Below are 60,948 nucleotides of genomic sequence, written 5' to 3' on the forward strand. Positions count from 1 at the left end.
TTACTACATCACAGAGAGTGTGTTATGCCAGAGGTTGGCAGAGCATTACTACATCACAGAGAGTGTGTTATGCCAGAGGTTGGCAGAGCATTACTACATCACAGAGAGTGTGTTATGCCAGAGGTTGGCAGAGCATTACTACATCACAGAGAGTGTGTTATGCCAGAGGTTGGCAGAGCATTAGTACATCACAGAGTGTGTTATGCCAGAGGTTGGCAGAGCATTACTACATCACAGAGAGTGTGTTACGCCAGAGGTTGGCAGAGCATTACTACATCACAGAGAGTGTGTTATGCCAGAGGTGGGCAGAGCATTACTACATCACAGAGAGTGTGTTACGCCAGAGGTTGGCAGAGCATTACTACATCACAGAGAGTGTGTTATGCCAGAGGTTGGCAGAGCATTACTACATCACAGAGAGTGTGTTATGCCAGAGGTTGGCAGAGCATTACTACATCACAGAGTGTGTTATGCCAGAGGTTGGCAGAGCATTACTACATCACAGAGAGTGTGTTATGCCAGAGGTTGGCAGAGCATTACTACATCACAGAGAGTGTGTTATGCCAGAGGTTGGCAGAGCATTACTACAACACAGAGAGTGTGAGCAATTTCCAGACAACATGGAAACTTTTGGGCAGCCAGGACTCAAATGTTTTGGCCGAGTTTTGCCATTTTAAGCTCCTAATGCACACATCAAATCACTGGCATGTCAAAGTAGGGCATAAACCTAAAAAATAAAAACACAGTAAAACAATGAGCAAAAGCAGTAGAAACGTTTTATTTACCATAAAAAATAAATGGTCTTTCCATGCTTTGAGCGACTGTGGATGCATGCAATGGTTTTCCTGACTGAGCGAGGCTCTGTTCTCATTTTCTCACGGGGAGTTGAGTTGACTCATATTATGGGTCTAAATAGAGAGACAAAGTGGATTATGGGTGTTTGGCGATAGTGTTACAGTGGCTGAAGTTCAGACTAACATTCTGTTGGTGTTGAGATTATGATTTAGGGTTGAGAAGGTTATTTGGGGCCATAAATAAAATAACAAACACAGATTGGTATTAGTCCCAAATGCCACCCTATTCCCTACATAGTGCACTACTTTTGCTACTGCACGATATATATAGGGATTACAGTGTCATTTGGGACATAGCCCTAAATCCTCTTGAACCTACCCATAAGGCCTTGGTTAGTTACTAGCAGATAGTAGAGATAAAGTGGTGACACTGCTGTCTCAACATCTCTGATATAATGAGTTTAGGGTTGGTTGGGTGTTCTGATACAATAAGGTTAAGGTTGCTTGGGTGTTCTGATACAATGAGTTTCGGGTTGGTTGGGTGTTCTGATATAATAAGGTTAAGGTTGGTTGGGTGTTCTGATACAATGAGTTTAGGGTTGGTTGGGCGTTCTGATACAATGAGTTTAGGGTTGGTTGGGCGTTCTGATACACTGAGTTTCGGGTTGGTTGGGTGTTCTGATATAATAAGGTTAAGGTTGGTTGGGTGTTCTGATACAATGAGTTTAGGGTTGGTTGGGTGTTCTGATACAATGAGTTTAGGGTTGGTTGGGCATCTGATATGAGGAGGTTATGGTTGATTGGGGATCTGTATAATGAGGTTAGGCATCAGAAACAGATGGAAAGTAAAAACGACATAATATAAATACGGTTCTGCCGGGGAGAATCCATTGCAACTAAAGCCAAATGCATTAGACTCAAGTGTCAAAACACAACAACCATTGGGCTGTTTCATCCAATGACATACCTAACCTCTTTGAGAGACTCTGAAGGCACCATGACCATGCCAACGACCGGACGGTTGAGAAAAAAACCTGTAAGTGCGGTTGGCGTGGTCGGCGCACCTCAACGTGACACATGTCAAAGGACTCGTAGCCTTGAACTCTGAGTACCTGTAAGGGATCCTGTGTGTGTGTGTGTGTGTGTGTGTTTAAATCCACTTGGCTGACTCTACTACTCCGTGGCCTGTTACCCATCAACTCTGTTACATAACTCAAGACAGGATCCAGTCTCCCCAGTCACTTTTGTCAAGGCTCATTACAATAAGAAGTTCATGTCTTTTCAACAGTAGGACGATAGAGGAGTAATGACAAGGGAGCTTTTCCTTCAATCACTCCTATTATCCAGACACTATCTACCCTTATTAGGTGACTGTACATTCTCCAGCTGCTGATTGAGTTGTGACTAGAGGTTTTGACAGTAGCGAGGACAGACGGAGACATTCCAGAATACATTCCTTGGGTAATTGTCTGTATGGCCTCAGTCATGAGTGTAAACCCACAGCATTCAAAGCACCTGTTCTCCAGACGTCTCCATTGAAGACACTGTACCTCATCTATTTCGAAAAACATACATTCTCAAATGTGTCACTGCTGTCATGAGGGACCTCTTTTCAAAGAGGCCCAGAGACAAAACAGCTGCCATTTCTTTCATTTCTTCTCTTCCTCCAAAAAAAACATGTAAAAACTATGAAATACAGTCTGACACAATCAACTAATTTGTTCCTGAGAGGAATTTCCTGATCGACTCCAGCAACTCGTTCTTCATCCAGTTTTGATCAGAACATTTCCAGAGTTGGTCTTCCACAGCTGGCTTTCAAATCAGATTGAAATGTATTGCTTCCCCACCTGTCCTCCATCCTACTTTAGTCCCTTAGAACAATCAAACCTCTCAACAACTCTGAAAAGTCCCCGCGTGGCTTAAAGGTTGAATTACACATCTGCTATCTTAGTTTGATCACTCTGTTGTCGCAGGAAATGCACATTGTTTTCTATTAAAGGTTTATAAAAGCTTCGAAAGTTTGTACTTTCCACTTGAACATTTCTGACTTCATTTGCCCTAATGAAAAATGTATCAACACTTACAAAAATATCCATTAGTTATAATCCACATAATTATTCACATTTCCTGTTTCCATTTCCTGAGAAGCAGAGTTAAATTAAGATAGACCATCTGTACCTGTGCAAGAGATGAGGCCAATAATATGCATATAATGTATTCCCATAGTAATGATGCTTTACTGTGAGAAACATTTAAACCATTTAACCTGTAGACTCTAGCGGATGGACTAATGTTGCCGAAAGGCTGCACAAATGATCAATCAATCCTACGAGTCAGAAGCAATCTACCCTCATCAGACGACTGTAAATTCTCCAGCTGCTGATTGAGTTGTGACAAGAGGCTTTGACAGTACTGAGGACAGACGGAGACATTCCAGAATACATTCCTTGGGTAGTAATCTGCATGGCCTTGTCAGTGAATGAGCTTGACCTCATGTATTACTGTAAACCCCATAGCATTCAAAACACCTGTTCGCCAAACATCTCCATTGAAGATAACTCATTTCTTTCGAAAACATACATTCGCAAATTTTCCACTGTCATGAGTGGACTCATTTCTTTCATCCATTCTCTTCTCTTCCTCCAAAAATGCATGTAAAAACTATGAAATACAGTCTGAAACAATTCATCATTTTGTTCCTGGGAGGAATTTCCTGATTGACTCTAGCAACTCTTTCTTCATCCGGTTTTGATCAGAACCTCTCTTCACCTTTAATTTATTTTTCAGAGTTAATCTTACAAAGCTGGCTTTAAAACAATAATATATATAGAAACATGCTTCTCCACCTGTCCTCCATCCTACAGTAGGTTTGATTCTCAGAAGAATCAAACCTCTCAACAACTCTGAAAAGTCACTGAGCGGCTTAAAGTTTGAACCTGTACAATTGTTCCAAAAGTGTTCTTCGGCTGTCCTCATAGGATGTCCCTTTTTGGTTTTAGGTAGAACCCTTTTCGGTTTCAGGTATAACCCTTTTGGGTTCTACATGGAACCCAAAAGCGTTCTACCTGGAACGAAAAATGGTTATTTAAATAGTTTCCTATGGGAACAGCCAAAGAAGCTTTTAGGTTCTAGATAGCACCTTTTTTCAAAGAGTGTACAAGAGTTGGGTCCAATCATGTTCATATGATGTATTCCCTTAGTAGATATTCTTTACTGTGAGAAACATCTAAACCAGTGTTCACCAACCCTGTTCTTAGAGAGCTACCCTCCAGTAGGTATTCACTTCAAACCCAGTTGTAACTAACTTGATGCAGCTGATCAACCAGCTAATTATTAGAATGAGGTGAGCTAGGTAGAGTCGGAGTGAAAACCTGCAGGACAGTAACCCTCCAGGAACATGGTTGGAGAGCCCTGATCCAAACCATTTAACCTGTAGACTCTAGCGGATGGACTCCAACTGATCCGCCAGCAGCCGCTGACTAATAGCTGATAAATCAGTCGTGCTGTTTAATATGACACTAGAAAAAAAAGACAAGGGAAGCAGCACATCCCAGAATGTATTTATTTACATGACATGCTCTAGTAGTGCATGGTCTATCAGTCACCTTATGGAGATCTGAATAGCATACCATCCCTGTGTTCGATTTGGGGAGGGGAGAACGTGTTGCTACTCTGCCTGCGTACCATCTGTGCTCTCGTGGAGATTTTCCTTGGAGTTTCAAACAAAAGAAATAACTAAACTAATGGAGCTTCCAAAAGACATCAGTTAATCAACGCTGGACCCAGATCTTCCACCCCCAGAGACGCTCTGTGCCTGCGCTGCCTGAGGTGGACCGCCAACTCACTGTCATGTCCAGGACTTGATTGTTCAAACAGACGAAAAGATTGAGGCGGACAAAATCGTCCAAATATCTGATTGTTTCTACAGAAATGAGAGAGGAGAGGAGGCTCTGCACACCGTGCCAGTGGAGAGGCTGGCTGTCAGGAACGAGAGGGATGAATTCCCAGAAGAATGATTATAATCTGAAACGTTTGGCAGAGCCAGAGACGCTAGATTTATGTTTGAAATTACGATTGGACATCCACACAGAGAGTGGGAATGGTTTGTAGAATATTTTGTCTGGTGTAGGTTCCACAGGAGGTTGGTAGCACCTTAATTGTGGAGGTTGGGCTCATGGTAATGACTGGAGCGTATTCAGTGGAATGGTAACAACAAATCCAACACATGGTTTCCAGGTGTTTGACACCATTCCATGAGCTCCGTTCCGGACATTATCATGAGCAGTTCTCCCCTCAGCAGCCTCCACTGGTAGATTTCACTGCAGCATGCAATCCAGAGCGTCTCTCGTTCCACGAACAATCCCTGCTTGTCTTTATTACCCATATCTGAGAACTGGTATTTATTGAGGTCTATTTAAAAAGAGTTTATTTCCAAAACGCTATATCCACCAATTTTTCAAATTTGTGTTTTTTTCATCAGAAATTAATGGTTATAGGTATCTTCATGTGTATCTTCAAATGGCACGCTATTCCTTACCCTTCACCTCCACTGTGACCGTAGTGTCAATGGCTATTCCTTACCCTTCAGCTCCACTATCAGCTTGGTGTCAATGGCTATTCCTTACCCTTCAGCTCCACTATCAGCTTGGTGTCAATGGCTATTCCTTACCCTTCAGCTCCGCTATCAGCTTGGTGTCAATGGCTATTCCTTACCCTTCAGCTCCACTATCAGCTTGGTGTCAATGGCTATTCCTTACCCTTCAGCTCCGCTATCAGCTTGGTGTCAATGGCTATTCCTTATCCTTCAGCTCCGCTATCAGCTTGGTGTCAATGGCTATTCCTTACCCTTCAGCTCCCCTATCAGCTTGGTGTCAATGGCTATTCCTTACCCTTCAGCTCCGCTATCAGCTTGGTGTCAATGGCTATTCCTTACTCTTCAGCTCCACTATCAGCTTGGTGTCAATATGACATTCTATCTGCTACACAGAGCTCATTGTTTGAGAGTGGAGAGCAACAGAGAACCGAGGGGAATGGCATCTTTATTCTATTTCCCCTATTATATTGTACCATATTCATCAATTATGCGTAAGTACAATAGTTTTGGTCCAGTTTTTGCAAGTACTCACATTTTTTGCTAGTGCTTGTGCTAAATGATCCTATAATTACACACATTTCTTTTGTTTACATTGTGAACATAGTCAATGTAGCTAGCTAGAGTTTCTGCTAGCTAGAAGCTTCTTGACTTCATACTGTAAGGACCGATGCCGGAGATGAGAAGCAGGTATGGGGAGTCAACATTTAATCAGGAAACAGACAAAGACCAAGACAAGAACAAAGCTGTTCTGTCTGTTTCCTGATTAAATGCACACAGGTACAAAATGACAAACGACAATTAATGCTGTATTGATGTCACAAATGTATCATTTTTTATTAAAAATATTCTTATTTTTCACACCCCGCAGTACTAGTTTTTTCTCTGAGTGAGGCAGATATATCTAGTTTTGCAATAAAATGTGATTGTTCGTCTCTCTGAAATGAAACTACCTAGTGATAGAATTCAAAGAAATACATGTCTGTCATTTACCAACCCTATGCCATGATTAGATTGGGAAAAAAACACACCAATCTCTTACATCATTTCTAAAAATAAAAAAAGTGAATCTACCCATATTTTTGAAAATGGATATACTGTATAGCGTTTTGGAATGATACTTAATTTCTACATACAGGGAGATGCAGGATATGGAGGTTGTAAATTTGCTGTGTTGATCATATCTGCTTGAATGAGAGTCATTAACATGGAAGGAGGATGATGTCAAAGATGGCAGGTTATGGTTCTAAGACAGACCGTGAGTTTAACAAAATACAAATCATTTTAGAAACGTGAATTACCTAAAAAGGCCAACGGATGGAGTAGAAAGAGATAGTCAAATGAAAAAAGCCCTGGAAGAACATACTGTATATTTGGCCTTTTATAAGCAGGGGGCAAGGTTTCACTTAGGAGCATATTAGCCTGTCCTCCCTGAGACCAGAATTGTTGGCATCCAGAGCCATGACACACTGCACAACCCAACACAACACTGCAATCAATGCATGTTTCTCATTTTGGAGGGAAAAAACTATCTCGGAGAAAGAGGTTACATAACAAAGAGATGCAAGAAGGCTATCAGCAACTAATGATTACTTATGAACAGTCTTGTCTACAATCCTTCAACATCGGGACGAGGTCATTCCCACATTCATATTTTTCATATTCATTCATATTGTTTTTTTACAGTAGTTAGTTATACTCCTGCCTGTAATAATCTGGCATAGCGTTTTTGCACTTAGCTGTGCTGATGACAACTGTGAATGATTTATCCAACTTTGGGAAAACGTGTGATTTGAACATCTTGGCCATGTTCTGTTATAATCTCCACCCAGCACAGCCAGAAGAGGACTGGCCACCCCACATAGCCTGGTTCCTCTCTAGGTTTCTTCCTAGGTTTTGGCCTTTCTAGGGAGTTTTTCCTAGCCACCGTGCTTCTACACCTGCATTGCTTGCTGTTTGGGGTTTTAGGCTGGGTTTCTGTACAGCACTTTGAGATATCAGCTGATGTACGAAGGGCATTATAAATAAATTTGATTTGATTGCTAATGTCCGTTCACTGTTATTGCAGGCCCCAAACGTATCACTTTATGACCAGTCGAATGAGAACAGAATGTTTTCATATGTCCGCCTTCATCTGAATGGAAGAATTGTCTCTGAAATGGGGAAGCTAAGAATTATACTCTATGACATATTTCCATCACATCTTGGCTTAAATGAGAATGTACTCAGTACAGTACAAGAACTTGTAATTGCTCAAATGTTCCACATAGGGGCCAATATAATAATGGTAACCAGTGACGTTCACCCATGGCAAAGCTTTTTGCAGGTTTTTTATGTCATCGTCAAAGCGAAGCAGGGGGACACAATGGTGACATAACGAAATCCCTGTTCATCTAGCATTATAAAAACACAACACCAAATGTCAATAAATTCTAAACCATATCAATAGCTGGCACCAGGGACTTACTAATAACAGACTCAAGTCATACTTAACCAGACAAAAGGCAACAAAAGTCTCCCAGTCAAACTGTGTCCGTTTACAGTCCATACAACAGGCCCACAACGTTTTAAATGCAGAGTACAATTAGTCACGTATCATCTGCTCTGGCACAGAAACCATACTGTAGAAACAGACTGTAAACAACATGACATTTCACAGCACTTGTGGTTATGGTTTAAGATCTGAAGACTCATATACAGCTTGCCAGTTACAGCTACTCTGTGGCTGCAGCTGACCTTAAGGTCAGGCCTACTGTACGCTCCACGTGTGACAGACACGTCCTGCTTCCAGCTGACATGACACATTTGGCTGGCGGTGGTGACATTGTGTCATTGTCACTCAGGAAACCTCTGGCTGGGGACAAATGACCTTGTCCACCTAATAAAATACATCTGTAAGCGCCGACATCATGTCAAGACTGGAGCAAAAATAAATGGCGAAATCAAGAGTGAAATATCACTGGAGTCAGCATGAGCTTTTTAAATCATCCCATGATTAGCAGCTGAAGACAGGCGGACAGTCTCTAACGGGTTAAGTTAATGTGTATGTAGGGTTGTGTTGGCTTCCACAAAAGCTACCTGTCACTATGGCCGGATTTATGTTCAGTGCACCTAAGTTACGCAATGCATGATTTAAACAAAAGTTCTTAGTTACAATATGTGCAGATCTGAAGTTAGGACGCTAATGGAATTATGATCATCTTTTGTAACGCAACCTGCTTTATCCACCTCCTAGTGGAAAGGTGTAGGAGTACCAATATCACATGGCAGACCTCGCCAGACCAATCCTCGCCAAAGAACAGTTTAGAGCTCACGATCAATAAATCTCACCGCAACCTAGAGCTGCAGGGCCAAACACCAGGGGGATCGATGTCTTCTGAACCTCTCCATTAGGAAATAGTTGGATTTCTCTCCCTCTAAAATCAGTCATTCTCACAGTCATGAATCTGGGTCAGTTTCCTTCACCCCATGGATAGCATCTCCATTTCACCACCTCCTCTCTGTTTACCTGGCTGTTCATAACTGCTCTTACATAACCTGCACTTTAAGGTTATGAAAACATAACAGCTAAAAGAAGGCAGCGAAGTGCATCATACTCTAAGTTCCACGTTTATAGACCCGTCATCACACTAGGGGCTCTGGACCGGGAAGTGCCTCCTGCGCGGAGGAGAGCTGGGGTGTTTTTCCACCTGAGGGGGACTGGGGTCTATTTTAAAAACACTAGTTTCCCACACGGCTCTATAAATGAAAGGTGAAGTGCAGTGGGTTGGAGAGCGTAGGTAGAAGAAAGCACTGGAAGGTGTTCATGGAGAAGGTTTCATCTGTGAACCTTTGCCACTTAGCAGTAAGCTCTCCAGCTGACTGACTGGGTTTAAGTCTCAGAGAGTGAACCAAAGGCCTGTAGAGTGAAGCAAAAGCCTGAAGGTTAGCAGTCTGCTAACACCTACTTTGTCAAAATGGAGTGAATGATAGAGGGCGAATAGGGCCTGTATTCAATCAACATGGACAACCTGCTCAAACTTCTGGGTGTCCACAAAACATACATATTCACATGGTATCGACATAGCAACAGTGTTATTACAGTGCAGGTACGCAATGTTACTTAATACTGGCTGTACAGTACTGTTATACCTCTTTGTGCCAAGCACAATAAACAGATCACTTCCTCCTACAGTGCCTGGGGTGACATAAAACCATCAGGTAGGTGATTAGTAACCATTTTAACAGTAACTACAACTGGGCACTTAGTCTGCTGAGTAATTTACAAGGAGTAAGTATTAAGAGCTCATTTCAGGTGCATAGTTACTAAGTATTTACATGGTTAAAAAAGGTATTGCAAAAGGATGCAATACCAAAAAAAAAAGTTGACTTTAACAGGCTTTTCAATGTTTGTTCAGCAATGATGATGTTGCCTAGCTCTAGCTTATACTGCAATGAAGCTTTTACATAATTCCCTCATAAGTGGAAGATGTGTTTGCAGCAAGCTGAATTGTCTGCTTCTGATGAGCAATTTGTCATGTTTAAATGTGCTTTTTATACATGATACAGGGCACTTGAGAAAGTCCCTTTTTCTAATCTAAAACAGTCCTCCTAAGCAAGTATTAGACTAGACAAAGCCAGCCCATGGCCTCACTACATTTTCCTCTCCTCATTCCTACTTTACTCCAGCTGCCAAGCCCTCCTCTTCCTTCTCTTCTTCAAGTCTTCGGCGAAGAGGAGACAGTAGACGTAACCAATCTGTGACTTTCAGTAAATGGATTAAAGTCAGAGATAGACATGGTGTCTTCAATCTGACACACGTTGTTGATAGATGTCCGTTTAAGACGATTGGTTAATGATTTTTGTGGTTTGCATGTTGCAACACAATACATCTGTTTGTCACGCCCGGATCTGTTTCACCTGTTCCTGTGATTGTCTCCACCCCTTCCAGGTGTGGCTTATTTTCCCCAGTGTATTTATCCCTGTGTTTCCTGTCTCTCTGTGTCAGTTCGTCTTGTATGTTTAAGTCAAGTTCACCAGCGTGTTTTTTCCATACTTCTTTTGCTATTCTCCTTTTTCTAGTCCACCCGGTTTTGACCCTTGCCTGTTCTCTGGACTTTGTACCCGCCTGCCTGACCATTCTGCCTGCCTTGACCACGAGCCTGTCTGCCACTCTGTACCTCCTGGACCTTTTGCCTGTCCACGACCATTCTAATGCCTACACCTTTGGGTAAACACTGAAAACCTGAATGACCCTAGAAAGTTTTGGAAGGCTATTAAGTCTATGTCTGGTAACAGTAATGTTAATGATTTACCATCATGTGTTTTGAAGGACTCTGTTGCTGTATATGACTGAAATGCTGAATTGTTTCAATGAGCACTTTGTATCAATCTTTTAGCTTTTTGCCATTCTCAGTGCAGGTGGTACATAAAGCCCTGAAATCCTTAGATCAGAGAAAGCCTGCAGGTCCTGATCTTTTGGATCCCTGCTTTTTAAATTACTGAGGATAATATCAGACGATATTTCCACATCTTCAATTTAAGCCTACTAGAGAGTGTGTGCCCTCAGGCCTGGAGGGAAGGTAAAGTCATTCCACTACCCAAGAATAGTAAAGCCCCCTTTACTGGCTCAAATAGCCCACCAATCAGCCTGTTACCTACCCTTAGTAAATTTCTGGGAAAAAAATGTGTTTGACCAGATACAGTGCTATTTCACAGTAAACAAATTGACAACAGAATTTCAGCATGCTTATAGGGAAGGACACTCAACAAGCACTTATACAAATGACTGATGATAGGCTGAGAGAAATTGATGATACAATTATTGTGGATTATAATGAATGGACATTTTTGTAGGGGTTGATATATTGTTGTAATGGAAAAAAAATCAGGCATCAAATTTCAACGTGGAATTTACAAATGTCAGAAACCTTTTTAAACCTCAAATAAACTACAAGTTCTCTGCCGAAATGGTGATCAAATTAAGATCCTACTTCTGTATAAAACAGTAGGCCACAGACTACAGGGGGATGACGGCTGCTGTAACCGTTGTGGACACACTTTGGTGAAACCACTGTTCCCAAACAATTACAGTAGAACCAAACAGAGGGCAGAGAGAACTTTGCTGAGAAAAGAAAAGGTCTGGCTTCTATCAGTCAACAAGTGAAAATACTTTATCGCTCAATTAACATCTCCTGGTTTATTAATTCACTCACTGAGCCAGGAACAGAATAGGCCTAAACAGCATCAAAGTAGTCACAACCTCACTCTAATCTGATGGAGTCATTGATCAACGTGAGGGGATTGTTACCCTTAGAAAAACCTTCACTGACCATCTGGCCCCTGATATTTTTCATCAGAAAAGACCCAAGTCCTCCATCTGTCATCTGAAAGGAAGGTGGTACATCTGTTCCAGAACCTTGACAGGATGCTCCATCATCTTGACTTGAAGTTCAGCATGTAAAGTAGATACATGTACAGTGGGACATAAGAGAGACCTTACCAAGGTCTGCTCCTAGTTAAAGCTGAAATTTGTAACTTTTGGGGCTACCTGACCAAATTCACATAGAAATGTGAGTTATAGATATGTTATTCTCATTGAAAGCAAGTCTAAGAAGTGGTAGATCTGCTCTATGTGCGTTATTTATATTCTTCCCATTCTTAAGTTTAGTTTTTGCATTTTACTTTCAGCTGAAAATACTATATTTTTGGTTATGGAAAATACATTTCACAGCAGTTTAGATAATCATTGTACTATCTACACTATACTTGCATGTTTTGTCACATAAACTGAAGTTAGGCGAACTAATAGAATTTTATCAACCTGTAAATGGCAGAAAGAGATTTCTGCATAGTGCATCTTTAACATTTCAGAATATGGATTAATGATGAAAATAACTGATTGAATCAACGTTGTCATTTCAACCAAAAAAATGAAATGTGATGACATTGAATCAATGTGGAAAACTGATTGGATTGGAAAAAAGTAATTTCATATTTTTTTCACCCAACTTTTAACCTTAATCCAATGACATGGTTAAATGTTTTGTTGATTTCACGTTGAATTCACGTTAGTTGACAACTCAACCAAATGTACATCAAAATTAGACGTTGAACTGACGTTTGTGCCTAGTAGGAAGGGTTTCAATCATAAGTGAAAACATTTATTTGAAAGTACACACTGGTACGACATAATTTATTTAAATACCAGACAAAACTGTAAATAAAGTGTGGTAGCCCTAGCCCTAACCATAATATAACCATTGTCTCATAACTGTCTGAAGATGACAACACACCAAGACAAATTCCCGCCCTCCCAGGAGTTCCTTGGCTAGGACAGTCCCTCCTCTGGGGTTAGGGTTAGGATAGACAGACTCAGTCCTGGTGCCAAACCACAGGTTGCCGGCACACAGTCTTGGCAGAGAGCATGCTGATTGATCCTGGAGGGTTGAGCTAGCATTCTAATTGGTGGATAGCACCGCGCCAGGCCAGACAGCAGCAACAATGGGGGACGGACACACATGGAGTATTTAGGACCACACGGTGACAAACAGACTGGAAAGTAATAATGGTAGCAGCACAACACCTTGGAGATGCAGCCCAGTGCGGACCGTGGAAAGATGACTTCAGAGGGCTGAGTTCCACTAAGCCAGCCAGCACAGGAAATACTGCCAAGTACTTCTCTATGAGGAAAGCTCTCCCTGAAAAGTCATCAGGATTAAACCTCCAACTGGGTGTCATTGGCATAGTCTCTGCTACAGTTCTGCTCTCTCATCCTTAAGAAAATACTGTAGATCAGGCCTGGGCAATTATTTTCCATGGAGGGCCACATTAGAATATATTTTGTGCCATCGCAGGACAGAATCATATTACAGGATGATACATCATGTGTATGACTGTTGACAGATATATCTTCTGTAAATCACATCCAGATATGCTACTTATTATACTTTTTTAACATACACAGAAATAAACCACCTTCATGTTCTCCTTTTGGTAGGTATTTTCATTATTAAACATGCAATGAACTACATGGAGGGAAAAGTACACTGTGCATTCAGCACCACGGACAGAACTCTTAACGGGTATGCACAAAAACACAAGAAAAGGGAGAGAGCTCAAAAGTACATTTAAATTACTCAAATCAGTGTGAGGAGTGAAGTCTCTGATGGGCAATGACTAGAGCAGTGAAGTCAGGTACAGTTTCTGACGGCGCTATGCGCAGGATTGCTGAGAGGTGAGAGTCAGTAAGAGATGATCTGTGCCTTGACTTGTTATATTTCATCACTGAAAATGTCTGTTCACATACATAGGTTGACCCAAACAGGATGAACATCTTCTGAACCTGACTCCTCAGTGACATTGTTTGAAACGGTTCTCCAATCACTGCATCAGACTGAATATCGATAAGCTCAAGTTGGAGGTCAGTGGGAGTGTTATCCACATTGAAGGTGAAAGGAGAGGAAACCAACAACATGTCATTTTCCAACACTTTCAAATCCTCAAAACGATGAGAAAACTCACCGTTCAAAGTACGCAGCAATGATGTATACTTCTCCTGCTGGTCATCTGATAGGGAACAGACTAGTAGTGTCGGAAGGTGGGTGAGATTGTTGTCATCTGATAGGGGACAGACTAGTAGTGTAGGAAGGTGGGTGAGATTGTTGTCATCTGATAGGGAACAGACTGGTAGTGTCAGAAGGTGGGTGAGATTGTTGTCATCTGATAGGGAACAGACTAGTAGTGTAGGAAGGTGGGTGAGATTGTTGTCATCTGATAGGGAACAGACTAGTAGTGTCAGAAGGTGGGTGAGATTGTTGTCATCTGATAGGGAACAGACTGGTAGTGTAGGAAGGTGGGTGAGATTGTTGTCATCTGATAGGGAACAGACTAGTAGTGTAGGAAGGTGGGTGAGATTGTTGTCATCTGATAGGGAACAGACTAGTAGTGTCAGAAGGTGGGTGAGATTGTTGTCATCTGATAGGGAACAGACTAGTAGTGTAGGAAGGTGGGTGAGATTGTTGTCATCTGATAGGGGACAGACTAGTAGTGTAGGAAGGTGGGTGAGATTGTTGTCATCTGATAGGGAACAGACTAGTAGTGTAGGAAGGTGGGTGGTATTGTTGTCATCTGATAGGGAACAGACTAGTAGTGTCAGAAGGTGGGTGGTATTGTTGTCATCTGATAGGGAACAGACTAGTAGTGTAGGAAGGTGGGTGAGATTGTTGTCATCTGATAGGGAACAGACTGGTAGTGTCAGAAGGTGGGTGAGATTGTTGTCATCTGATAGGGAACAGACTAGTAGTGTCGGAAGGTGGGTGAGATTGTTGTCATCTGATAGGGGACAGACTAGTAGTGTAGGAAGGTGAGTGAGATTGTTGTCATCTGATAGGGAACAGACTAGTAGTGTCAGAAGGTCATCTGATAGGGAACAGACTAGTAGTGTCAGAAGGTCATCTGATAGGGAACAGACTAGTAGTGTCAGAAGGTGGGTGGTATTGTTGTCATCTGATAGGGGACAGACTAGTAGTGTAGGAAGGTGGGTGAGATTGTTGTCATCTGATAGGGGACAGACTAGTAGTGTAGGAAGGTGGGTGAGATTGTTGTCATCTGACAGGGAACAGACTAGTAGTGTCAGAAGGTCATCTGATAGAGAACAGACTAGTAGTGTAGGAAGGTGGGTGAGATTGTTGTCATCTGATAGGGAACAGACTAGTAGTGTCAGAAGGTCATCTGATAGAGAACAGACTAGTAGTGTAGGAAGGTGGGTGAGATTGTTGTCATCTGATAGGGAACAGACTAGTAGTGTAGGAAGGTGGGTGAGATTGTTGTCATCTGAGGGAACAGACTAGTAGTGTAGGAAGAGATTGTTGTCATCTGATAGGGAACAGAACAGACTAGTAGTGTCAGGAAGGTCAAGGTGGGTGAGATTGTTGTCATCTGATAGGGAACAGACTAGTAGTGTAGGAAGGTGGGTGAGATTGTTGTCTGATAGGGAACAGACTAGTAGTGTAGGAAGGTGGGTGAGATTGTTGTCATCTGACAGGGAAGACAGAGTGTCAGAAGGTCATCTGATAGAGAACAGACTAGTAGTGTAGGAAGGTGGGTGAGATCATCTGATAGGGAACAGACTAGTAGTGTAGGAAGGTGGGTGAGATTGTTGTCATCTGATAGGGGACAGACTAGTAGTGTAGATAGGGAAGACTAGTAGTGTAGGAAGGTGGAGAGATTGTTGTCATCTGATAGGGAACAGACTAGGTAGGAAGAACAGACTAGTAGTGTCAAGGTGGGTGAGATTGTTGTCATCTGATAGGGAACAGACTAGTAGTGTAGTAAGGTGGGTGAGATTATTGTCATCTGACAGGGAACAGACTAGTAGTGTCAGAAGGTCATCTGATAGAGAACAGACTAGTAGTGTAGGAAGGTGGGTGAGATTGTTGTCATCTGACAGGGAACAGACTAGTAGTGTAGGAAGGTGGGTGAGATTGTTGTCATCTGATAGGGGACAGACTAGTAGTGTAGGAAGGTGGATGAGATTGTTGTCATCTGACAGGGAACAGACTAGTAGTGTCAGAAGGTCATCTGATAGAGAACAGACTAGTAGTGTAGGAAGGTGGGTGAGATTGTTGTCATCTGATAGGGAACAGACTAGTAGTGTAGGAAGGTGGGTGAGATTGTTGTCATCTGATAGGGAACAGACTAGTAGTGTCAGAAGGTCAGATTGTTGTCATCTGATAGGGAACAGACTAGTAGTGTAGGAAGGTGGGTGAGATTGTTGTCATCTGATAGGGAACAGACTAGTAGTGTAGGAAGGTGGGTGAGATTGTTGTCATCTGATAGGGAACAGACTAGTAGTGTAGAAGGTCATCTGATAGGGAACAGACTAGTAGTGTCAAGGTGGGTGAGATTGTTGTCATCTGATAGGAACAGACTAGTAGTGTAGGAAGGTGGGTGAGATTGTTGTCATCTGATAGGGAACAGACTAGTAGTGTAGGAAGGTGGGTGAGATTGTTGTCATCTGATAGGGAACAGACTAGTAGTGTCAGAAGGTCATCTGATAGAGAACAGACTAGTAGTGTAGGAAGGTGGGTGAGATTGTTGTCATCTGATAGGGAACAGACTAGTAGTGTAGGAAGGTGGGTGAGATTGTTGTCATCTGATAGGGAACAGACTAGTAGTGTCAGAAGGTCATCTGATAGGGAACAGACTAGTAGTGTCAGAAGGTGGGTGAGATTTGTTGTCATCTGATAGGGAACAGACTAGTAGTGTAGGAAGGTGGGTGAGATTGTTGTCATCTGATAGGGAACAGACTAGTAGTGTCAGAAGGTCATCTGACAGGGAACAGACTAGTAGTGTCGGAAGGTGGGTGAGATTGTTGTCATCTGATAGGGAACAGACTAGTAGTGTCAGAAGGTCATCTGATAGGGAACAGACTAGTAGTGTCAGAAGGTGGGTGAGATTGTTGTCATCTGATAGGGAACAGACTAGTAGTGTAGGAAGGTGGGTGAGATTGTTGTCATCTGATAGGGAACAGACTAGTAGTGTCAGAAGGTCATCTGATAGGGAACAGACTAGTAGTGTAGGAAGGTGGGTGAGATTGTTGTCATCTGATAGGGAACAGACTAGTAGTGTAGGAAGGTGGGTGAGATTGTTGTCATCTGATAGAGAACAGACTAGTAGTGTAGGAAGGTGGGTGAGATTGTTGTCATCTGATAGGGAACAGACTAGTAGTGTAGGAAGGTGGGTGAGATTGTTGTCATCTGATAAGGAACAGACTAGTAGTGTAGGAAGGTGGGTGAGATTGTTGTCATCTGATAGGGAACAGACTAGTAGTGTCAGAAGGTCATCTGATAGGGAACAGACTAGTAGTGTCAGAAGGTCATCTGATAGGGGACAGACTAGTAGTGTAGGAAGGTGGGTGAGATTGTTGTCATCTGATAAGGAACAGACTAGTAGTGTCAGAAGGTCATCTGATAGGGAACAGACTAGTAGTGTAGGAAGGTGGGTGAGATTGTTGTCATCTGATAAGGAACAGACTAGTAGTGTCAGAAGGTCATCTGATAGGGAACAGACTAGTAGTGTAGGAAGGTGGGTGAGATTGTTGTCATCTGATAAGGAACAGACTAGTTGAATCAGAAGGTGGGTGAGATTGTTGTCTTCTACTTGGTGGGTCAGGAGGAGTCATTTTCCCTTGAAGGCTTTGACAAGGCTGTACATCTGATGTGTAAAAAGGCCCTTCCCTTGTAGTTTGGAATTCAGTTCATTCATGAGGGCCATGATGTCCACGGTGAAGGCACAAACAGCCAACCATTCAATACCTTGCAGTTGAGGGAAATCCACATATTTTCCTTTAATTTGCAAAAACTCAGCAATCTCCAACTCCAGGTCCCACACCTTTTTAAGCATCTTCCCCAAACTCAGCCATCTCACGTTTGTGTGGTAGGGGAGATCTGCATGACCCGAATGTCTCTTCCAACAGTGAGACAAACTGGTTTAAAGATTTTGCTCTTATGAAGTGTACCACTTTAGTGACTGTATCCACAACATGGCTCATTTTCAGAACACATTGACAGAGCACCTTCTGATGAATAATGCAATGCAGGAACATTATTTTCTGATCTGGGTTCAGCTCAGCTACTTGATCTTGTCTCCTTTTCAAAAGGGGGGCACCCATCAGCAGTCACACTGGATAACTTTCAAAACTCAGTCCCAGCTTTGCCACACACTTATTAATCTCCTCCAATAAATCTTTCCCTGTGGTTGTGCTCTTCACATGCATCACTGCTCACATGCATCACTGCTCTCATCCAGGGCCAAGGAGAAATAGGTGAAATCCTGTACCTTGTCTTTCAACTGTTGTTCCATATTTTCTGCGATGTCCTCAACAAGGCATGTCACTCTTCGTCTTGACAGGGAAACATTTTCAAACAGCTCTTTCTTGTCGGGGCAAAGTATTGCTGCAGTGTAAATTAAGAATTCTTTAATGAATTCACCCTCAGCGAATGGGGTGAGTACATAGCAATTTAGCAATTTTGTGGGACAGTAAATAGCTAGCTCTTGCAATTGTTTGCTGAATGCAGTTTTGTGAAAAGTCCTTGCTGCTTTTGCAACTAAGAAAGCAACTTTTGCACTTGCCCTCTGCCCAGAAGACATATTCCTATATTTCTCTGCATGCTTCATCTAGAGTGTAGGGACAAGTTGTAGTCTTTCAAGACAACCATGCTCTCTTTGCACACTAAGGACACAGCTTTCCCTGATACCTCAATAAAGACATATTTCAATGTCCACTCTCGCTGGAACACACTACATTCATTGTCTACTTTCCTTTTCTTTGAAATCTTTGAAGAACTCATTTTTGCGCAATTTCTAGCTGGCTACTATTTGTAACTGTGACGTGTGTGTCCGTCACTGTCTGTCCTCATGCAGTTGTTATTTATACGTGCCTTCAAAATAAATGTCCCCCAAGCGGTGGGAGTTAAATCGTTACACAAAGACGAGTATTCATTGGGCTTTTAATTTGTGTAACAAATACTTTTTTCAAAACTTTACTATCACAAAATCTTTATGTGATCTGAGCATGATTCTGCTGGCCGTATTGAATCAGGTCGAGGGCTCTTTGCCCAGGCCTGCTGTAAATCATTACCGTGTCACGGTGCTGACTTTTGCCCAATACCTGCAGCAAAAGCCTCTTTTAGTTACTTTGTTGTAACAAGGGCCTAGCCGTGCAGCCCTACCAACCCTTCTATTTATTCGTAATGGCCCTTCGCGTGAGTTGGGTTTGTTCTTTCGTTCACGTTGTCACTCCCTTATTTTCCGGTCTAGTATGAGGTCTTAGATAGATATACTCCTATTTAAATATTCTCAGTGTTATGCATTCCTCCTATATTTCCTTACTTTCAAGTTTCTTTACCTATGTATATATCAATACCTAATAACTTCTTCTATTAGTTATTATGCTCGTCAGCTAGTAGTCACTTGGAAACTAGTATTGGTATATGTTTTGACTCTCCTAAGAGTATATTATTGTCCACACAATGAAACATTCTTTAGTGCAATCACTTTAACCTATAACCAGGGTCACTTTCTGTTCAGTGAGAGAGTCAAAGGCGTTTGCTCTCCAGATCGTTAATCTGGCCTAGTTGTCAAAGTTTCAAGCTTTTATTTAGTCACTCTGTTTTTTGTCTTATGCACATTATTACAATTCAATGGTTATACAGTTTCCCAATACATCAATAATGCTCAATCAATCCTTAATGCTTTAAGCTATGCCAGATAATATTGCAAAACTTTAAATGCGTTAACACTTCTAACAATATTGACTAAATAGCAAAAATAGTTCAATTACCTTAAATGCTCAGCCCCTTGGTCACTTTCCTGTAATTGGTATTCTCACAGCACTAACGCTAGATTCCGAATTCCAATATCTTAATACACTTCCAACTCTGTGTATGGACTCAATATATTGTAACCGGTACTTGGCTGTGTCCTTGTATTGCTAATCACATCTGTACCTGATGTCTCACTGTGTGACTGCCGCTTTGTCTGTGATCAAGAGGTGTCTAGACCCCTGTGTTTCAGAGACTCAGTTTCGGGTTCACAAAGTTCAACCAGGTAGCTTCAGATAGTGATCCAATAAGTACTTAGGCAAAATGATCCAGTTCTCAAATATTGTTCTAGTCTAACAAAAAGCGTATAGTGCAATAGTAAATTTACCTATGATGATTCTCCATATGAAGTCTGTCTCATATGTCAGTGAGGATCATGCCTCTCTTATGATCTCTGTTCTCTTTATATACCTTTTTACAGGGGAAGTTCGCAAGTTTCTGGAGCTGTGGCTAAACCACACTTTCACACTGACACTGCACCTGTAGACTGCTTACACCGGCTGCTTACACCGGCTGCTTACACCGGCACTGTAGATTGCTTACACCGGCTCTGTAGATTGACACCGGCTGCTTACACCGGCACTGTAGATTGCTTACACCGGCTACTTACACCGGCACTGTAGAGTGCTTACACCGGCTGCTAACACCGGCACTGTAGATTGCTTACACCGGCTGCTAACACCGGCACTGTAGATACACCGGCACTGTAGATTGCTTACACACTGTAGTGCTTACAGGGGCTCTGTAGATTGCTTACACCGTTACACCGCACTGTAGATTGCTTACACCGGCTGCTTACACCGGCACTGTAGACTGCTTACACCGGCACTGTAGATTGCTTACACCGGCTGCTTACACCGGCACTGTAGATTGCTTACACCGGCACTGTAGATTGCTTACACCGGCACTGTAGACTGCTTACTCCGGCACTATAGGTCGCTTATTACGTCATCTTAGACCTGTGTCTAAATGGAAGCTTCTTATTCTAAATCTAGGTCATGCACTACTAACTCCCATTCTGCTGCTTCCGTGTTACTGTTGGCTGATTCTACTTAATGATACCAGCTGGTTGTTTCTACCACTTGAGGCGGCGTAGGTGGCATGTCAAGCGTCAGCTGGGAGAAGTCTATGATAGGTATCTCCTCTGCTTCCCCCTGTTGTCCAGTTTCTGCAGGTGTGGTCCATGGTTCCATGAGGTCCCGTGAATGCCCTGTGTTGCTGTCCCCATTGCTTGATGGAGTGGGCAGATTCTTTTTGGCTCTTGTCACAACCGATTTCCACTCTGTCGCCAATAAGACTTAAATACATTACGACAACACTGCATGGCAAATAATTGCGCAGAAGTACCAGAGATAGAAAATGACAGAATAGAAATGACAGAAATATTCCTATATGTCATTGATAGGGTTGATAATTCTGCCTCAGACTGTAAACAAACCAATTGGACAACTCAACAGTATCTTCATTTGTGGGAAAAGGGACATTTGGTGTATTCTCTTCCCTTGTATGGTGAGTTCACCCATTTCACCGTCAGTAAGGGCTAACTGCCTCTACCACAAGGACGTCTGGCTTACCACAGCAACTCATCTTTGGTATAACTGTAGCATAACATTGATGGGCCTCACCACATCAATGTGTCTTTGAGTGTATCAAACTCCAGTAGCAGAGCAGCTGAGGATCAACAAGATGAAAGACGGTACCACAGAATCACCACTGGAACATCCTAAAATGGCTCTGTGTCTGACAGAGACTACTGTGGCTGTGTTTAGGTTCGTGGTTGAGATGAGCGATGATCTAATGTTGTGAGCTCAGAGAGAGAGACTGGCATGGACTTACTGCTGTCTCAGCCTCCCTCCTCTGCTCTCTCCTCTGTCTCCTCTCCGTCACCTCTTTCCTCTCCTCCCCTTGCAGTCTTCTCTCAGTCTTCTCTCCTCTCCTCTGTCCTTTCTCCTCTCCCTCCCTCCTTTCCTTTCCTCTCCCCTCAGTCTCCTCTCTTCTCTTCTCCTCTCCTCAGTCTCTTCTCCTGTCCTGTCCTCTGCTTTGCTCTCTTTACTTCTCCTCTTCTTTTCTCCTCCTCTCCTCCCCACGGTCGGCCTCAATAAAATTCCCTGCAGCCTCCCGTGAGGCCTACTCAAAGTCATCGGGAGAAGTTTGACGACTAGACCGCGCATTAAAACCCAGCAGACGAAGGGAGGATGATGCTCCTGTTGCAATTGAGGAGTGAAATACCACCCTCTTCAGCGAACGTCCTGATAAACGATCTGTCGACACACTGGGATCTTGGAACCGTGCGGTGGACTGCTTGCCCGGGGGACTATTCCTAAAAACAAACGCATACTTCCAGATCCCTCCACCGCCCTCGTAAAATAGGTCTCCTTCTTTCAGACACTCATTGGTGGAGAGGTAGCTAGGCCAGTTGCCAGGTAACAGGAAGCCAGTTGCCAGGTAACAGGAAGCCAGTTGCCAGGTAACAGGAAGCCAGTTGCCAGGTAACAGGAAGCCAGTTGCCAGGTAACAGGAAGCCAGTTTCCTGGTAAAGAGTACAAGTGTAACCCAAGAGCCATTGGGACCCCTGGCATAAAAATAAGATAATATAGGCCCTATTCAAATGTCTAGAAACGGAGAGGTAGAAATGGAACCCGCTCGTAAATCTCCTGAACAGCCTGGAAAATGGCGCAGAACCTCACAGAGAAAGACCTGGAGCACCGGGGGGAGAGAGTGGTTGAGTCAGTCCAAACCACCTGTAAACAAGTTTTCTCCAACCCTCGAGTCACAACAATGGACCGGTCCGCTGCCAAACCAGATCTTAAATGAGCCACACAGAAACAAGAGTTATTAGCAAGAGCCTTGGGGAGGTAGAAACAGTGATTCCAAACAGTACTGAAATCATTAAGACTACTCTTGTTCCAAAAGGGTTCATTGGCTGACCCCATAGAAGAACCCTTTTTGGTTCCAGGTAGAACTCTTTACACAGAGGGTTCTAGATGGAACCCAAAAGTGTTCTACCTGGAACCAAAAAGGGTTCTTCAAAGGGCTCTCTATGGGGACAGCCAAATTAGATTTTTTTCCGTATATTAAAGCGTATATTAAACCTCTGAGACATGGTAGGGTCTGTAGTCCAAGGTTTGTAGACCTAGGTCTGTAGTCCATGGTCTGTAGTCCAAGAGAGGAATACATACAGTACATTCCAGGAACTCTACTTATACAGTATATCTTAAAGGTTGAGTATATCCTGTGAATATGCCTCAAAGACCCTAAAGATTGACAAAGCTCAAGCTGTAAAACTTTAGAGACTCAATCGCTACTCTGCTCTGAGACTCCAATAAAAATGTATTTTGACATGACTGTCTTACACACTGATAAGAATGTATATATATATATATATATAAAATTGTGAGTTGAAGCAATTCCTCGTGAGAGCATAACTTGGCTGGGGTGTAGGCCCCCGGAGGACGCCAGGAAATTAAACACCATCACTTGTCAGAATGTTTTCTTTTTCTTTGAGGAGAAGGAATCTGTTTCCACAGTCATTGTGTGCTGAAGAGGGCTTAAGCTCAATGTGATGGACAAATCATGGGAATGGCGCATTTCAGGAAACAAACTCAAACAAAGGTTTAATTCACCCAGAGTGAGTAGCAATAGTAAATTACTTAGCAGACACAGGAAGTCACCTAAGTGGAGCGTTTGAACAAAAAAAAGTTAACTTGATTACTGCACACTAAGTGCAAGGATCGTAGCAAATTCTTAAATCCATATTTTTTTAAATGTTTGTTCAACTTCAATGGCAGTGATAGAGAGTATAATTGAGTGCAACACCTTTCAGTCTAACTGCTGTTTGTTCGAAAAATGAGTGTGGGAAACACTTATCTCCTCTCAGCTAGAATGTTCCTTCCGAGCCGGATATCATACAAATAACAGCCTTGTTCGAATTTGATCATTGAGACACTCTGGACACTCATGTGTGTCTCGTCTGAACAAAAGACCTAAACCAGTTCAGACAGAAAACCAAAGAGCAGAGCAGTAAAATACAGAAACCGGACATAAACCAACCTGTGGTATAATTACAAGGATTCTCTGAACACATCAGAGAGAGAGACGTCTGTCTGCCGTCATCATGTCACGATGCAGTAACCCCTCAGCTATTTCAACCATCGCAGCTGTGAGCAATTATGAAAATGATATTTGATGTTTAGATTATTTCTACAGACAGAGCACTGCTAATCCTCTCCTGACTGTTCCAAGATCTGCTGCTCCAGTGGTCCGTCACAACCAAAACATGTTTTCTCCAAGAAAAGTCCCCGACCTCTCGACTCCCACGCTAAACGGGTGTAGAAACGAACCTCTGCGGGCGGAGTAACCTCCTGTTCAACCCAGCGGGGGAAGCACAGGCTGGTGCTGACCACATCTCCAAGAGGAAAAACTGAAGAAAAGATACAGTGGGTCTTAGGTTGATAGAGTAGTAAATGAACAACTTGATTCCCACTGTCAAAGAAGACCAACGCATCTGACATCTGACGTTTACAAGGCATCTGAAAGTCTTTACATGGTCTGAAAACAGAATTAGCAGCAGTAATTGCAGTGTTACAGTACCTCAAAACTAGTGTAATATCATTTTGCAGTTACCCCGATGTAACGTGTTTCTTCTGTGGATGAAGGAGAGGACCAAAGCACAGCGTGGTTAGTGTTCATCATGTTTAATATAGACGATAAACGTGAACACTACAAAATAACAAATGTGGCAAAACCGAAACAGTTCTGTCTGGTGCAGACACACAAAGACAGAAAACAACCACTCACAAAAACCCAACACAAAACAGGCTACCTAAATTTGGTTCCCAATAAGAGACAATGACTAACACCTGCCTCTGATTGAGAACCATATCAGGCCAAACATAGAAACGGGAAAACTAGACTCACAACATAGAATGCCCACTCAGCTCACATCCTGACCAACACTAAAACAAAGAAAACACAAAAGAACTATGGTCAGAACGTGACACCCGGAATAATGTCTACGTAATATGGTTGCATATCTATATGGTTGCATACGGTTCTATGTAATATGGTTGCATACCTTTGCACCCCAGTATCTCTACTTGCGCATTCATCTTCTGCACATCTATCACTCCAGTGTTTAATTGCTCAATTGAAATTATTTCGCCACCATTACCTATTTATTGCTGTACCTCCCTTGTCTTACCTCATTTGCACACACTGCATATAGATTTTTCTATTGTGTTATTGACTGTATGTTTGTTTAATCCATGTGTAACTCTGTGTTGTTGTCTGTGTCACACTGCTTTGCTTTATCTTGGCCAGGTCGCAGTTGTTAATGAGAACTTGTTCTCAACTGGCCTACCTGGTTAAATAAAGGTGAAATAAAAAATAACATTAAAATAAATCTATGAGTGCTTGGCATCTACATCACAACTATTATAGAGATACTCTAAGTCCAGATCAGCAGTATAATGGCTATAAAACAACTCTCAGTTCCAGGCACCATAAACATGGTTATTGGAACCACCAGTGAAGTGTGGCAGAGACCTTACATATGGCTCATGGCTATTAAATACATTATGCTCTTGATCATGAGTTTAAGGCATTAGACACACAGAGGATAAATAACTAGCAAAAATGCCATAAAGAGTAGTTCCACCTGTTGTCTGTCTTTTGGATGGTGGCCAACGACAGACGTTGTGCTTTCAGTGTACATGATCTAAAGCAACAGTTCTCAATGCCAGTCCTGAAGCGTCTGCAGGTTTTGTTGAAGAAATGCATTCAAATCTGTAAGTGCAACAACAATGCTTGTGACTTTGATGGCATCACCCGTAAACCTGGTTACTGTGCAACTGCATAGGCTTCCAGGTTGGATGGGCATTGTGTCAAGAAGCAGTGCGGCTTGGTTGGGCCTCTCCCAAGAGCATACGGGAGTTGCAGCGATGAGACAAGACTGTAACTACCAATTGGATACCACGAAATTGGGTAGAAAAAATGGGGTAAAAAAAATATTTAAAAAATCTGTATAGGACCCTAAAAAGTTGTCAACAGTGTATGTTTGTGATGACTAGCACCCCTAAAGGCCTTATCAATGTGTGTGTTTGTGATGATGTCATAGAAATATAGAATTCTGAGAATCAAAGGCATGGATAGTCAGTTCACACTCCCCTAATCACACATGATCACTGCCTTTTCATTCCTCTTCTCACAGTGAAACATTCTAGAGACTCGACACATCACCTGACATTCAGCTGTATTTAAGGAGAACAAAGCTGAGGGAAGCTCCCTCCCCACTCTAAACAAACACCATATGTGTCTGTGGTGCTGACTGCTTTATCCAGCCCTGTAGCATAATGCAGTACCCCCACCTCTAACTCACTCACTCACTCACTCACTCACTCACTCACTCACTCACTCACTCACTCACTCACACAACCAGGCCTCAAAGAAAAAGTGTTTCATTTTCCAGAACACATGTTTTGACATCAACACTGTGGTGTAGGGCTATGGTGTATTTTGGAGTGATATTTTGGTGACAACTTAATTATGAGGAATCAATCATCAATGTTCTCCGTAAAATCACACACACAACATTCTGTAAATGTAATCACTATTCCAGCTGTCTCACTTCAGAGGTGATTTCTCTACTCTATTGAGGTGGCTGAAAAAGCTGTCGTGTGTCTGCCCCATGTTTGACTGACAGAAATCCTATACCAGGGGAGCATTCTCATAAAGTCCTTTGAATACTAGAGTCCTATGAAACTTGATAACCTTAGACTCTGGAAAGAGAAACACTTCTATTTCAGTTTGATCAGAATGGAGAACTCACCTGTCCACTCAAGCTGTTCCAGCTCCACCACATTTACTAGCTAACTCAAGATATCCTCACTATAGCCCATGCTCTGCTGTAGGAGTGGTTATGTTGTTAGATCACGCACATACTGTATAGTTCAGACCATATCACAGGTCCACCAGTTGAGTGTTTATATGGCTCTGAGGTCAGCATGGAGAGATGGCTGTAGCTGAAAAGGAAAGTCATTAAAGCACAAACCAGTTGTAGAGACCAGAAGTGGTTTTAACTAACTGAAATGAAGTGTGTCGATGAAACACAAAGATACTGTGTATAGTTTAATGCCGTAGTTCCCAGCCAGCTGATACAGAATGTATAGATCACAGGAGGCTGCTGAGGGGAGAACGGCTCATAATAATGACCGGAACAGAGCAAATGGAATGACATCAAACACATGGAAACCATGGAAACAATGTGTTTGATGTATTTCATACCATTCCACCTATTCCACTCCCACCATTACCACAAGCCCGTTCTCCCAATTAAGGTGCCACCAACCTCCTGTGGTATAGATTATACTGCTATGTGACAATAGCCTCAGATACTCCACGATCTACTATCGCTATGGCAACACACTGCTTGCCAGCCTCCCGAATCAAAGGGAAGTCTTTTGCATTGCTGCTTTTGTTGACACATGCCTGAAGTGAAAACACAGGCAAGGAAAAATCAGACTGGCCAGGCAGTCATCCATCTTTGTGATTTAACGCTAGCTGCTAGTTTGCCAAATACCCAGGAATTCCTCTCTTTAAAAGACACAGAGAAGAGAGGAGACCAGATTCAAGGGGAGAGCTAATTTACGAGTTGAGTCATCATCCGCACAATATCAATCACTTCACAAGGGCTTTTTCTTAAACCCAGTTCAGCTCAGCTCAGCATGAGTCCTGCAGGACAATAAAAGGGAGGCATCTTTTCAATTAGCCTCTTCACAGGTAGTTGATGTTGACTGCCGCCAGAGTGGTGACCTGACATCACAGAGGGTGTGGATGAGAAGAGAACACCTTCCAGAAAGGTACTTGAGTCTGCAGCAGAGTCAAATATAATTTGAGTCATTCAGCATATGCTCTTCTCTAGAGCAACGTACAGTAGTGAGTGCATACATTTTCATACTTTTCTGTGTACTGGTCCCCTATGGGAATCGAACCTACAACCCTGGCACTGAAAGCACCATGGCTACCAACTGAGCTACACAGGAGGGCAGAATGATACGCAGACCCTCACTGAGTGTTCCAATTCTTTACCAAGAGCCAGTGATGGGAGAGGAGGGGAGGTGGAGGGGGCATGTTTATGAGCTTCAGTTCCTCTGTGAGATTCCACAGGTCTGACTGCTGTTTCCGGGTCTCTCTCCCTCCCCTCAGCAGCATAGCGTGGTCGGGTAACAGGACGGGGGACAGCTTCAATATAGCAGTAAGGATCAGGGGCACATCATGGTCCTATTAGCCTGTGTCTGTGGTGAGCCCCGCACCACTTCCAACACAGCAGGGTCTTCATAGGGGAGAAATCTTATAGAATGCACTCAGACGTATTAAAATGACTATGACCACTTTGATGGTAAACCCCAGTTCAGACTGAAAACAGGACATGCCTCCATATGGTCCATAACACCACAGGAATATTCTATCAGCCATTCCGCTGTTCTTTAACATGCTAACTAACACTCAAGTTCTTCCATGTTCGCAAAGAAGACAGCAGACCAGACTATTCATGTGTCCTCTCCCTTCCCTTTTATTGCAAACTGGTGATGTTGTATGTTAATAAATGGTTGGAAATAGCTGTACACTTTAACCATAAAAGTGTGCACAGGTGCTTGATGAAATATCAATGTATCTCTTGGTACAAACGAGATTTCCAAGCCACAACAACAGCAATTAATAATGGATTAGTTTACACTTAGCATTTTATTTCTTGGCATTTCTTCTTTATTTCTTCAATTTCATGAAACCATGTGTGATGTAATTTCTACTGCTATTTTCCCAGTCCTTGGCATCTTCAGGTATGAACTGGGAAAGGATTACTAATGCAGCACCCATCAATCCTCCTCAATGGCTCACAATTAAACCCCACAATGGCTTTAAATAAAAGCTGACATATGAAAACAGGCAGAGGCCGGGATCCTCATCATCAGAAGCATTATTCTCTAATGTTTCCACCCTGGGCTGGTTTTAAATCATCACAGACCATTTTGTAATGGAGATGATTCTCTTTACTGAGAAGGGCAAGAGCAGAACCCCTGTGGCTCTGTTCTCTCTGTTCAGAGGAGTCACCTTTTCCATTAGAGAAATAGATAGACGTTGCTGATGGGCAGTGGGTCTGCAGCTCAGCGAGAGAAGAGGAGAGAGAGAGAGAGAGAGAGAGAGAGAGAGAGAGAGGGAGAGAGAGAGAGAGAGGGGGGAGCTAGAGAGAGAGAGAGAAGCTACAAGCTCAGAACTACAGTAAGAAACAAGTTGGCATGGTAGATATCACTAATCACATGATCTCTCTCTCTCTCTCTCTCTACCCTTAAAGCCAGTCATATTTCTTCCACAGATGCTATTCGTCACTGGTCTTGGGATATGTCCAATAGGAACAAATTGACAAAGGCCTGCAACCTGGACTGAGGGGGAGATATAACATAGTAAATGAAAATCCTGGACACTCAAATTAGTATGATATGTTACGTTTGGTATGATATGTATTCATTTGTGGATGTCCATCATCCATTTTGTAGGATATGATACAAATTACAATTTGCATGATATGTTACAAATTACAATTTGTATGATATGTTACGAATTACAATTTTTATGCTGTTACAAATTGCAATTTGTTGTGGTTAACGTTAGCTAGGTGGCTAACGTTAGCTAGGCTAGGGGTTAGGATTAGGGGTTATATAATAGGGTTAAGGTTAAGAGTTAGGTTAAAGGCTTAAGGTTAGGGGAAGGGTTAGCTAAAAAGCTATATAGCTGCAAAGTAGCTGCAAAGTAATAATTAGTTGTGAAGTTGCTAATTAGCTAAAATAAAGTTGTCCGTGATGAGATTCGTACAGGTTTTTGCCATCCAGTCTTATGTAAACATACCAAATATAACATATATTTCTAATTTGAGTGTCCCAGATTTCTGTTTACTATGTTACGTCTAGTCTATGAGAACAGCCTGGACAACGGCATCCTCAGAACACAGGAGGGCATGTTCATCGAATCAGGCCTTAGGGAGTCCAATCCATCTACCTTTAGACAAAATGTTGTTGTTCATGGTACTGCTGTTGATGTGTTCTTAGTAGATGTGTGAATGTGAAAAACAAACTGTGATATAGAAAGCTACGTGACACAAGTTAAAGCCTGTTCACTACTCATTGCCAATATAATGTAGGATGTGCACATTGGCACGGAGTGATTCTGCTGTCAGGTAAAAATGTTGTTTGAGATATAAGATATCTACAATAATGTTACACACTACACTAGATCACTCCACACATCCTGTTTCTCAGAGGAAGGGCAGACTGCAACCATCAGGAAGAGCCTTGGCCACTCCTTGCCTCCATGCTCACAACACCCATCTCACTGAATGACACTGAACAGATACTATGGAGGGAGAAGAAGCGTGAAGGAGCAAGAGCTGTCAGAATGCCGGCATAGCCGGGGAATCACTCTCTACTTTCCCTCCCGCCTTTTTTTGTGCTCGGGTGTATCCCGTGAAACAGTAGGGGGTGTGGATCCCAAAACCTTCGCCACACATGCCTTAGATCGGCAGGCCCACGTGAGGTCACAGCCCCCGGCACATGGCGAGGTTCCTAGGCACGTCACGAAATGTGCTAAACTTTTGGGTCAGACTGACGAGCCCCCTGAAAGAAACAAAGGCTTATTTTATTTTCCTTTCCTTTGTTGTTTTTCTTATTCTAATATTAGCTGAAGCTGATACATTCAAGGGCTGTAATGGAGACCAGAGCCAAGCGTTGACAGCACAGGAGAGGAGGGGAGGGGAGGCGGAAGGGACAGGATTCAGGCTTCTCATCCAGAGGTAGATACAAACAATGTGGTCGATCCAAATCACACAGATTCCTCAAACACGTGAATAATATCCTGACAGTTCTACTCATGTGGCCATAGTCAGAGTATAGTTAGTCTCATTGACTCCCCACATAACTTGCTGAAAGGGTATTTGAGAAACAGCCGAGGAATCCAGAACAAAGACTGAAGGGCAGAACGCCAGCCAACATTTATCTCAGTGGGAGACATTCATTGTTTTCCTTTCAAGGTCAAAATTGTCCTAGATGAATCACCTCACACACACACACACTGAAGGGCCGAACGCCAGCCAACATTTATTTATCAACATTCACTCAAAAACACACTCTCTCTGGTTCTCCCAACAGCTTTAGCAAATCCAACTTAAGGCTGGAAGCTGAGCTCCCACAAAGTTTAGCAAACTAGCTGTGGGATGATTCAGAGCTTGGATCAGGATAGGAGCTGGAGAATCTCGACATCCCCTGTCCACAAACTCTTACCCCCTGGTTGATGACCCTGGATCCAGTCAGCTTCCAGCTGAGCCGTTGCTGTGGTAACAGACTGTTGTGTTTTAAAGGCCTTGTATTTTCCAACACCCAGAGTATGTATTCTTTATTGTGATGTTGTGTTCTCCCGCATGCCTCCCCTGTTGTTTCTGTTTAAATCAGATGGAGGGGGGCGGGGGGAGACATCTATCTGGCTTGAATGTGATGTCATGTATACATGAATCTATAGAACAACTCACATGTGAAAACATGATTTTCATGTGAAAACAAGTGTTTGTGGAACACTTCACATGTGAAATGAATGTGTTTTGATTCAACGTTGTTTCCACATTTCAATTAACTTTAAAACGTAGAATAGTTTCTAGTTTCTAACCGACTTATGCAAAATAGAAGCATTCAGTCTGTCGCTATTTGCAGTCCAGCCAAGGTGCATGTTCCTAATGAAGGCTCAAAGTCTGAACTGTTTTTAATAATTATAGTGGGCAAAATGTTTAGCAGTTCTCTAAGAATGTACCCCTAAATTAGCCTTATGAAACAAATGAACCTGGAATTATTGAAATTAGACATACATAAGGGAAAGTGAATATGCTAAAATGCTTTTCATAAACATCTCTATTTATCTGCACATTAATGAGGAAGACTGGTGAAGTATAGATGGACTGTTCCACTGCCATAATAAATCCCCCTTCAGAGGAAGAGTTTGGCTCCACCGCATGGCAGTTGAAGGTAGACACAGAGGCTGCGTCAAAACAAAAATAAAATTGTATTTGCCCCCCCCCAGCAAAAGAAAGCCACATTTCAACATATGTTGTGATAATTGCTAGTTTGCTCTATAACCTGTTAATTCATTGTCCTTGCGACCGTGATATATAAGCATAAAGGCCGAGACAATAAGACAAAGTGGCAGAATAAACTCAACCACACATTTGTTTTATCACAAAACCGTATAGCTCTGTCCAATGAAGTCCACAAAGCATATTGCGGGTACCACTAGAGATTCTGGGGTTCGAGTCCAGGCTCTGTTGCAGCTGGCTGTGGCGGAGCACAATTTGGCCGGCAGGGATGTCCTTGTGTGGCTGGCCGGGTGCAGTGCACGCTGACACGGTCGCCAGGTGTACGGTGTTTCCTCCGACACATTGGTGTGGCTGGCTTCCGGGTTAAGTGGGCATTGTGTCAAGAAGCAGTGCGGCTTGGCTGGGTTGTGTTTCGGAGGAGGCACCGGTCTCGGCCTTCGCCTCTCCTGAGTCCGTATGGTAGTTGCAGCGATGAGATAAGACTGTGACTACCACGTAATTGGGGGGAAAAAAGGTCTAAAAATGTCAAACGGAGCTGCCTCCACTATTCCAGCAAAACTTAAACATTTGAACATCATCAAATCACCTCTGCTGAGTCTAATACAGTGTCAACTAAAATATACCAAAACAATTTAATCCAATCAATGTAAGCTAAATATGTTGTGGCTGCCAATGGTTCTGATTTCTGTGTGAGTAAAAGTAGAAAAACATGTTGACTCACCCTAACTGTTACTTGTAGAGAAACGCCAATTCCATCCTCCTCTCTTTCATGTTGAGAAAGCTATCTATCACTCTGTCATACAGTACATGCTTTAATTTTTTGTTGGCCTAGGCTACCTGGTTTCCATTCGTGGGCAACATTAGCGAGTTAAAACATTAGCCTCCTACATCTAACGTTAATGTAGCTACATATTGAACTTCCATCCTCTCAGGCCAGGGGCACAACAATGTATGTATTAATGGTTGGATCAGAATCTCCTTTATTGGCTAGTACAGAGAATTAAGTAAAAGCACAAGGCCAAATCACTATCTCCAACCATGGCTAATTTAGGAAAGGGCATTTTTTTGTTAGCTAGCCAACGGGGGACAACAACACAATGAGAAGCAACAATTCAAGTTTTTCCGTCAATGACGTGTGCTGTCAATGGGACTTGATAGGAGTAAACCAAAATCCAATCTGGCCTTGCTTGACACTTTTTTTTGGTGGGCCAGGACCACTCATAGTTGAGCTCGCTTAGCTCAACGCTAATTGTTTTATACTTTTTTATACTTTTTTTGTGCTTCACTTGTCTTCAATGCTACGGGCAGCAACAATGTCGTACTCCTTTGGACCAGACAGAATGAGATAGATGGCCTACACGTAGAGAGACAGAGGGCGCTCTTTTGCTCGCTAGGATGCTTTCTCCTTTGAGATGACATTATTTTTATTGTGGGGGAAGCCTGGCTTCTCTTGGCATCCATGAATACAAAATAGTGATAGAAGGAATAAATGCATAGTGTCATGCATACTTAAATGATTTGAGACTTACTAATGGTGTGAATGTGCTACACCCCGGGGTACCAGTAAGGAGATATCCTAACTGTCATATATAGTGACAATATCATTCATTGCCTGTTGATAATATCATTCAATCCGGCCCAGATGCAAACCTTCGCAATGACCTATTCCAAAACAGACTATGGGAGGCGCCCATTACTACATAGAGTCATGACTACACGGAACTCTATTCCACATCAGGTAACTGATTCAAGCAATAGAATAAGAAAACCAGATAAAAATAAACCTTATGGAACAGCTGGGACTGTACAGAGACACACACACACACACACACACACACACACACACACACAGGTACAGACAAATGGACACACACACACAAACTCTAGCTCACGCACTCTACACACACGTACATTGTAATATTGTTGTACGGTGGTATTATACATTTTGCATTGTAGATATGTAGTGGTGCAATAATGTTATATGATGTACTGTTTTATATGTTGTTTTATGTGTAATGTAAGTGTCTTAATGTGTTAGGATCTCAGGAAGAGGCTAATGGGGATCCTTAATAAATACAAAATATATTTATTTTTATCTTCTGGAGAAAAAAAACGACATGGAAATGACTCAAACCAAATCTAAACTGTGTTGAAATGATAATGGACCTACATTTATAGTCTCTTCACTCTGTCCAGCTTGATAAAAGTCAAATAAAACCTAGACAGTCAGGGAGCCTGGAATATTCAAAAAGCACTGGACAGAGGACTATTTCTAGCAAATGTTGACTACGAGGAAGTATAATATCTAAAATACAATGTGTGTCATCGCTGTCAGCTCGCCTGACAGGTAGTCTCCATCCTGAGTCTTCTGTGAGCCGGATGGTACCGCAATCGCTACTCCTTCAAGGGACTCAGAATCACCTTTATTCACCAAATACATGGAATTTGACTGAGTGACATGGTGTTAATAAAACTAACAGAATATACAGATGGATAATAAACAAACATAATAGATATGGACAATTTATATACAGTCTTGAAGGAGTTCCCTGTCACAACGTAGCCCTTTGGGGTGTATATCGTGGCTCCCTCCCTCTCTCACTCTCATCACAAACTTCATGACTTTACAACAGGTCATAAATTCCTGTCAGAGACTCTCTCCCCCTATGGAACAAATAGCTTCTCTTTGTTCAACTCCTAATCCCCAAAATTGGACAACTAAACATTATTTAGATTTTTGAGAATGTGGGAATGGTCCGTGGGTATTTAAAGAACAATCCTGTCGAAGTTGTTTATTTTGTGACATCTGTCATGATCGTCATATTGAGGAGACCAAAGCGCAGCGTGGTGTGAATGCATACTTTAATGGATGGACGAAAAACACGAAGTACACTAAAACAAACAAACAAACAAACAAACAAACAAACAAACAAACAAACAAACAAACAAACAAACAAACAAACAGTGACTGCTAAAGAAACACTATGCTAACAAGCAACATAACATAGACAATAACCCACGAACCACAATACAAAACAGGCTACCTAAATATGGTTCTCAATCAGAGACAACGACAAACACCTGCCACTGATTGAGAACCATATCAGGCCAAAACACATAGAAACAGACTAACTAGACATGCAACATAGAATGCCCACTCATATCACACCCTGACCAAGCAAAAGATAGAAACAAACAACTCAAATAATGGTCAGAGTGTCACAATATCAGGAAGTACAGTAGCACAGAATTAAGGTGGCTTTGGAAGTGTACATTTCTCAGTTACTAGTTTTCTACCTGAATATTGTGTAAAATATATGATTGAATATGTAACTATTTGTGAGAAGATGTAATGTCATGTTGGCCTCCTAAACAAGATAATTGTTTAGTTATAAAGTTTTAACTAGTCAGTCAGTGGCCACACCCCGTGAGCCCAGACATTACGTAGGCATCATAGAACCACCCCTTCTTCCACAGAGTATAAAACCAACTTCCTGCAAAATATACATGAAGTCAAAGAATGCCGGGACATAGTCCCCACGTTGGAATGGCTACAATTCTATAGGCCATGGAGATCATACAGCTGTAGTTTTGGCTACACGGCTGGAAATGGTTAAACTCTGAGACTATCGATCACTACAGAATAAGAACAAATCTTAGACGTATAATTACTAGTCTGCAGCTAGAAATTCTGTAAGTCTAGTACGAGAATACCGACAACAACCGAAACATCTATTCTAAGAACAAGCCTGACGTATCCATTACAATAGACACTATCCAGAGCCACGGAGAAAGCTACAACCACAAAGGACATTGTGACTTCTGGGGAAGTTAACCAGAGACTCTCTGATGAACTGACTCACCAGCAGACGGACAAGCGATTCCAACAGAGAAGACAACAATGACATAAGGGCATTAATATATACATTGCAATTATTCTGGAATGAGCGGCCGTTCATGTGCAAAGGATTAGCATTTCAATTGATATAATTATTATCTGAGTGCAGTGAATCCATTTAGTCTTTCCCGCTCTTTCTCAGTCCCCACCCCTTTTCTTTGTCTTTGAAGCCGTCATATCGGCTTTGTCCACTAGGGACATGTTCTTTGTATAATGTGGTGACCCAAGTATCTGCTGTTTGTTTGTTATGTAATTCTGTGTGATTATTTAGTTAGTTAGTGAATAAATAATTAAGCCAATTTGTATGTCGCTGATTCATGATTTAGGCTAGAGTTTGTGCAGATATCCAAGGGTTTGCGACGTCAGTTGAAATTTTTTTTTTACCTTTATCTTACTACGCAAGTCAGTTAAGAACAAATTCTTATTTTCAATGACAACCTAGGAACAGTGGGTTAACTGCCTGTTCAGGGGCAGAACAACAGATCTGTACCTTGTCAGCTTGGGGATTCGAACTTGCAACCTTTCGGTTAATAGTACAACGCTCTAACCGCTAGGCTACCCTGCTGCCCCAGTAATGAGAACTGAGGAGGAAATAATAACTAATTGATAGACTGGAATTGATTAGATATTAAAATATCTGAAGAGTTATATTCGGAAAATTATGACTGTAAATCTCAACATTTTCCATGGTGCCCAGACTTCCTAGTTAATTCATGTTTACATGATTAGTTTAATCACGTAATAAATCAAATCAAATCAAATTTTATTTGTCACATACACATGGTGAGCAGATGTTAATGCGAGTGTAGCGAAATGCTTGTGCTTCTAGTTCCGACAATGCAGTAATAACCAACGAGTAATCTAACCTAACAATTTAGCAGGACATGTGTGTGCGTATGTTTGTATGTGTGTGCGTATGTTTGTGTGTATGTGTGGGCGTGAGAAGTCAGTATAAAATGAATTGATTTCTATTCTTGACTTCAGAACGTTCCGTGAATAAACCTTTTTGACCATTTAGCTGGGCCTCCGTCTGTTTCATTCAACCAGGATCTTACAAATTCTGGTTTGCAGACTGAGAGTAAAATAATTCAATTGGGTGATGTACCTGGAGAACATAATTCTCTTATCAGTGTCCGTTGAATTATAAGTAAATCACAGACAGAGTCACCAGCAAAGTACCCAAACACCATCACACCGTTCCCCCAACATGTCCAGCATGTCCCCAGCATGTCCCCCAGCATGTCCCCCAGCATGTCCCCCAGCATGTCCAGCATGTCCAGCATGTCAGCATGTCCCCCAGCATGTCCAGCATGTCCCCAGCATGTCCAGCATGTCCCCCAGCATGTCCAGCATGTCCCCAGCATGTCCCCCAGCATGTCCAGCATGTCCAGTATGTCCCCCAGCATGTCCCCCAGCATGTCCAGCATGTCCAACATGTCCCCCAGCATGTCCAGCATGTCCAGTTGTCCCCCAGCATGTCCAGCATGTCCAGCATGTCCCCCAGCATGTCCAGCATGTCCCCCAGCATGTCCCCCAGCATGTCCAGAATGTCCCCCAGCATGTCCAGCATGTCCAGCATGTCCCCCAGCATGTCCAGCATGTCCCCCAGCATGTCCAGCATATCCCCCAGCATGTCCAGCATGTCCCCGAGCATGTCCAGCATGTCCCCCAGCATGTCCAGCATGTCCCCCAGCATATCCCCCAGCATGTCCCCCAGCATGTCCAGCATGTCTCCCAGCATGTCCGGCATGTCCCCCAGCATGTTCCCCAGCATGTCCAGCATGTCCAGCATGTCCCCCAGCATGTCCCCAAGCATGTCCAGCATGTCCCCCAGCATGTCCCCCAGCATGTCCAGCATGTCCATCATGTCCCCCAGCATGTCCCCCAGCATGTCCCCCAGCATGTCCCCCAGCATGTCCAGCATGTCCAACATGTCCCCCAGCATGTCCAGCATGTCCAGAATGTCCCCCAGCATGTCCAACATGTCCAGCATGTCCCCCAGCATGTCCAGCATGTCCAGCATGTCCAGCATGTCCCCCAGCATGTCCAGCATGTCCCCCAGCATGTCCAGCATATCCCCAGCATGTCCAGCATGTCCCCGAGCATGTCCAGCATGTCCCCCAGCATGTCCAGCATGTCCCCCAGCATATCCCCCAGCATGTCCCCCAGCATGTCCAGCATGTCCAGCATGTCCCCCAGCATGTCCAGCATATCCAGCATGTCCAGCATGTCCCCCAGCATGTCCCCAAGCATGTCCCCAAGCATGTCCAGCATGTCCAGCATGTTCCCCAGCATGTCCAGCATGTCCAGCATGTCCCCAAGCATGTCCAGTATGTCCCCCAGCATGTCCAGCATATCCCCCAGCATGTCCAGCATGTCCCCGAGCATGTCCAGCATGTCCAGCATGTCCCCCAGCATGTCCAGCATGTCCCCCAGCATGTCCCCCAGCATGTCCAGCATGTCCCCCAGCATGTCCCCCAGCATGTCCAGCATGTCCCCCAGCATGTCCAGCTGCTGTGTTTTTTCACGACTCTGACATGCCTGCTTTCTTCCGCAACCTTTCATACCTCCCTCTGACATGCCTGCTTTCTTCCTCAGTGTTTCATACCTCCCTGCTTTCTTCCTCAACCTTTCATGCCTCCCTCTGACATGCCTGTTTTCTTCCTCAGTGTTTCATACCTCCCTGCTTTCTTCCTCAACCTTTCATACCTCTCTCTGAAATGCCTGCTTTCTTCCTCAACCTTTCATACCTCCCTCTGACATGCCTGCTTTCTTCCTCAGTGTTTCATACCTCCCTGCTTTCTTCCTCAACCTTCATACCTCCCTCTGACATGCCTGCTTTCTTCCTCAGTGTTTCATACCTCCCTGTTTTCTTCCTCAACCTTTCATACCTCTCTCTGAAATGCCTGCTTTCTTCCTCAACCTTTCAGACCTCCGTCTGACACGCTTGCTTTCTTCCTCAGTGTTTCATACCTCCCTGTTTTCTTCCTCAGCCTTTCAGACCTCCATCTGCACCACATCACTCCTTTGGATCTGCTTTCTTCCAGCTTGACCAGGTTGTGCATCCCAGAACCAGTCTATATTGGTTTGATGTTCCTCCGCCTCCCTGAGTGCTCAGCTGGTTTATCACTTGTGACCACTGACCACAATCTCTGCCTGTCGAACCCTCTCATCCTTGCTGTCCCACAGCATCATAGGCTGACGTGCGTTTGTTGCCTTGCAGTCCTCTACCACAGATGTAACTGGCAGCTGCAGCTTGCTTCCTGTGCTGTACAGGCCGATGGAGTAGAAGCTTCTTAATCAATTTTAAGTGCGTCCCATCTGACCTCGCTAATGACCAAATGTGGCCTGAGGGGAACATTTGTTTGACACCCCTGGGCTACACTGTCTAAATCTATTTTCTGAGATATTGTGTAAAATAGTGGTTCTTCTCACTATGAATAACTATAAACATCCGCTTAAAAGAGAATGATTAAAGATTTTTAAACAGTAACATTAACAGTATTTAAAACAGTAACATTTTATAAAGAACAAATGTTCAGGATATACGGTATTTATGCAAAAAATCATTGAACAACACAACTTCTGAGGGAATTCGCAGTGAATATACGTTGATACAAAATGTTGTGTGTATAGGAAAATAGTGGAGGTATATGAGATATTTTACAACAGAGGTTGAACTTACAGCCCATCAGCTAGATGTCTGTGAGGACCAAGGTGGAAATGACAGATCAGTGTCCAGATGTGTGTATGATTCCACTTTATCACTGTGCTCATCTCGCCATAGACTGAACTTCCTAGTGTGAAGAGGGATCCCAACACTAGAGACAGATTTCAAAGCACTTGACATTTTTTTTTTGAAAATTGCTGTTCTCGCTGTGAACAAAATGAAAATCTGCAAGCCCTGTGGAGACAAAGCAAAAACACAAAGACGTTATCAAGTAATTTCAGGAACACACAAGGACAAACAAAAGGTAGCGTTTCCATAAAGACCAGCTCAATTTATTTATGTTTAGTAGGTGTCTAATTGTAAATCATGTCTGGTTCTGTGGTATAATAGACACAAGTATTTCTAGTTTACATTTGAGTCATTTAGCAGACTTACAGTAGTGAGTGCATACATTTACTACCTGAGTGGTGGTGAGTACACAGAAGGAGATGTTGAGTATGGTGTACATGGTCTGGTTCTGTGGAATGAGCAACAGATAGCCCAGGATCCAGGAGAGACCGAGCACCACAGCCAGAGAGAAGCTACTGAGGAACTTCTTCTTCATCGATGTGTGTCTTGTACTGGGAAACATAACCAACATACTTAGAGTGCTGTAATATACTGCTGTAATAGACTGCTGTAATAGACTGCTGTAATAGACTGCTGTAATAGACTGCTGTAATAGACTGCTGTAATAGACTGCTGTAATAGACTGCTGTAATAGAGTGCTGTAATAGACTGCTGTAATAGAGTGCTGTAATAGACTGCTGTAATAGTGCTGTAATAGACTGCTGTAATAGACTGCTGTAATAGACTGCTGTAATAGACTGCTGTAATAGACTGCTGTAATAGAGTGCTGTAATAGACTGCTGTAATAGACTGCTGTAATAGACTGCTGTAATAGACTGCTGCTGTAATAGACTGCTGTAATAGACTGCTGTAATAGACTGCTGTAATAGACTGCTGTAATAGACTGCTGTAATGCTGTGGTAGAAGAACATTTGACTTCCAGTGGGTGAGTGGGTTAGAGCACGGTGCTTATTCAATTGTGATTTGGTTACTAATAACTAATAATAAATAAATAATTTATAATAGGCTTTTCATTGAAAGATAATTTAAACTTAACAAGCTTGTTAGTAGGTATTTAAATCAAGACAGATCTTTGTGACTCCAACTTTCTACCTCATGCCCGCATTAATGTTACCTGGTTAAATGTGGGTTGGTCTTGCCTGTTGTAACTGCAAAATATACCAACATCACTGTGTTGAAGATAAGCATGAACGCCACAGGTATCAGGAACCCCCAAAACATTGGCAGCTTGAAATCAAAGTTCCCCTTTGGATCGAGGGCTGCAAGCCAGCAACTGAGAGGTCAAATGAATGAGTTAGAGAGTGGGACTCTATGACAGACAAAACAGAATGCCTGTTATTTGAAGAACGTGGTTTTAATCAAACCTGGTGGGTAGCATAAGTAAGAAACTATGGAGAAAAATGGATCATTCATAATATACTCTATCTATATTTTTTACTTTTAATATTGCCAATTATTCACATGCATAATAAACATATACATACAAAAACTGACAGGGATAATCAATTGCCCCACTTTAGTTCAAAATGAACCTATTATGTAATAACCACAGAGAAAGAAATTTGCTGTACAGCACAAAACAGTACTCAGGTGTAGCTGTGGTAGTATAGTACAGTACAGTGAAGTAATACAGAAGTAGTATAGTACAGTTCAGTATAGTATAGTACAGTATAGTATAGTACAATCCAGTACAGAGAAGTAGTACAGTAGTACAGTAGTAGTATTGACTCACAATTCCTCCTGCCTGTAACCCAGTGGATCATCCACTCTGTAACTAATTCCTAAGGTGACGGCCACCACAACCGCAGGCAGTCCTAAAAGACAGAATGATGTTGTTATTTCCTGGTAGATTTGCATGCAGAAATATACACTACACATACATCCTCTATACAATTTGCTTTTATGTACTATTTCAGGCATACTAGAGCCTGAAAATATCACCTAGCATTAGTTTTGGTCCAAGGAGCCCAGGTCTAATGCCAGTCATAGCTTCTGAAACAACAAAATAATGTATTTTTCTCCATGCTGTCCTACCCCATCCGATGGCCATGGTATAGGCTGTGAAGTGTGACGGGCTGGTGGCCAGGCTGTTTCTGATCATCAGGAAGACATGTGTGGCGTACAGCGTGTTCCAGGTGAATGTCCCCAACAGGAAGTACTGCAGCAGGACTGCCACTGCAGTACAGGGCCCCCTGTCCTGCTCTGTGTGTTTGTCGGACGGGGGGAGAACGTTGTCCTCCTGTATTTCAGGTTTGTCCAGCTGTTTATGAGGGTTGTCCACTCCCAACATGAAGAGGAGGGTGAAGATCAGGAGACACATGCAGACGCTCACTAAGAGAACTGTTGGGTTGGTTTTGCGTGATTTCCTGGGGTTAAGTGATAGACAACACTATGTTAGGGAAGTTATATGTGTAGTTATGGATGTGTTGGTTCATTAATAGTGGGTTTTAAAATGGTTTCACCTATCAAGTCCTGTTGGATCAGACAAAGGGCTTCTTTACACTGTTGAGAAGCACCAAATATTTTGAATTGGTTCTGGAACCCTGTAGGATCTTACCGGGTCACGATCTGGAATGTTACTGTATATTTTGAATTGGTTCTGGAACCCTGTAGGATCTTACCTGGTTGCGATCTGGAATGTTATTGTTAAACTCAACCCTATGATGGACATGGAGCATCCCAATATGGTGATCCAGTTTAGCGCTTCAGCGTATTTAAAATCCTTCCTGTACGACTGTAGAAAGAACATAAAAAAATATGTTTCTGTCACAGTCATATAGAAAGTCATTGCCCTCATGTGTCTGGATCCTGCTAATGATGTAAAAGATAAGTCAGAGTGTGGTCAGTAAAGGGAGATGAAGGCAGCTAGCTACTCACCATCAGCACAGCAAAGTTAGTGGTGTGATTACAGAAACAACGCAGGCCGTCTTCTGAGTGGTTGACTTTGGAGCAGCCAAAGGTGCTCCAGTCTTTCAACGTGTAGTTCCACCACACGCAGGCAAAGTCATAGAGGGAGGCGTTGGGGACAGTCTGAGAAGTAAGAACAGAAACAATCTCACTGTAAATCCTTCAGAAAAACACATGCATTCACAGTATTCTTAATTTAAAAATAATAATCATAAAGGAAATTGTGAAGTATAACAGGTCATTAAGCAGATGTGAGATTTTTTTAAAAGATATTTTATACATCATATTATATACAATACAACATGTGCTTCCTTGTTCACTGGCCAAAATATGCTTCCTTGTTCCTTATGGCTGATAAGCGTCAATGGATATCTTAGATCAAGGGTAGGCAACCCTGGTCCTGGAGGGCCACAGGCACATCCTGTTTTGATTTAAATGACCTGGAAGACCAGGTGTGCTGACTTTAGACAATCACTGAACTGAACAAATAGCTCAGTTGGTCAGATGAAGTGCCTAGTTGGAACAACATCCTGTAATACCTGCGGCACTCCAGGAACTGTGCTGCCTAACCCCTGACTTAGATAATGGATAACCTCCCATCATGTGTCCCAGAGAATTTGGACCACTATGTGTTTACTGATTCCAAGATAAATCTTACTGTGGGCTTGAAGAGCATCTCAACATGTAACCCAGACACTTGTCCCAGGTTAGCAGAGATGACCCTCCTGCTGGTGCCTAAAGAAGCTCTGAAAGCCCTGGACCTGAAGAACCGGTCATTTTGGTAGAGCACAAAACCAATGGAGTGGTTTGTGTTTTTACTACGTAAAACTGAGTGGAGAGAGAGAGAGAGACATTGTTAAAACACTACATAGCCATAATATTACATTTGAAATGTCTCTATTCCATTGAAATTTTTGTGAATGTAATGTTTACAGTTCCTTTTTTCACCTTTGTTTATTATCTATTTCACTAGCTTTGGCAATGTAAATATATGTTTCCCATGCCAATAAAACCCTTTGAATTTAATTGAGCGTGTTTGAGAGAGAGAGAATGTTTTTCATATCAGGACTTTATATACAGTGGGGCAAAAAAGTATTTAGTCAGCCACCAATTGTGCAAGTTCTCCCACTTAAAAAGATGAGAGAGGCCTGTAATCTTCATCATAGGTACACTTCAACTATGACAGACAAAATAAGAAAATTAAATCCAGAAAATCACATTGTAGGATTTTTAATGAATTTATTTGCAAATTATGGTGGAAAATAAGTATTTGGTCACCTACAAACAAAATTGCTGTTCTCGCTGTGAACAAAATGAAAATCTGCAAGCCCTGTGGAGACAAAGCAAAAACACAAAGACGTTATCAAGTAATTTCAGGAACACACAAGGACAAACAAAAGGTAGCGTTTCCATAAAGACCAGCTCAATTTATTTATGTTTAGTAGGTGTCTAATTGTAAATCATGTCTGGTTCTGTGGTATAATAGACACAAGTATTTCTAGTTTACATTTGAGTCATTTAGCAGACTTACAGTAGTGAGTGCATACATTTACTACCTGAGTGGTGGTGAGTACACAGAAGGAGATGTTGAGTATGGTGTACATGGTCTGGTTCTGTGTAATGAGCAACAGATAGCCCAGGATCCAGGAGAGACCGAGCACCACAGCCAGAGAGAAGCTACTGAGGAACTTCTTCTTCATCGATGTGTGTCTTGTACTGGGAAACATAACCAACATACTTAGAGTGCTGTAATATACTGCTGTAATAGACTGCTGTAATAGACTGCTGTAATAGACTGCTGTAATAGACTGCTGTAATAGACTGCTGTAATAGACTGCTGTAATAGACTGCTGTAATAGACTGCTGTAATAGACTGCTGTAATAGACTGCTGTAATAGACTGCTGTAATAGACTGCTGTAATAGACTGCTGTAATAGACTGCTGTAATAGACTGCTGTAATAGACTGCTGTAATAGAGTGCTGTAATAGACTGCTGTAATAGACTGCTGTAATAGACTGCTGTAATAGACTGCTGTAATAGACTGCTGTAATAGACTGCTGTAATAGACTGCTGTAATGCTGTGGTAGAAGAACATTTGACTTCCAGTGGGTGAGTGGGTTAGAGCACGGTGCTTATTCAATTGTGATTTGGTTACTAATAACTAATAATAAATAAATCATTTATAATAGGCTTTTCATTGAAAGATAATTTAAACTTAACAAGCTTGTTAGTAGGTATTTAAATCAAGACAGATCTTTGTGACTCCAACTTTCTACCTCATGCCCGCATTAATGTTACCTGGTTAAATGTGGGTTGGTCTTGCCTGTTGTAACTGCAAAATATACCAACATCACTGTGTTGAAGATAAGCATGAACGCCACAGGTATCAGGAACCCCCAAAACATTGGCAGCTTGAAATCAAAGTTCCCCTTTGGATCGAGGGCTGCAAGCCAGCAACTGAGAGGTCAAATGAATGAGTTAGAGAGTGGGACTCTATGACAGACAAAACAGAATGCCTGTTATTTGAAGAACGTGGTTTTAATCAAACCTGGTGGGTAGCATAAGTAAGAAACTATGGAGAAAAATGGATCATTCATAATATACTCTATCTATATTTTTTACTTTTAATATTGCCAATTATTCACATGCATAATAAACATATACATACAAAAACTGACAGGGATAATCAATTGCCCCACTTTAGTTCAAAATGAACCTATTATGTAATAACCACAGAGAAAGAAATTTGCTGTACAGCACAAAACAGTACTCAGGTGTAGCTGTGGTAGTATAGTACAGTACAGTGAAGTAATACAGAAGTAGTATAGTACAGTTCAGTATAGTATAGTACAGTATAGTATAGTACAATCCAGTACAGAGAAGTAGTACAGTAGTACAGTAGTAGTATTGACTCACAATTCCTCCTGCCTGTAACCCAGTGGATCATCCACTCTGTAACTAATTCCTAAGGTGACGGCCACCACAACCGCAGGCAGTCCTAAAAGACAGAGAATGATGTTGTTATTTCCTGGTAGATTTGCATGCAGAAATATACACTACACATACATCCTCTATACAATTTGCTTTTATGTTCTATTTCAGGCTAACTAGAGCCTGAAAATATCACCTAGCATTAGTTTTGGTCCAAGGAGCCCAGGGCTAATGCCAGCCATAGCTTCTGAAACAACAAAATAATGTATTTTTCTCCATGCTGTCCTACCCCATCCGATGGCCATGGTATAGGCTGTGAAGTGTGACGGGCTGGTGGCCAGGCTGTTTCTGATCATCAGGAAGACATGTGTGGCGTACAGCGTGTTCCAGGTGAATGTCCCCAACAGGAAGTACTGCAGCAGGACTGCCACTGCAGTACAGGGCCCCCTGTCCTGCTCTGTGTGTTTGTCGGACGGGGGGAGAACGTTGTCCTCCTGTATTTCAGGTTTGTCCAGCTGTTTATGAGGGTTGTCCACTCCCAACATGAAGAGGAGGGTGAAGATCAGGAGACACATGCAGACGCTCACTAAGAGAACTGTTGGGTTGGTTTTGCGTGATTTCCTGGGGTTAAGTGATAGACAACACTATGTTAGGGAAGTTATATGTGTAGTTATGGATGTGTTGGTTCATTAATAGTGGGTTTTAAAATGGTTTCACCTATCAAGTCCTGTTGGATCAGACAAAGGGCTTCTTTACACTGTTGAGAAGCACCAAATATTTTGAATTGGTTCTGGAACCCTGTAGGATCTTACCGGGTCACGATCTGGAATGTTACTGTATATTTTGAATTGGTTCTGGAACCCTGTAGGATCTTACCTGGTTGCGATCTGGAATGTTATTGTTAAACTCAACCCTATGATGGACATGGAGCATCCCAATATGGTGATCCAGTTTAGCGCTTCAGCGTATTTAAAATCCTTCCTGTACGACTGTAGAAAGAACATAAAAAAATATGTTTCTGTCACAGTCATATAGAAAGTCATTGCCCTCATGTGTCTGGATCCTGCTAATGATGTAAAAGATAAGTCAGAGTGTGGTCAGTAAAAGGGAGATGAAGGCAGCTAGCTACTCACCATCAGCACAGCAAAGTTAGTGGTGTGATTACAGAAACAACGCAGGCCGTCTTCTGAGTGGTTGACTTTGGAGCAGCCAAAGGTGCTCCAGTCTTTCAACGTGTAGTTCCACCACACGCAGGCAAAGTCATAGAGGGAGGCGTTGGGGACAGTCTGAGAAGTAAGAACAGAAACAATCTCACTGTAAATCCTTCAGAAAAACACATGCATTCACAGTATTCTTAATTTAAAAATAATAATCATAAAGGAAATTGTGAAGTATAACAGGTCATTAAGCAGATGTGAGATTTTTTTAAAAGATATTTTATACATCATATTATATACAATACAACATGTGCTTCCTTGTTCACTGGCCAAAATATGCTTCCTTGTTCCTTATGGCTGATAAGCGTCAATGGATATCTTAGATCAAGGGTAGGCAACCCTGGTCCTGGAGGGCCACAGGCACATCCTGTTTTGATTTAAATGACCTGGAAGACCAGGTGTGCTGACTTTAGACAATCACTGAACTGAACAAATAGCTCAGTTGGTCAGATGAAGTGCCTAGTTGGAACAACATCCTGTAATACCTGCGGCACTCCAGGAACTGTGCTGCCTAACCCCTGACTTAGATAATGGATAACCTCCCATCATGTGTCCCAGAGAATTTGGACCACTATGTGTTTACTGATTCCAAGATAAATCTTACTGTGGGCTTGAAGAGCATCTCAACATGTAACCCAGACACTTGTCCCAGGTTAGCAGAGATGACCCTCCTGCTGGTGCCTAAAGAAGCTCTGAAAGCCCTGGACCTGAAGAACCGGTCGTTTTGGTAGAGCACAAAACCAATGGAGTGGTTTGTGTTTTTACTACGTAAAACTGAGTGGAGAGAGAGAGAGAGACATTGTTAAAACACTACATAGCCATAATATTACATTTGAAATGTCTCTATTCCATTGAAATTTTTGTGAATGTAATGTTTACAGTTCCTTTTTTCACCTTTGTTTATTATCTATTTCACTAGCTTTGGCAATGTAAATATATGTTTCCCATGCCAATAAAACCCTTTGAATTTAATTGAGCGTGTTTGAGAGAGAGAGAATGTTTTTCATATCAGGACTTTATATACAGTGGGGCAAAAAAGTATTTAGTCAGCCACCAATTGTGCAAGTTCTCCCACTTAAAAAGATGAGAGAGGCCTGTAATCTTCATCATAGGTACACTTCAACTATGACAGACAAAATAAGAAAATTAAATCCAGAAAATCACATTGTAGGATTTTTAATGAATTTATTTGCAAATTATGGTGGAAAATAAGTATTTGGTCACCTACAAACAAGCAAGATTTCTGGCTCTCATAGACCTGTAACTTCTTCTTTAAGAGGCTCCTCTGTCCTCCACTCGTTACCTGTATTAATGGCACCTGTTTGAACTTGTTATCAGTATAAAAGACACCTGTCCACAACCTCAAACAGTCACACTCCAAACTCCACTATGGCCAAGACCAAAGAGCTGTCAAAGGACACCAGAAACAAAATTGTAGACCTGCACCAGGCTGGGAAGACTGAATCTGCAATAGGTAAGCAGCTTGGTTTGAAGAAATCAACTGTGGGAGCAATTATTAGGAAATGGAAGATACAAGACCACTGATAATCTCCCTCGATCTGGGGCTCCACACAAGATCTCACCCCGTGGGGTCACAAGAACAGTGAGCAAAAATCCCAGAACCACACGGGGGGACCTAGTGAATGACCTGCAGAGAGCTGGGACCAAAGTAACAAAGCCTACCATCAGTAACACACTACGTCGCCAGGGACTCAAATCCTGCAGTGCCAGACGTGTCCCCCTGCTTAAGCCAGTACATGTCCAGGCCCGTCTGAAGTTTGCTAGAGAGCATTTGGATGATCCAGAAGAAGATTGGGAGAATGTCATATGGTCAGATAAAACCAAAATAGAACTTTTTGGAAAAACTCAACTCGTCGTGTTTGGAGGACAAAGAATGCTGAGTTGCATCCAAAGAACACCATACCTACTGTGAAGCATGGGGGTGGAAACATCATGCTTTGGGGCTGTTTTTCTGCAAAGGGACCAGGACGACTGATCCGTGTAAAGGAAAGAATGAATGGGGCCATGTATCGTGAGATTTTGAGTGAAAACCTCCTTCCATCAGCAAGATGAAACGTGGCTGGGTCTTTCAGCATGGCAATGATCCCAAACACACTGCCCGGGCAACGAAGGAGTGGCTTTGTAAGAAGCATTTCAAGGTCCTGGAGTGGCCTAGCCAGTCTCCAGATCTCAACCCCATAGAAAATCTTTGGAGGGAGTTGAAAGTCCGTGTTGCCCAGCAACAGCCCCAAAACATCACTGCTCTAGAGGAGATCTGCATGGAGGAATGGGCCAAAATACCAGCAACAGTGTGTGAAAACCTTGTGAAGACTTACAGAAAACGTTTGACCTCTGTCATTGCCAACAAAGGGTATATAACAAAGTATTGAGATAAACTTTTGTTATTGACCAAATACTTATTCTCCACCATAATTTGCAAATTAATTAATCAAAAATCTACAATGTGATTTTCTGGATTTTTTTTCTCATTTTGTCTGTCATAGTTGAAGTGTACCTATGATGAGAATTACAGGCCTCTCTCATCTTTTTAAGTGGGAGAACTTGCACAATTGGTGGCTGACTAAATGCTTTTTTTGCCCCACTGTACATGAGTAACTTGACCTTGCCTTGTAGGCTTATCGTGAAAGCCAAATTACTTATCATTAGTTTACTTATCCATATCTCATCTGACACTGCTTACCTGATTTCGATGACCACAAAGAGCAGTTAAGTTCTCTCAGTGAAACCTAAACAAGGAAATTGAAGCTTGAGTTTATACACTATGTTTGTATACCAACATTGGCTCACCTGGAGGGAATTTGATAACAATCTGGACATCGGTAGAACCTCCTTTGTCAGCTATCAGTTCAGAGGTATTGATGTTGAGATTAATTCTGTCGGCCACAAAATTACCAGAACTTCCTGGAGAAGGAGATTCATTTGATTTAGCAATTTAAAGCAGAGCAATATATAGTGTTACTTCTGTATTTGTCTGTAATCCATACCAAACCTTACTGACCAACAGAGGAGAAACATTTGAATTGTTGTTTTGCTTGAACCAGTCTGGTATTTTAACACAGATACAAATTATCACTTTAAATTACAGTTTGCGGGTTCACTAGCAGTCTCACTCACCAGTTAGAGCAGTAAACTGGATCCCTACTGTGTCACTTGGTACTTGGACAGACTGGACTGCCAGGTTGGGCTGAACCACCAAGGACACATGATTGTGCTGGTCCAAGGAAAATTTCTCCAGGGTCTCTGTGAGGCTGGGAGAGAAACATAAAAACATTTGTTTACATGCACCCATGCAGAAACGCAGAGGCACACGTACACACATAAAATCAAACGTATGGAGAAACACAAACACACATACCTCTGGACAGCGTCTCTCTCCTGTGTACTCTCCTCACTGGCATTCAGCAGCTGACTGATGGTGGTTACAGCTGCCACTGCGATGTCCTGCAACATGATCAAAACCAGGGGATGAACCTCAAGTGTTCAAGTCACTGCAGTGACAACCTCACGTTTCTCTCCAGAACATGTCATAGTTCACGACTTGATTTCAAAACATCTTATACCTGTGTGATTTTTGCAGACTTAAGCAGTGTGTTAGCGATCTGAGCTGCTGTGGTGATGTTGTCAGCTGACAGCTGATGTTTTTGGTTGGTCAGGATCTGAGTACTGAAGGCTAACTGTAGTAAATCACCTGAACTGCTAGAGATCTGAATAGGAACAGAGAAGGATTTTTATTCATTTGATTTTACTAGAGCAAGGCACTTGCAATGCCAGGGTTAAGGGTTCAATTCCAAACAGGGGACAGTACAAAAAAAGTAAAACAATATATTCAAATGCATGCAAATTCAATGTAATGTAAAACACAGGAAATAAAACAATTATGTTCATCATCAACTGTTAAGCAGAGTAAAAGAACAGAATACATGAGTTGAAGGTGAAAGCCAGGTGTTCAAACTGTAAGATGGACTCCTCATGATAATAACTGTAAATCAAATTTGATTTTTCACAGGGGCCAAATACAGCAGATGTAGACTTTACTGTGAAATGCTCACTTACGACCCAATAATGCAGAGGTAAAAAGTATCAAAATTAGCACCTGAGGAAATAGTAACACAATAAAATAACAATAACGAAGCTATATACAGGGAGTACCAGTATCGAGTCAATGCATTGAGGTATGAGGTAGTTGAGTTGGTTTAGGTAATTGACCCAAAGAAAGAAGAACACGAAATCAAGACTGGTCATAAATCAGGATCATAAAAAATATGCCTATTGACTTACATTTCCTTGAATGTCACTGAGGGTTACTTCACACTGCAGAATGTGAGGAGGACCAAACATTGGAGAGCCGGTGTCATTCAAACATCTTGCTGAGGCTTCTGGTAAACCGGATGGAGGAAACAAGACAAAAAGAGAGTCAAGGTTTTGTTTTACATAATAAAACATTAATTAGGATTGTAACAGATGAATAAAATGGTTTCATTTTAGGTGAATAAAAGTAACATACCAGTGGTTGTCTTCTCATCACATAACTCTACTGAATAAGTAAACCAGCCAACCGGTGTTCTTGGGAAGGAGAATCCATCCTTGCTGGTTGAATTGCAGAAATTCCCTATCGAAATAAAATACATTTCAACATGCAAACATGAAATATACATTCTGAATGTAAGATCCAGGGTTAGGTATAGTAGTGTGGTGGTGTGTACTGTGAATGTACCATCTGAACAGGTCTCTCCAGTCCACTCATCAGGACAGATACAAACTTGACTCTTTAGCTTACCACCGTTGATACAGACCAGAGGAGGGGTGGTGGTCGAGGTGGTGGTCGAGGTGGTGGTGGGAGAGGTGGTGGGAGAGGTGGTGGGAGAGATGGTGGTGGGAGAGGTGATGGTGGTGGGAGAGGTGGTGGTGGGGATTGTAGGAGAGGTGGTGGTGGGGATTGTGGGAAAGGTTGTGGTGGGAGAGGTGGTGGTTGGGATTGTGGGAGAGGTGGTGGTGGGAGAGATGATGTTGGGGGTGGTGGTAGAGGTGGTGGGAGAGTTGGTGGTGGGAGAGGTGATGGTGGGAGAGATGATGTTGGGGGTGGTGGGAGAGGTGGTGGGAGAGATGGTGGTGGGAGAGGTGATGGTGGTGGGAGAGATGATGTTGGGGGTGGTGGGAGAGGTGGTGGGAGAGATGGTGGTGGGAGAGGTGATGGTGGTGGGAGAGGTGGTGGTGGGGATTGTAGGAGAGGTGGTGGTGGATGGGATTGTGGGAGAGGTGGTGGTGGGAGGTTGGTGGTGGGGGAGAGGTGGTGGTTGGGATTGGGAGGGATGGTGGTGGGAGAGGTGGTGGTGGGAGAGATGATGTTGGTGGTGGTGGGAGAGGTGGTGGGAGAGATGGTGGTGGGAATGGTGGTGGGAGAGGTGGTGGTGGGATTGAGGAGAGGTGGTGAGAGTGGGGTAGAAAGGTGGTGGTGGGAGAGCTGGTGGTGGGGGGGAGAGGTGGTGGGGGAGAGATGGTGGTGGTGGTAGGTGGGAGGGTCTGGGAATTGTGGGAGAGTGGTGGGATGGTGGGGGTGTGTGGTAGAGGTGGTGGTGGGAGAGGTTGGTGGGGTGGGGGGATGGTGGTGGGAGTGGTCTGGTGGGAGGGTGATGGTGGGGGTGGTGGTAGAGGTTGTGGTGGGGGGGGTTGGTGGTGGGAAAGGTGGTGGTGGGAAAGGTGGTGGTGGGAAAGGTGGTGGTGGGAGAGGTGATGGGGGGAGTGGTAATTGGTCCACACACTATTGTGTATGGAAGTGAAGTATGTTCAGTAGTTGAAATGTCGGTAGTTGGAATGTCAGTTGTTGGCGTCTCGGTTGTTGGCATGTCGGTTGTTAGCGTGTCAGATGTCGGTGGCGTGCCGGTATTTGGAGTGTCGGTAGTTGTGAAGTCGGTAGTTGGACAGTCAGTAGTTGGACAGCCAGTAGTTGGTGTGTCAGTAGTTGGAGCATCGGTAGTTGGAATGTCCATTGCTGGAGTGTTGGTTGCTGGAGTGTTGGTAGATGTAGTGTCAGATATTGACGTGTCGGTTGTTGGCGTGCCGGTTGATAGCGTGCCTGTTGTTGGAGTGTCGGTATTTGGAGGGTCTGTAGTTGGACAGTCGGTAGTTGGACAGTCGGTAGTTGGAGAGTCGGTAGTTGGAGTATCGATAGTTGGAGTGTTGGTAGTTGGAAAGTCGGTAATTGGAGTGTCAGTAGTTGGACATTCCGTAGTTGGAGTGTTGGCAGTTGGCGTTTCGGTAGTTGGAGTGTCGGTTGCTTGTGTGTCGGTTGCTGGAGTGTCAGTTGTTGGAAAGTTGGTAGTTGGACAGTTGGTAGTTTTAGTGACTGTAGCTGGAGTGTCGGTGGTTGGAGAGTCGGTAATTGGAGTGTCAGTAGGTGGACATTCAGTAGTTGGAGTGTCGATAGTGGGCGTTTCGGTTGTTGGAGTGTCGGTTGGTGGAGTGTCGGTTGCTGGAGTGTCGGCTGCTGGAGTGTTGGTAGCTGTAGTATCGGAAGTTGGAAAGTCTGTTGCTGGAAGGTCGGTTGCTTGTAGGTCGGTTGCTGGAGTGCCGGTTTCTGGAGTGTCCGTTGTTGGAAAGTCGGTAGTTGGGTAGTGGGTAGTTGGTAAGTTGGTATTTGGAGTGTAGTTTAATGATATTTCGTAAGCTGGAGGGTCGGTAGTGAGAAGGTCGGTAGTTGGAAGGTTGGTAGTTGGAGGATCAGTAGTTTTAGTGTCGGTTGCTGGAGTTTCAGTAGCTGTAGTGTCAGATGTTGATGTGTAGGTTGTTGGACAGTCAGTAGTTGGACAGTCGGTAGTTTTAGTGACTGTAGCTTGAGTGTCGGTCGTTGGCGTGCCGGTAGTTGGTGTGTCGGTTGTTGGAGAGTCGGTAGTTGGAGTATCGATAGTTGGAGTGTCGGTAGTTGGAAAGTCGGTAGTTGGAGTATCAGTAGTTGGACATTCGGTAGTTGAAGAGTCGGTAGTTGGAAGATCAGTAGTTTTAGGGTCGGTTGGTGGAGTGTCGGTTGCTGGAGTGTCAGTAGTTGGATTCTCGGTAGTTGGAGGGTATGTAATTGGAGTGCCGGTTGCTGGACTGTCGGTTGCTGGATTGTCGGCTGCTGGAGTGTCGGTAGCTGGAGAGTCAGTAGTTGGAGGGTCAGGTGTTAAAGGGGCAGCAGTAGTTGGAGTGTAAGTAGTTGGAGTGCCGGTAGTTGGAGTGTAGGTAGTTCGTGGGGGACTAGCTGGAGGGTCAGGGTTTAAAAGGACATCAGTAGTTGGGGTAGTTATGTCAATGGTGGTTGGAATGGCAGATGATGTGGTGAGATCCCCCTGTGATAAAGAGACTTAAAAAAAGATAATTAACTCAGTAAAGCACACGAACAAGGGAACATAGTGTCAGTTCCTATAATCAGAGCAGATGATCCATGCTGTTCCAGTTTCATTGTGTCTGCATCAGTGTAGAAATGTTTCCTACTGTACTTTATGAGAGAAAGAAGTCATTATCACTGCCAATAAACGGTTGATAGCAAAGGCTACTCTGTTATCAACTGTATCTGAGACCTGACAGTAGTCTATCCACAGTCTGTAAACAATGGCATAGCGATACATCTAATAGTGTTTGGATAAAACTAAAGTCTGAAACAATGTCTTTATTGATGCTATTGTATCCCTCGCAGCAAACAGACAAAACATCAATCAATCATTGATTATAAACTAAACTTTAACATTCATTAACCACCACGTAAAAACAGTAAGGTCATATATTGGTAATAATCCATTGACAAGTTAAATTAATCATAAATTTTTGAACATCTGGACAGTGACAGCAATTTTGTTACGCAATTCTCAATCATACAACAAACTTAACAGCATCATACATCTGAACATCTTAAATCACTCTGAATGAATCAAATATAGAGCAAGTCTTACCTGTAGCAAAGACAGCCATAACCCATAGCTCCTTCATCTCTGCTGTTTCCAGTCATCCAGTGTCAGCAGACTGCACATTATTAGGACGTCTGTTGGTCTTATGCTGCGCTCCACCTATTACAGAGTCCGCATTGACGTACAGGTACCAGTTAATGATTTAGTGTTGAAATTAAGGGAAAAGTATTGTACATTGGCTCCAACACAATCAATGTTGTCAACAGGATCAGTAAAGACAATGACACAAATTATTTGAAAATAGATCAGATATGACTGGATAAAAAAATTAGATACACATGGATGGATACTGTGAGGACCAGTCAACCAATAGCATTACCCTTCTCTATGCAAAACATTCTTGGTTGCAGCTGGGAGGTAAAGTATATGTTTAGGTAAACAGACCTTTTTTCCATTAGAGCAGGTGTAATTCGATCTCCTGATTAGAGGGGAAGAATAAAACAAAGTAATGGAAGTGTCTTGGAGGTCTGGATTAGCATGTGAGGACACTAGAAGGTATACTTCTTTAGAACAGGGTTTCCCAAACTCAGTCCTGCCCCTCAGTTCTGGATGGCTCCTCTCATTAGGCCACATCATGCCCTGACCTAGTCATGGGTATGTCCCAAAAATATCTCCTTCGTCCTGAAGTGTACACTCGTTCACAATTTCATCCACAAATCTAAAAACATTGGGTTCGCAGAGGCATTGTCCAACTCAGAGATGGGCAACTGCTGGCCCAGTGTAGACCCGCGGATACATTTTAAAAAATGAAAGAAAAAAATTAGGGTTTCAACTTACTTTTTGAGAGTTAGAATAGTAGAATACACAAAGTGCAATTTCAATATTTGGTTGTGCATCAGCAGTTTTTCTCTTGTTATGTTAGTCTCTGATAGTCACTCAATTAGCCCATGTCAGCTAACACTTGTTTAGATTGGTAAGATAGTCTAGCCAGTGATCTAAACTTGTAGTAATCGTGGTCGACACTCTCACTCAGATATCATTTAAAAAACTGCAAACATTTCTCTCCATCCAATAGTAAAGCGTAAAATTTCAGGAAATTAGCTGGAAAACTGTACATTTCTCTCCGCCCCATGTCAAAATGTGTAGAAAATCAGGGACACACACACAAAATTCCACTTAGGGCCACAAAAGGCTAGGGCCGGCTCTGACTGCATGTGTGGGTATGGATGAGGTTACGTAGACCCGCGAGGCACTGCAGCCCCCTCATGATGAGTTCAGATGTTTTGTGGTCCCCACCCCATCAAAGCTGCATGTCCCTGGTCTAGTGGGAGTTTCTACCATATTTATTATTCCAGTCATTTCCTTTCAAATCAGTGAACAAGTGTGTTCAGTAATTTTGTAATCAATGTTCATAAATTCCAATTATATTTATCTGTCTGATAACCAGAGGTTGTAAAGTTCTGGTCTTAAATGAAACAGACAGAATTCCCAGCTCACAATTGAGCTGATCCAGATTTATTTGCGAGAGCTCTCTCGTGCACACACAAATACATTCCTTTTATACCATCCTAACCTATGCAGATACATACACACTAACATTTGGATTCTCTCTTTTTCTACTGAAGTCTCACCACAGATTTTTACCACTCAGCTGACAGTTCCAGTCCCCCTCAGATACGGGAAACCTGGAGGGGCTCTCCCTGTCCTATCTTATCTCTCCAGAGTTATAGCTGGGTCGGTTCAAACGTAGGTTAGGCACACACATGCATTCCTTTCTTCCTAGATCTATGCTACATAACCCCTTCCTAATGAACAAACATTATTTAACACTACTAGAAAGACAGGGTAGAATTCCTGCCAGTTATAGTTCTGTATACATCATTTAGTCAATATTCATAAAAATCCCATAACAATCCACACTTTGACTAAATATTATACTCACAAGCACACATCTATTTTTATTAGAAATATCCATTGTTATCCAAAATCAAAGTAACAGCTACCAATATATGTAATTACATTGACTGTTCTAGGCCTATTTCAGAATCATAACTCTTCATATCAGGATTTCTGTTATAATCTTCATCAAATAAACAGTTTAAACATCAAAACAAGGAAACCTATACATCAAAAATGGTCTCATCAAACATAGGCTCCTCGCAATTAAAAGACACAGAGCCTTCTCCTAGGCCTGGAAGTCTGTATTCTTCATCCCACTGGTCAGAGCTTTGAATTGTTCCGTATCTCACCATCTGTTGAGTTATCAATCTCTCCAGAATCCTGGAAATGAGAACTTTCACTCACGGAATCAAACCACATCCGCACAAAACTAACACAGTCACACAGGTGAAAGTTGCCCACAACACCGTGATCATGACATTTTTTCCTTTCCCAAACACACTATCCAACAAATTTGTTAGAGCATTATCTACTCCAGTTCTCTGCCAGGGCCTTGGTCACTGATCCGTCTGGAGCTGTGTTATCGGGGATGAAAGTACAACATTCTGCTCCGAACCTCATACACCCCCCTTCTCTTTTCAGCCAGTAACATATCCAAGGCTATTCTATTCTGTCATCCCATCAACCTAGTTGCAGCTGTTGTCACCATAAGATGCTTGATTCCAATCCAGAACTCATCAGGTAACCCCCTTGGAACTCCAATGCTATCAATGTAAACTCTATTGTCAAGAGATCCTGACGGAGCACTCCTTCTCTCTCTTCTACCTGGCTCTGGGTAAGGGTGAAGGGCATGCCTAACTGCACTAGTGCACAACTACCGGTCCAATTGGTGGGCAGGTTAGGCCACGACTGCACCGTATTGAGGGGAGGATGGATGGGGCCATGTATCGTGAGACCAACAACCTCCTTCCCTCAGTAAGAGCATTGAAGATGGGTCGTGGCTGGGTTTTCCAGCATGACAACGACCCAAAACACACAGCCAGGGCAACTAAAAGTGAAAGTCCGACCTGCCCAGCGAAAGTCAGCCCCGAAACCTGAAGGATCTGGAGAAGGTCTTTATGGAGGAGTGGGCCAAAATCCCTGCTGCAGTGTGTGCAAACCTGGTCAAGAACTACAGGAAATGTATGATCTCTGTAATTGCAAACAAAGGTTTCTGTACCAAATATTAAGCTCTGCTTTTCTGATGTATTAAATAGTTATGTCATGCAATAAAATGCAAATTAATTACTTAAAAATCATACAATATGATTTTCTGGATTTTTGTTTTAGATTCCGTCTCTCACAGTTGAAGTGTACCTATGATAAAAATTACAGACCTCTACATGCTTTGTAAGTAGGAAAACCTGCAAAATCGGCAGTGTATGAAATACTTGTTCTCCCCACTGTACAATACAACATGTGCTTCCTTGTTCACTGGACAAATATGCTACCTTGTTCCCTATGGCTGATAAGAGTCAATGAATAACTTTGATCAGGGTCAGTCAACCCTGGTCTTGGAGGGCCACAGGCACATCATGTTTTTGATTTAACCGACCAGGAAGTGACCAATTAGCAGATGAAGTGCCTAGTTGGAACAAAATCCTGTAATACCTGCGGCACTCCAGGAACTGTACTGCCTACCCCCTAACTAGATAAGGGATAACCTCCCATTGTGTTTCCCAGAGAATTTGGACCACTATGTGTTTACTGATTCCAAGATAAATCTTACTGTGGGCTTGAACAGGGAGAGAGAATGATTTTTTAAATTGTTTTTATTATTTTTCAACAGAACATTGTATAAGTGACAGCAGCATGCGGAACTGTGAGTACATTTGGATATTAAATTACCAGTATTAAGTGGCTCAGTTGGTAGAGAACGGCACTTGCATGGCAACAGTATGAAAATGTATGCACTCACTGTGGATAAGAGCATCTGCTGAATGACTCAATAAAAAGTAATGTAAAACACATAAAAAAAGAATGTTCCTCATCAACTGTTAAGCAGAATAAAGGAACAGAATACATGATAAACATGGTAAAAGCCAGTTGTTACTGATCTTCAAACTGTAAGATCCACTCCTCATAATGATGACCTAAGTAACTGACCTGAAGAACACTAAATCAAGACTGGTCATAAATCAGGGTCATAAAAAATATGCCTATTGACTTACATTTCCTTGAATGTTACTGAGGGTTAATTCACACTGCAGAATGTGAGGAGGACCAAACATTGGAGAGCCGGTGTCATTCAAACATCTTGCTGAGGCTTCTGGTAAACCGGATGGAGGAACCAAGACAAAAAGAGAGTCAAGGTTTTGTTTTACCTAATACAACATTAATTAGGACTGTAACAGATGAATAAAATGGTTTCATTTTAGGTGAATAAAAGTAACATACCACTGGTTGTCTCTCATCACATGACTCTTCTGAATAAGCAGACCAGCCAACCGTTGTTCTTGGGAAGGAGAATCCATCCTTGATGGTTGAATTGCAGAAATTCCCTATTGACATAAAATGCATCTCAACATGGACCAAGTGTATGACTGCAAACATGAAATATACATTCTGAATGTGAGATCCAGGGTTAGGTATAGTAGTGTAGTGGTGTGTACTGTGAATGTGAGATGCAGGGTTGGGTATAGTATTGTAGTGGTGTGTACTGTGAATGGTAGATCCAGGGTTAGGTATAGTAGTGTAGTGGTGTGTACTGTGAATGTGAGATGCAGGGTTGGGTATAGTATTGTAGTGGTGTGTACTGTGAATGGTAGATCCAGGGTTAGGTATAGTAGTGTAGTGGTGTGTACTGTGAATGTGAGATGCAGGGTTGGGTATAGTATTGTAGTGGTGTGTACTGTGAATGGTAGATCCAGGGTTAGGTATAGTAGTGTAGTGGTGTGTACTGTGAATGTGAGATGCAGGGTTGGGTATAGTATTGTAGTGGTGTGTACTGTGAATGGTAGATCCAGGGTTAGGTATAGTAGTGTAGTGGTGTGTACTGTGAATGTGAGATCCAGGGTTAGGTGTAGTGGTGTGTACTGTGAATGTGAGATCCAGAGTTAGGTATAGTATTGTAGTGGTGTGTACTGTGAATGTGAGATCCAGGGTTAGGTGTAATGGTGTGTACTGTGAATGTGAGATCCAGGGTTAGGTATAGTAGTGTAGTGGTGGCAATAGTCAATAGTGTGGGTGGTGGGGAGTGTGGTACTGGTTCCACCCACTCTTGTGCTTGGAAGTGAAGGATGTGCAATAGTTGGAGTGTCAGTGGTTGGAGTGCAGGCAGTTGGAGTGTCGGTAGTTGGAAAGTTGATAATTGGATGGTAAGAAGTTGGAGGGTCGGTAGTTGGAGGGTTGGTAGCTGGAGGGTCGGTTGTTGGTTGGGTTGGTAGTTGGAGGGTTGGTAGTTGGACTGTTCGTAGCTGGAGTGTCGGTAGCTGGAGTGTCTGTTATTGGAGTGTCGGTTGTTTGAGGGTCGGTAGTTATGTCAATGGTGATTAGAATGGCAGAGGATGTGGTGAGATCCCCCTGTGATAAAGAGATTTTTAAAAAGATAATTAACTCAGTTAACCACATAAACAAGGGAACATAGTGTCAGTTCCTATAAACATAGGAGATGATCCATGCTGTTCCAGTTTCATTGTGTAGACATGTTTTCTACTGTACTTTATGGGAGAAATAAGTCACTGCCGATAAACGGTTGACAGTTGATAGCAAAAGCTATTCTGTTATCAACTGTATCCGAGACCTGACAGTAGTCTATTCACAGCTTGTAAACCGCAGATTAACAAAAAAATCTAAGAAGTGTTTGGATAAAAAATAAAGTCTGAAACAATGTCTTCATTGATGCTATTGTATCCCTTGCAGAAAACAGACAAAACATCAATCAATCATTGAATATAAACTAAACTTTAAAACACATAAACCACACTGTAAAAACAGTAAGGTTATATATGGGTAATAATTCATTAATAAGCATCATTCATTTTTGAAGATCTGGAGAGTGACACCAATTCTCTTTTTAAATGTAATGTTTATTTAACTAGGCAAGTCGGTTAAGAACTACATCTTATTTACAATGACGGCCTACCGGGGAACAGTGGGTTAACTGCCTTGCTCAGGGGCAGAACGACAGATTTTTACCTTGTCAGCTCGGGATTCAATACAGCAACCTTTCAGTTACTGGCCCAATGCTCTAACCACTAGGCTACCTGCTGCCCCAATTCTTACGCAATTCTCAATCATAAAGCAAACTTAACAGCATCATACATCTGAACATCTTAAAACACCCTGAATAAATCAAATATAGAGCAAGTCTTACCTGTAGCAAAGACAGCCATAACCCATAGCTCCTTCATCTCTAGTGTTTGCAGGCATCCAGTGTAAGCAGACTGCACATTATTAGAGGATTGGTAGGTCTAATGCTGTGCTCTACCTATTACAGAGTCTGCATTGACATGCAGGTATCAGTTAATGATTTACTATTG

General features: G+C 42.5%; 2 protein-coding genes across 2 annotated transcripts; both read right to left on the reverse strand.

Moving 5' to 3' along the window:
• Positions 1-39,356: 39,356 nt before the first annotated feature.
• Positions 39,357-43,229, reverse strand: LOC121846834 (adhesion G-protein coupled receptor G7-like). The gene is made up of 8 exons (XM_042325018.1): positions 43,138-43,229; positions 42,450-42,602; positions 42,194-42,306; positions 41,607-41,938; positions 41,305-41,386; positions 40,687-40,845; positions 39,904-40,063; positions 39,357-39,677 (listed from the first exon to the last, which is right to left on the reverse strand). The coding sequence occupies exons 1-8, from the start codon at positions 43,153-43,155 to the stop codon at positions 39,465-39,467; spliced, it is 1,230 nt and encodes a 409-aa protein (XP_042180952.1). The 5' UTR covers positions 43,156-43,229; the 3' UTR covers positions 39,357-39,464.
• On the reverse strand, positions 43,187-51,017 carry LOC112236034 (adhesion G-protein coupled receptor G7-like). The gene is made up of 14 exons (XM_042324981.1): positions 50,928-51,017; positions 50,210-50,353; positions 50,005-50,090; positions 49,764-49,897; positions 49,437-49,550; positions 47,233-47,402; positions 46,545-46,697; positions 46,288-46,400; positions 45,701-46,032; positions 45,397-45,478; positions 44,779-44,937; positions 44,036-44,195; positions 43,762-43,809; positions 43,187-43,240 (listed from the first exon to the last, which is right to left on the reverse strand). Exons 1-14 carry the CDS (start codon positions 50,985-50,987, stop codon positions 43,187-43,189), a joined length of 1,809 nt encoding a protein of 602 aa, XP_042180915.1. The 5' UTR covers positions 50,988-51,017.
• Positions 51,018-60,948: the final 9,931 nt, after the last annotated feature.

The sequence above is a fragment of the Oncorhynchus tshawytscha genome, linkage group LG07, assembly GCF_018296145.1.
Source record: "Oncorhynchus tshawytscha isolate Ot180627B linkage group LG07, Otsh_v2.0, whole genome shotgun sequence".
NCBI lineage: Eukaryota > Metazoa > Chordata > Actinopteri > Salmoniformes > Salmonidae > Oncorhynchus > Oncorhynchus tshawytscha.

Bases quoted from the DNA above. Each gene is read 5' to 3' on its own strand.
- LOC112236034 (XM_042324981.1), bottom strand. From the start codon at position 50,987: ATGTTTGGTCCTCCTCACATTCTGCAGTGTGAAGTAACCCTCAGTGAC. The intron at 44,938-45,396 runs GTGAGTCAATAC...TTGACCTCTCAG, and splicing joins GGTTACAGGCAGGAGGAATT to TTGCTGGCTTGCAGCCCTCG. The intron at 43,810-44,035 runs GTAGTAAATGTA...TTGTCTCCACAG, and splicing joins GTGTACTCACCACCACTCAG to GGCTTGCAGATTTTCATTTT.
- LOC121846834 (XM_042325018.1), bottom strand. The intron at 40,846-41,304 runs GTGAGTCAATAC...TTGACCTCTCAG, and splicing joins GGTTACAGGCAGGAGGAATT to TTGCTGGCTTGCAGCCCTCG. The intron at 40,064-40,686 runs GTAACATTAATG...TATGTTTCCCAG, and splicing joins ACCAACCCACATTTAACCAG to TACAAGACACACATCGATGA.